Below are 60,152 nucleotides of genomic sequence, written 5' to 3' on the forward strand. Positions count from 1 at the left end.
GGAGCCGATCATCATTAAGTGGCCCAAAGGGAGATCGGACCGACAACAGTGGATAAAAGATTGAGAGTGTGATGAAGAAGAGTGGATGAAAAGTGAAAAAGAGTCTCCACACAAAGTGAACTTGGACCCAAATTCAACTGAATTGCTTTAATAATGCAAGACAATGTATTTAATACACGCTACATAATGGAAGTGTATTCAGGTAGGTGAATATCTGGTGTTTAAGTTTACTGATTTTAGGCTTGTATAATTATCAGCTGGTCATTATCTTCTCACCTCCTTGCTGAAGGAAAGTCGGGCGTAGTTTTGTAATCCAAGAAACATTTCTGGAGATTCATAAAACAGTGTTTGCAGCATTGTCCTGAACAACTGAAGCTGATGGGAACGGACCTGTTTTAAAACCTAAAGAAACACTGAATGGCTCCATACTGCTGTAAAATCCAAGTCTCTGGAAACCTCTCGAGCCCAAATTGATGAGTTCAAGCTGAAAACTTCACTGGAGCTGCTCAGCTGAATGCTTTGTCTCATGTCTCATGTCATTCAGGGTATATAAAACATCTTTTCCAATCAATCTGCGATCTCTTGTTGTTCAGCTGCTAACTGCTCCACTGTGTTCACCAGCTAGTCGCTAACTGCGTCTGTCTGCTGTTCAGTACTGTGCAGGTGTCGAGACTTTGGGATTTTAATGCTTTTTTGCTGCGTCTGAAAATTATTAAATGACTTTACACACCTGAAAGTCAGAGCCAAGGTTTACTTTTATGTCCTCGTGATTCAGTTTGTTTTGGTTTCTTATTAAAATCACTTGAGTGGAGTCCTGTAATCATTCCGTACAGTACTTGAACTGGGTCACATTGTACTTACAGATGATTTGTTTGTGGACGAGCATCAGCGTCTCATCAGTTCCTCTCTTTCTCGTCAAGACTTTTGAAAAGTCGTCCCAGTGAATGGCCTCTCCTCTGACTCAACGCTAACATGGCTCATTTTGTTTTGTTGCCTGCCAGAACTTCCTGTAATCTTAAGTCCAAATCATCAATGGGTGAAATCATGGATTCTACAGAAACAGGCTCAACAGACTTTTCCCCTTTCTTTTCTGTTTTTCTTTTTCCATTTGAGCAATCCGATTGATTTCTCTCACTGATTCTACGTGCTACGGGCCAAAAAGCTGACAACAAGGGCCGGACTGACCACGCCGGCCAGAACCAAGGACACTTATCAATGTTTCCAACAACAGCTGACACATTAGAACCTGTACTTTATCTCACCAGAGCAGTTTAACACAGTTTTATAGCACGTAAACTATTCACTTTCTGTATGGAAAGAGTGTAGGAGATAAAAAGACCCCGAGGAACTGAGGGAGTTAAATGATATAAAGGGAGCGATCAGGAGAAAAAAAGAGAGGCACAGTTTTTCAGATAAAAGGTTCAGAAAGTGGCGTGAATGTGACGGTGAGGGAGAAACAGATCAAGGTGTGATCGGACCACAAGGGAGAGGGAGGGATGGAGTGACAGTGAAGGATGGAGGGAGGGTGTGAGTCAAAAACACAGATCAGAGGAGGAGACAGAGAGAGGTGTTAATTATATTCAGGGCACTGATGTGAACGCACCACGGGCCTGATGTTCTCATGATGGAAACATGAACGTGAGCATCAAACAAACCCAAGAGGGTTAGCTGTGATAGAGACGCTTCTGAAGTTTGGGTTTTTACTAAGTTGGAGAACAAACAGGGTTCAAACTCATGTTGAGGTTCATCTTCGTAGGCAGCAGTGTGGACATGGTTTCCAACTGTCTCCAGAACTAACCCTAACTTCATGTGAGATACTAGCAAAGAGTGTCACGGAATGGAACTAAATAGTCAAAAGTGACTTGAAGCATGAGATGGGATGTATTTACTGTGTTAACGTCACTAAAAAAGCGTTGCTAGGTAACATAATCCTGCCGGCGCTAACCTTCACCGCACGATGTGACTGACCTGATTCCACGTTTCACTTCTCTCTCGTTCGTTCTGTCGTTCTCACAGACGAGTCGCTGTGTTGTTCACTGCTGAGTGATCAGAGCGGTGCAGAGGACCAAGAGCCAGCCAATCGTATGCTGAGTCTAGGACACTGTCGTCATGTTTCAGCCAATGAGAAACAGGAAAGCATAGCAACCGATTCCATCAAAATAAAAAACTAATTTCATTTTGTTCATAGCTCATCGTCCAATGGGAGCTCCGATTCAGAGATCAATCTTTAACGTTTGTGATTAAAAAGTGGATTTATCCTCAGTCCTGTTTATCAGCCTGACTGCAGCAGCATCATCCCGTGTCGAGTGTTTCTGTTCTGTAATGTCGACCTCTGACTGCTGCTGGAGGGGAAATGTGCTTAACTTCATGAACGTTACAGAGAGAAGACGGGAACAGGAAGAGAGAGAAACAGAGACAAAAATCAGCTTTCTTAAAGTGAGTCTGTGGCCAAATGAAACGCAACATTAACTTGATCAAACGTGTTTTCTCTGGGTTTGAACAACGTGGAACATTTGGGATCTAAGAACTCAACACAACTCAGGGTCCAGTACGTTTAAGACATTTTGACACAGAAGTCCTAAATATTATATCTCTAACAAGGTTCTGGTCAAAATGTTAGTATATTTCATAATATAGATAAAATATGAGTTATGATGTTTTACGATAAGTAATGTGTATTTTATGTGTCTGTGTGCTCGTGTGTGTCTGCGTGTGTGCGGTCCACTAATGAGATATTGACTCCAGTGTGACTGTGGTACATTGTTTATCCCACTTATTTATTTATGAGCATTTGATGTGCGAGTTCAGCTGAGTTCCAACACACACACACACACACACACACACACGCACAGATCAATATGCAACATTAACACAGAATTGTCTTTAATGTTATTTTGATTTGGAAAACACAGATACACTGTTTACTTCCATTTCCACAACCCTCACTCTCTTATGATTGATACCTCTCGGTGTAGCTGTCTTACCCAAGCACCCCCCATCCAAACACACACACACACACACACACACACACACACACACACACACACACACACACACACACACACACACTCTCGCTCTCCCGGCTGTGTCAGCAGCAGCAGCACTGCTCGGGTCTTTGTGTCTCCTTCATATCATCTTGTTAAAAATTAAAGTGATTCTACTTCCCTCCATCTTTCTCTCTCTCGCTCTCTAATGCTAATCTGTTCCCTGTTGGACCAGTATGCAGATGAGACGCAAATACAGTGGAGCCTGATGAATAGTGATGAGGCTACACACACACACACACACACACACACACACACACACACACACACACACACCTGAGCAGCCTTGAAATGCCCTGTGGTTTACCTGTCTGTCTGTCAATCAAAGCAGTGACCGAGGGAGAGTGTGTGTGTGTGTGTGTGTGTGTGTGTGTGTGTGTGTGTGTGTGTGTGTGTGTGTGTGTGTGTGTGTGTGTGTGTGTGTGTGTGTGTGTGTGTGTGTGTGTGTGTGTGTGTCCTTAAAATCACTCCTCAAACTGTGATATTAAAGTGAGATTAGACTCCAGTCTGTATTTTTTTAGCATATCTTTTTATTCCAACAAGTCAAACAGCGTGTTTCACGTAACAACGAACAAATGTTAATATTGTTTTTTCCTCGTCTGAAGACAAATTAAAACTGACATGAAACTGTTAAACTTTTCTCTGAGGTGTGACTGCAGGTGCCGCCGTCACAAACATGGCTGCTGTTAGCTGCCCGGCTACTGTCCAAAGCAAAACACATAACAAAGAACCTCAATTTGACCTGGAATGTTACGAGGAAACACTTCAACAAACAAACTGACTTTGACTCGACATCGACTGAGTGCTCATCCTTTCACCCTTCATCCTCTTTGCCTCCTCCATCAGTAGGATTCCTTCTCTTTTCCAGTTAATTTCCACAGTTATTCCAGTTCATCCACTGCCTTGTTGAGAGCAACCAAGGAAAACAAAGCCTCTTCCTGTTTGAGTTGTGTAATGACAGACTAGCTTCCTTCATGCGACCTTCATCTTCACGGGAAATATTGAGCCTGGTGGCAAACGAGGTTTTATAGGGAACCGAGTTTCCTACAGTTTTCTGACTTTGACTGCACGTTCAGCAAGACCGGCTCCAAAACAAAAATCATATGATAATGACAATAATAACACACAGAGATCAAATGACATGTCACTCTCTGCTCGATGCATCGAACATTAAAACTAGACATTTAAATATGTTAATAAGTCAGTTACTGTAGTGTGAAAATCTGTTAACTGTGGGGCTCAATGTGAGTTTTAAACTTTGCTTCTCTCTATGAATATCTTCAGCTGGGGAGGAGGGGGATTCCCCTCGTCCCACTGGTAGATGTATGGTTTCCTGCCAGAGTGACCCGGGGTTGAAGCGGGTCTATTACATACATCGACAGGCAGGAAACAGAAGTAAGAGAAACCCTGACAGGGTCAACATGCAGCAGAATTTGAATCCATGTTGTAACATTTAATATTCTGTGAAAATTAAAGCATTTTTCACCAACATGTACGGGTGTGTGACGGGTGTGTGATGTGGTGAACTGGTGCTGACCTCACACAGTGTACAGGCAGGATACACAGCACGACAGTAAACTAAACATAAACATGTTCGATGTATGAAATGAGAGCCAAGAAGCTGTTTTCAGCGCCGCAGCAGCGAGTGCTGGTGACAGCAGCGAGGACGGAGCGAGAGACCTCGTGTGCTCTGGGACGTTGGCTGTCGTGTCTGAAAGTGCTGGGAAATAAAATGACACGGACCTGCTGCTGCGTGGAAAGTCACACATATGCAGCGTGAAACTGGACTTGAGCCCTGTGAAGAAAAAAACAAAAAAACAACCCTCTCATTCATTTTAACAGAGCCGTTCTATTGTTACAGCCAGGGTTCGATAGCGGGAGGCTGTGGCAGAACAACGCAGGGTTCAGCCAAATAGATCCAGACTCAACTTCTCACAGTTGTGAAACGCTGTCTGTACTGCAAACCATCGTGCAGAATTAATAGTCTGGTGTGTAGAATCTCATGATGGTGCTAAATAAAAGTTCAGAGCGCTTGAATGTCTTATTTAGACCTGAATATGGAGGCGTCGCTCAGCCCTGCTTCAGACTTTGTCCCACAAAACTGTTGACTAAACACCTCGAACTGCTAACGTGACTGTTTCTGTTATGAATTTTTATCCATGGAGATTTATGTATAATTACGTTGTACTGCTGTTGCTGTGCAGGGTCTGAGTTGTCCCATTTCCATTTAATGTACATTTAATGGACAACAATATAACATAAATCTGACTCTGAACTTTTCTTGAGCCTGAGAGAAAAACTGTCCCCCTGACACAGACGCAGGCAAGTCAGAGGATCAGTGGGATGAATCATCACAGGATCATGAACGTCTCTACAAAATTTAATGGCAATCCGTCAAAGATGCAGCCCAACTGCCCAACAAGCCAGATTGCTTCGCTGGTTAACAAAAATGATTCCCTGTCTGATCATTTTGCTCGTGAGAGTGATTTTAAAATCATTACTTGAGTTGTTTCCTCCCCTAAAGTCAAACCATGACCCTTCAGCATTAACATGTTTTTGGGGAGCCACTGCTTTTGTTTTCCCACCACCTCTTAAAGTGGAGCAGTACTCATTATTATTCAAGTGATGTCAGATCACGACTCTCCTCCACTCCTGCATCAGTTACCGCAGGTGAGGAGAGAACGAAAGAGACTTGAATGTTCAGTTGTGTTAACTCATCTTTTGAGTGTAATGGCAAACTGCTGCTACTAATCAGGAGCACACATATAAATACTCACAAACAGCTGCAGAGGAGGCTGTTTCCTGTATACCGTTCTCACTGTGTCTGCATTACTCTTCCATCTGTGCAGGCATTTCCTGTCCGACCTTGAAACCAGGCCCTCGCCCACCACCACCACCAACATTACACACTTTCCCCATTTTCCCACATGCTCAAGTACAAGATATCCTCTTTGCATGACATTCACACACACACACTCGCAACACAGCACACTCATATATTCACTTATTACATCCAAAATTTTTTTAAAAAGCAGCTTGGCAGATGTAATCACCAGTGGAAGATAAACACGCAAGTGAGTCAAGCTGTAATTATCAGTTATGAAAACTAAACTCTTTTTGGTGGAGAAGCACGGCATTGTTTTCATGACTAGAAGCTAAAATGCAGCACAAACTCCGGCTTTACGAGCACCCTGAGTTACTCTAATCTGCCACTTTCACACCGGGGAGCCGTGATGTCATCAAACAGTAATCCAGCGCTCCAGCGGCGGCCAGCCCCCCCCGAAAAAAATAAAGTCCACATGTGTTTTTATTCAGCAGGAAAGTTATAGCAGTAAAGGTTAGGTCGCACATAGTTTACAATAATATTATTCATGTAAAGGAAAGTGGAAGCGATCCCTGTATGTGACTTCACTCTATTTACACAAGCGTGCCCTGAATACGTTGATATCGCAAGCCAGTAAAACTCACCACGCACACACAGAACACACCGCGAATTAATTGCGTGGACTGGATTTCATAAGGTGATGGAAAGGAACCAAGCCAAAGTCCGACAATTAGCAAAGATTTAAAATAACAAGCGAGGGCCTGAGGCGTCGTGTTAAAGCAGAGGAGACATAATGAGAGTCAGAGTTATGATTCCAGCTCACAGGAGAAACAGAGACACTGTTGTAGTGTTCGGATATCCAACGCCAACAGTCTACAGCTCTGTGGTCGCACTTAATACTGAGTTGATGAGGAAAATATTAATTAAAACACGGATCATTACATTTGCGTATTTTGTAATTTAACGCTGGTGTTCATGTTTAAGACCACTGAGAGAGAGAGAGAGAAACTATAAATGGACTGTTTTTGCTTTACAAAACGGTTCTGTCCAAGTGAAAGTGTGTGTGTGTGTGTGTGTGTGTGTGTGTGTGTGTGTGTGTGTGTGTGTGTGTGTGTGTGCAGATTGTGTGTTATTGTGGAGACACACAGTACGTCTATTCACACACTCACAGTAATGGAGACTCCAACCGACTGGCCTCCACAAGGTAAACCTCCACACTTCAGGGCTACGACTCGGCTTCACGGTCACAGTTAGCGTTCGTCTCCGGGGGATTCGTGCGATGCGACGCCCTCCTGTGTGACAAAAACAAGTCAGCGTGTGTGTCACAGCCATAGTTTCAGTGTGAAGAGAGAACGCATCATCAGACGGACGCACAGGATGCAGCGCCACACTTCCCATGGGAGAAAACAGAGCGCCGCACAGAGAGAGAGGGATGTGGTCGTGACTTCCAGCAACGTTCACACGGCTGTTTTCTTCTCGGCTCAAATAAATGATTAAAAAACTACAAACACACTGAAAAAACCCAGCTGTTGGTCTTTTTTACCATCTTCTGCCTTCATGCAACCTTTGCATTCATGTCCATTCAAGGAAACCAGTTACTAATGTAGACTAATAATTTTAAGTTGTTAAAGCAAAACTCTTGCCAAAATGCAACCTAAGGTCTTTTTTGTGAATGTATATAAGTCAAACATTCATTTAAAAGCATGATTATGATGAAAGAGGCACTTTTAAGATTTACCGTATTTTCATTTTCAGGTCAAACTCATCTTCGATTGGAGTGCTACAGGCACTTTTACAATAGCATCAAAATCTCTATTTTTAAAACACCAAGAAGTCTCGACACAACATGAAACTTTGCTGGTAGCATCACCAGGGTCTCTACACATGAACACCAGCATTGTTTGTGTTTACAGAGTTTACTAAAAAAGAAAGTTTTTGAACAACTTGTTACACGGCTAAATACACGGATAATTTGTTGTTTTGTCAAGAGTGAAAAACAATGTTGACCTTGACGTTGAAAAAGGAGCCTCATATAAGAAACAATACTAAAATCAAAAGCTGGAAAAGTCACGAGCGGAACAAGCTACTGCTAACATGAGTTCTTTTGAAGGGTTACCTGGCCTCACCCTGGTGTAACTCCCATGATCCAGTCCTACTTGTATCTTTTGTTTGGGTTTGTTTTGTATCCTAATAACATATTGCTCAAGGTTGAAGGTGAAATATACTATAATATATGTTGTTTATGGTTCACTTCTGCTGCCCTCAAGTGGCCAAAAAGAAATGAATCACAGCTTCAAGAATTCAGAAGAGGTTTGAGTCGCAGCTCGATCTATCTGGATGTAGGTGGAAGCTGTGATGTGTGTGTTTTAATACAACATTCAACTAAAACACTACCAGCTCTGTATAACTGAAGATGTCTAAACCAGTTATCTGCTCGACCAGAACAAGAGTGAGGATGATGCGACTACACTCTACTCCACTCTCTACACTTCCTGGTCTCGGCTGCAGGAGCTGAAGGGAGCGTACCTTCATCTGTTCTCCCCTTCACCTTCTTCGTCTTCATCAAACCGCCTCATGATTGCAGACTCGCTTCTGTAACCGTTAAAGCTACTGCCGGCCCCTCCAGCTGGTCCAACCTTGTTTCAAACATGTGAAACGATGTCTTTTTCATTAACCCACACACCAATATAAACACACCCATTTCCATAAAACATCAACCTTATGTCATTTTCCCAGTGGACCGGAGCATCTGCAGCAAATCAGCCTCGCGTCTCCCCCACCTCCCTCCTCTCTCCCTCCGTCTCCCACTCACTTTGTTTCCACCCTCTTCCTCTATTTATCCCTCTATGCATTTTTCTCTTATTAGGAGCAAGTGTAACCGCCAAAAACTCCCTTTTCTCTCTATCTCTGACCACAGGCACACATTCATTGGCTCTTGATGTCTGTTTCCTTACATGCACAGGTGCTTGTCTTCAGCCTGTCCTGCCTCATCAGTCAACACTACAGCTCCACGACTGCAAGAGGAAAAGAAAATAGAAAAACTGTAACGCGAGGAACCTTTCCCATGCTCTCTGAAGAGCTTAACTCTTGTAATTGCATCATAAGGTGAAATTACTGAGATCCACGTCGCCCACTGTTTACACATGTGTGCACAGTTGTGTGTTCTCCTTGACAGACGCGAGTGTGTTTGTCTTCTGTGTCCTTGAGACGTCTGTTTAACTACACAGGTGTTGATTTACTTTCAGTGTGTGTTATTAATAGTTAATTGAATCTGGGGATTAAGAAAAAAAACAAAACAACTGCTTTCGGGTGCGTCGTGTTATTTATGTGTGCGTGTGGGAAAAAGAGAGATGCAGTGGTGTTGGCTTGTTGGTCGTTCAGTATCAGAACCATCAGTTGTTCTCAGTTCATGACTTCTTGGGCACCCCACTGCTCATGTTCCTGGTTCACACACTGGAAGTTCCCCCTCTGAACCCACCCTTCTCAGTGCATGTTGTTAATGGACCAGACCTGTCCATGCAGCGTGGCGGACACATCTACTCACTGGAATTTCCCATGGCTGATCATCATCTACGGTCACGGACGCCTTCCACCCCCTCGTCCCAACAACGCAATGAAGAGGAGGGAAAACAAATCAAACAATTCACAGTTTCCCATTATGTTCTGTCTGTCAGCATATGGTTCCGATCAGCAGTGAGAGTGTGTGTGTGTGTGTGTGTGTGTGTGTGAGTGTGTGTGTGTGTGTGAGTGTGTGTGTGTGTGTGAGTGTGAGTGTTTGTATGTGTGACAGCATGTGAATGTTTTTATTTTCCATACATTTTCTCCTCAGATACAAAGCTCTTTGTCCACACTCTTTCTCCATCTCTCTGGCTCCTCCTTCCTCTCACGCCCTCGCCATCTTCCATCTCTCCCTCTCTCTCTCTCTCTCTCTCTCTCTCTCTCTCTCTCTCTCTCTGTCTCTCTCTCTGTCTCTCTCTCTCTCTCTCTCTCTCTCTCTCTCTCTCTCTGTCTCTCTCTCTCTCTGTCTCTCTCTCTCTCTCTCTCTCTCTCTCTCTCTCTCTCTCTATTTTAGTCCTGCTTTTCTTGGCCACAAGTCAGACCTCAGGCAGACCTAGAGGTCTTTTTCCCAAGCGATCTCCAGGGTGGACTCCAGGGAACAGAGCACACACACACACACACACACACACACACACACACACACACACACACACACACACACACACACACACACACACACACACACACGCCTTCACATGCTCTGTCCATTTCCTCCTCTGTCTCTGCTCCTTCCCCATATCTCTCTCTGTCTGCACCTCCTTGTTGACTCATGTAATATTGTTGCGTTACTTTCGTGGTTTATTGGAAAACTGAGAACACAATGTTCAAAATCAAGTATTTTGTTCTCGGCTCGGCTGAACTCTCTGTACCACGTACACCCATTTCGTACATTACATGCTTTTGCAGTGTTTTAAGGCTTTGTGTATCCAGGTTAGTCCCACAAGGATTAGGGATCTTGTTTACAAGGGAAACCTGGTCGAGACTGTGGCGGCTCATTTAGCAACAGACAGAACAACTGCACCTACAAACACATCCACAGAGTATTCTGATCAGATTGAATAACACTGAGAGATATTATCAATCGATGTGACAAGATGTGTTCTGTTCGCTCTAATGACAAAAGTCAATCTTCATTCAAAATGACAGTAGTGACTGAAATTGAGGAAACCTATTAACTCGAAATTACCAAGTTAATCAGACTAATAACTCTGAATTGTTAAAACTTTCAGCTCACACAATTTAAATGTAATAGTCGACTTTACCTGGTAACTTTGAGACTTTTTAAAAGTATTTTTTTTAAAGTAAACTTTCAAAGTTTACAGTGTAGTTACTATATAGTGTTTTTTTTAAGTACAACACAGAGTAGAAATACTGTAAAAGTGCATCAAAACTTTCAGCATTAGCATTAAAGTTTACTGCAAGTATCAAAAGTAGCTTAAATTCTAAGTTGCATTGTGGGTAATGTAGGCAGCAGGTTTTGAAAGGAAGAAGGTTTGTGTGGAATAAAACAGACCATTTCTCTTGTTCTGCTGTAGTGATTTTTGATCAGCCAAAGAAAAGAGACCAGTGGACTGCTTTTCAAAAACATAATGCCTACATTACCCATAATGCAACTTAACCATTGTGTGACATCTCTGGAGGTAATTTATCAGATTACTTTCAGCTTCCTCTGCAACAAAACGTTTTGTATCTTCATCACACAAGCAGTTCTGCTCCCGAAGACCTGTTTAACTGGTGGAGTTACCCTTTACCTACTTTATATACAATGTTTATTTATTTCTTTATCATATTTTGCATTAATATTCCCAATATGCAAAGTATCCAGTGGCTAAAGTCATGAAAAACTACAATATTTGCCTTTTGATCTGCAGGAGAGAGAAACAATGTAGCATAAGATATAAAATCATAAGTTCAGTAGAATAAATATTGAGCTTCTTTCTGCTGAGTATGTTTTAAGTTTTGTCCCTCATGTCTAATAAATGTAATATTGCATCTACAAGTCTGACAGTATTATAGTTACAGTCCAACCAACAGCTGTTAGGTTTGAAACTGAAAATGTTTAGCAATTCTCAAGTTCTTCAAACCTTTTAACAGATTGTTCTGGTCCAAGTGTGACATAACTGTGATAAATACCTGACTGAGGTCCAGTTCCACCAACAGAGAGGCAACAGCAGGATAACAGCGCTCTCTGGTGGTGAGGTGAGGCCGGGCCGACCAGCACCAGGCTCAGTTCTATGATCCAGTCTTCACAGGGAGCTGCTGGTGTTTCTCCTCAGCAGCTGACAAATGTTTTTTAAAAGAAATGTGATAAGTATGCTGCTGTCATGAATAATTCTACTGTGGGGTTATCTCAACATTTCACATGATTTATGTTGCAGGGATGAGAGAAGAGTTGATCAGCAGTAAAACATCCACAGTGATGAAGAGCTGTAACACAGTGAGAAGGGCCTGAGCATCTTCGGTGGATGAATGTGCTTCCGTTTTGTGTTGTGTTGGTGTTTTGTTCCGAAAACTGAGACTTGAATGGAATCAGCAGTCTTCACACAAGATTTGATTTAAGTCTGTATATCTTGAATCCTGACTGGAGGGGACACCATGGAGTCAGAAGTACAACAGACCTGTAGTGGCGTGAAAATTAAAGAAGTACTGCAAAACAGTACGTGACCATATTTTAGTTGTTACTTTCATTAAGAAACTCAGACGCTTTGATGCAGTACTGATCTTTAATCACTGGAGGGAGGCATTTCAATCTGTATGAAAAGTATCAGGTGAAGGTAAAAATCTAAAGATGAGAAAGTCAGTTAAGGTAAATGACTGAAGGCTTTGCTGTCAGGTTGTCATGGTAACAAGGGTAGAGTAATGGATGGATGAATGGATGGGTGGATTTTCCATCTCCACCCTTCTCCCTCTTTCCTGTCTCCTCCCTCTCCTCTTCCTCTCCTCTTGTTTTTCTTGTTTTTATCTTCATCCTCACATCTTTCCTCCTCCTTTTTTTTTTTTTTTTTTTTTTTTTTTTTTTTTGCATTTTCATCTTTTTCACCCTTGTGTTCCTTGGCTGGGACGCCCTTCCATTAGAGGAAACACTCTACCGTGCCATAAAAGCTGCCAAAATGCAATTTAATTAGTCAGCAATGGTTTGACAACATGAGGGCAGAGGATAAAAACAACAGCAGGATACATTTTTCTGTCAGATTTAAAGGGGCAGGTTGTAACGTGACGTGAAAAATGAGACATTCCTTGTTCCTCTCTGCCTACAAGTCTGTGGACAGTTTGTTAAAGTAGTTTAATGCTGCTGGACTGTGGATTTCTGGTTCGGCTATTTAGCGACAGTCCAAAGGTTGTGACTTTATCCTCTCAGTGCCGCTGAAATTCCACAGAGCCGCTTTAAAACTGTGATGGAGGTGTTTTGTTTTGTCTTGTGTGTGTGATATCAGTGGGTTCACTGTGAAATGATGATGAAATAAAGTATAAGGAAAAGTTCATGATCATTACAAAGTGTATGAAACTATCGAGAGACACGTCTGCTGAAGTGAACTACAGTGTGCATACTACTGTGAAACAAGACATACAGCCTGTTTCATCTTTAAAACTGCACTATGTAGGATTTCAAGAAAAAAATCGAACTCAGAATTTTAATATTCATAATATAGAGGTAATAATACAAACTCAGAAATATATATTTTTTTTAGATAACTGAATAAACAAGCTGCTCTCAGAGGAAAATAAAATCCCCAGAGCACTGTTTGAAGAGAGAGAGTGGCAGGGTCCGCCACATAAAAACAAAGTAAAAAACATTATTTTCTTCTTCTTCTTCTTCTTCTTTATTAAAAACACACAGTTTAATTACATACACATATACACATATAACAATAAAAATAACAAAGAGGAAGCACGGTTAGGGGCCCAAATAAATTAAATGAAATAAAATCAAAGATGTGCCTCAATAATTAGACAGTAAAACACAAAAAACAAAAAAACAAAAAAAGGACGAAATTAATACATTTAAGAAATATTCCTGGTATAATCTGGTCGAGAGTTTTGTTTTGGAGTTGGAATGAACATACTAAAGTTGGGCTTTTTATCAGAGCATTTAATTTTAAGGATATGGAGTTTATTAAAGATTTTAAACACTGAATAAAAAAAAGTGTGTGTCATAAAAACATGATCACCAGTCAATACGCGTCTGAATATGTTTTCTACACAGACACTGTTCAACATGACTGCAGCACATGTTCTGGTCCACACTGAACACCAGAACATGAGTATCAGTCCGCGAGCGCGGGCACATCTCGACGTTTCGGTGACGTAGGCAGAGGACGACGTTTCCGTAGCAACTGGAGCCGGACCGTTACCCGCAGCGGCCGCTGTACTGACGGAGCTCGTCGAGGAGTACGGGGGGGACAGCCGTCGGTAACCGGAGACCACCTGTGTTGCGGGGCGTAGAGACACGGGGGCGACGCAGTATCGACGCGGGGAGCCCGCAGTTCCGTGCGGAGATGCTGAATATGTGGAAAGTCAGAGAGCTGGTGGACAAAGCGTGAGTACCGGAGCGCAGGTGGAGCTGTTTGTACTAGCTTAACCGCTAAGTGGCTTCCAAGCTAGCCGGCTAGCTAGGCGGCTTTAGCCGGGCAGCATCAGCAGCTTTTATCGCTGACAGAGGAGAGGATATGGGCCGTGACGTCACGGCGATAGCCCCTCAGCTGGTAGCTCCGGCTAGCTTTGGCTAGCTGCCAGGCTTCAACCTTGTGGTATAAACAGGAATGTGTGTTATACGATGCCATCTCACATTGAGTTATTCACACGCTGGACCGCAGAGGCGAGAAAAAAATACGATATTACACACTGGAAATTCATTTGTTTCTGATCAAGAACGAATGCTATCCAGTTAGCTAATTCCGCTAGCACCGCTAACCCAGGTCGACTCGGGGTGCTGTTTGTGTGAATGCTGCTGCAGAATCACGCCCTGTCCCACCCTGGTGATGCCCGCCACCTCCACTGTGCTTTCACTTTACACTACATCCCAACTAGACAGCTGGACACCAACGATAGCAAGCCAAGCTGCTCGATAGTTGTATGTGGATGGTCAAGATAATGCAAATTAGCATCCGACCATGTCTCACAGTGTTGCACAGTGCTACACCGGTCCAACGAGGCCCAAGCCCCCATGGTCCCGGGCAGCAAGACAACAAAGCTTGTTAGCCAAACAGACCATACTGTAGTAGCTAATGCTGGTGCTGGTGCTGGTGCTGCAGCCTCCCACATTGTTTTGTCTGTCTGAACACTAGACAACGCATGCTTGTTTGTGCTGTGTGTCTTTGTGATATCTGTTGTTATGAGTGTGATGTGCAGTGGTTATTTTACTGTAACCCAGCGGGAGAACAACACCTCCCTGTCCTGTCTGCTCCAAGAGGCAGACCAAATCACATGAATTACTTTGATGAGTAAAACCCGAAACCACAACAATCTGCACAGCTGCAAAAAGACTCATTCCTGACTTCACCAAGCAGAATTGAAGGGACAAGTCATTTTATTTAATGACTTAAAAAAACAACTTTTGATGTGGATGAGGTCTAGGTTTGTGGCAGCTACAACAGGAAACTATCATCACATGTTTCGTACTGCAACGATAACGCAATTACATGAAGCGCATGAGGGATCATATTAGGTTCAGTTCAAAGGCATCTCAAACAGACATCAAGCCTCATACAAAGTTAAGGAACATGTGTGAACTTCCTATACATATAAGAATAATTATCTTGGCTGATAGTAAGTGACTGCTGCATCGTGCTCCTCTTAAATGTTGACTGTAAGCTCTCGCAGTTTTGTGTAAGAATGTCTTGATACCCCATTTTCATTACCAATACTACTCCGTTGAATCCGCATTGACATTATATATAATAATCTCTTTTCTGTGTCAGACTGTTAAAAAGTTGTTTGTGTAGTTGTATTTTTTATCTACTTTTTGATCGAGTCCTTTATATAGATTATAGAGTTACAGATCGATGCATACCCTGTTTCATAGAATCATCCGCAAAATGTGTTTAATTTAAAAGCACACAAGTTGCACTCTCTAAAAAGCCTCCATTGAATAATAGAAGAAGTTGTTAAGTTTGTTTGTTTGTTTGTTTTAAGGTTTTACAACTATAGGAAAGCTCATTTTGATTTTGGTTTATGAGTTTGACTGTTGTATTTCAGATAGATTTCAGTTGAGTATTTATGCTTGTTTACAGAAACAGCAATGATGCCAAACCCAGTTTAGTCACTTTAGATCATTTCATTTGGTACACCTTCAAAATCTAATGCAATCCAGAACAACAGCTGAGCTGTAATTGTGCCTTTTACAAAGATGTGTTCAGGTTTGATTAATATTTGATTGACTGTTGGGCCTTGGCGAAGGTATGCACTCTACTGAGTGCCTTTCTAGTATAACTACATGATTGTTACAGTATCCAGATTGTAGTTTGTTGTGCTGTTAAACTGGACTGATTTATACAGAGGTCTGCACAGCCCTTTGACAAACATGAGGGGAGAGTAATCAGTAATAAACGTATGGAACTGTTGACTTAACACCTCTCAGGAAGTTTTAACTAAAAGTGGCTATTGTAAGTTTCATGAAGGTAGACTTGTGGTGGATTTTGTGATTTCAAACATCACAATCAGGTGATTCCAGCTCGACAGCATCTCATTTTGTTAGTTTTGTGTTTTTCTTTTGTTAATATTTACTCTCTTTACCCTCTTTAAACTATCCAGTTTTTTTCTGTGTTTTTGGTTAATTAAATGCTGGAGGTTTCAGCTTCCTGTGGGTTGTTATTGTCCGCTTGCATCGGTAAGGTTAAATGCAGGCTTACAGTAAATACATACTGTGTGGGTGCTGTATTGGCTCAAAGTGTACCTCACTTACTGTATCCACACAACACTAAAACCTTGGAAAAACACTAAAGAAAAACACACAGTTATGAGGAGAGTACAGTTTTATAAGCTTGTGCCTTACAAAATGCATCGTTTGATTCCACCGATTGATGGAAACTTGCATATCTTTTTCTCTATACCTCTTTTTGATATAGATAGAAGTGATGGTATAGAAGAGGAGGTGTTTGTTTTTTTATTTTGCACATCACTTCTCTATTTTCCACATCTACTTTTTCAATGCATGGTGAAAACAAATTCAAAATAAGGACACTCACATAAAAAAGTCATATTTTATTTTGACTGTCTGCTCACAGTTGGAGACACTGCGTTCTCCAGTTGGCTCTGACTTTTAAAGGACCAATTATATGACAAATGCGATAAGGAACAAAGAGGAGGTTGATGGAATGAAGCTATGAAGGAGAGATGAGTGAAGAGACCAAAGTAAGAAGATAAGTAGAGAGAATATATCGAAGTAGCACAGACGGAGAGCTCAACAGAGCTTTAGATGGAGTAATAGACACCAGCTCCCGTCAGCTGTTGGTTGTGCCTGACTGGGCATGATGAATACACTCTATTATTGATCTACCTCAGCAGAGCTGGCAACGGCGGCCTCGCTTTTTCCTGCAGATTAAGAGTCACGCTATTATGGAGCTCTCACTGTCTGTGTCTGTCTTATCTGCTGACAATAACACAGTCAAAGGCGGCTCCTGTAATGTACAGATGCCTCTTACTCTCCGTTTGCTGCGAGGGTGGCAGAGCTCAGAGGAGAGCGAAACAGAGAGGAAGGGAGTGAGAGCTACTGCTGAGGAATAGAGTGATGACAGGAGTCAAAACTGGTGAGGAGCAGGAGACAGAACAGAAGAAAAACTAAAGAGAAGGAAGTAGGAATTTGGGAAAAAGTGGGTGAATGACAGGGTGAAGAGGCAGCCGGTAAGAGAGAGTCATGGCGGAGAGGAAGAGGTGTGATTCAGCTGCAGTGCTGTGGCTGTGGGTTTTTTTATTTTAGGCAGTGGTCTGCAGAGCGAGCCATGTCCATTCAGAGAGACAGCAAACACACACAGGAAACTAACACAGCAGCAGGTGAGCCCACAAAAAACAAAGAGGGCAGGAAGCCGGCAGACGTTGCTCATGGGGAGGGCTGGCTGTGTTTACCTCTGTTGCACACACACACACACACAGATGGATATACACACCCTGCTCAACTCACTGTGCTTGTGTGTGTGTGTGTGTGTGTGTGTGTGTGTGTGTGTGTGTGTGTGTGTGTGTGTGTGTGTGTGTGTGTGTGTGCATGTGAATGTCTGTCCTCTGAAGCGTAGTGGTCAGAACGGAGGCTTTTAGGAAGCTGTTATTCATTATTCAGTGAGCTGGAATTCTCCTTACTCGATTTCATTGTGTGTTGTGTGTGTGTGTGTGTGACACATGCATGATTATAGTTATTGTGGTAATCCTGTCCTCCGCAGTTATTCTGAGCTTGAGTGTGTTTGTAATGCCTCACTCATAAACACACAACGTGTAGAGAGAGAGAGTGTAGAGGTGAGATATGATGTGGATGCTGCTCTGCTAGCCAGAGAGATTGTTTGTCATTTAGTTGTCGCCCTCGTGTGTAGCTGTGTAAATATGTGAATGTGTGGGTTTCAAATCGTGTTTCAGTCTGCGTGACCTATTGAAATGTGATGAGAGAGTGTGAAGAGAATTATTTGCTGATTTCAACATTTGCAGCAAGAATGACTGACAAAAACTGGAATGATAAGAATGACATTCAGAGTGCAGACCTCCACCAACTGTCCCCTTATACACTATACACCAAAGAGTACTAACTCTTAGATACCAGCTACCTAGATTCACCTGATTTTTTTACATCAAGATCCATGCAGGGAAGGGAACAAAATGTTGAAACAAACACCCTCTAGCAATATTAAAGAAAGCGACTGGTTCTGTCCCTTTTCTGGACCAAAAGTTAATATGGTCTGTTTTGGGTCGAGGTCCATCCTCCATTCAAGTTCCCTGGAAGTCTGGGCAAACAAACAAACAGACACACGTGAAAACACAACCTCATAATAAGCGTTGTGTTTATAGAGAGTCAGCAGAAAGATAAGAAAGAAAAGACTCGTACAACAACGATTTTAATGCATGTAATTTATTTAGAGAATATTTGTTTCTATCGACAGCACCAATGTGGTGATGAACTACTCAGAGATCGAGTCCAAGGTGAGAGAGGCCACCAATGACGACCCCTGGGGACCCTCCGGACAGCTGATGGGAGAAATAGCCAAGTATGTGTAACACGAACACACACACACACACACACGAACACACACTCACACACACTAGACCTGATCATTCTTTTGGTTTACCTGTGTGGTTTCTCCAGCTTTATAATCTTTGTGACTGTGTTCATGTGTTCGTGTGTTTAGATCTACCTTCATGTATGAGCAGTTCCCAGAGGTGATGAACATGCTGTGGACCAGGATGCTGAAAGACAACAAGAAGAACTGGAGACGAGTCTACAAGGTATGGTTACACTCGGGTTAGCAGGTGTGCTGGTGTTGTGCTATGATCTCTGTTTGTGGCTGTATGAGTGAACATGAGAGGGATAGACTGATGTTCTCGGTTACTTTCTTTTATCTTTCCTGAATTCTGTATAGTGAAAAAATCAGAACATCACTATGTTTTTTTCCTAGCCACATAATCACATGAGACTGATATACAACGGTTATTAAGAGAGAAAAAGTGACTCAGGGCAGGGAAACTATTGGAAATCTGTCTAGACTCAATCATGTCTCTAACTCCACCTCTCTTAATCTCTGTTTCTTTTCACCCTCTGCAGGCTTTACTGCTGCTGGCCTATCTGATCAGGAACGGGTCTGAAAGAGTCGTCACCAGTGCCAGAGAACACATCTACGACCTGCGATCTCTAGAAAACTACCACTTCATTGGTGAGTGTCTAAATGAAAATCACTAAAAATCAAACAAACAGAAATATTACTGATTAACTGAGATAGAAAATGAGATAATTCCCTTGGCAGCATTGATACGCAATGCTTGTAACATTTAATGTTAATTAATGTTTATTATTATGTACAAGTATAAATTTTGTCCTGGTTATATTTCTTGAGAAAATATGCAAAACATACTTCAACATACCTGTTAATACTCTAAGAACCATGAATATCTCTGCAAATTTCATGAAAAACACGATGTGTGACCCGGGTCAGTTGCAAAGGATTAAAAGTCATCTTGTCACCAAAATTACTATCAAAATCTCTCAGCAGTCCAGCCCGAAGCCCTCCTGTTTTATTTTTCTGTGCGTGTGTGTGTCGTTCCAGATGAAAATGGTAAGGATCAGGGCATCAATGTACGTCAGAAGGTGAAGGAGATGGTGGAGTTCGTCCAGGATGACGACAGACTGAGAGAGGAGAGGAAGAAGGCGAAGAAGAACAAAGATAAATACATTGGAGTCTCCTCTGACAGTATGGGAGGAGGAGGAGGAGGGGGAGGAGGAGGAGGAGGAGGAGGAGGAGGAGGGAGCATTAAGAACTGTAAGTAATTCACTTTGTGTCCTTCAACAGCTCGAGTCAGATAGGGATTAAACGATGATATAACTTCACCCACAGGATTTGAAATGTATCATAGAAAGAATATTGTGTAAAGCAAGCGTGAATTGCCTGTTTGAACAAGGAATTCAAAATATTGGTTTATTGATTAGCTCTAAGTTGCTGCAGATTTAATCTTAATTTCTCTTTTTGTGTAATGTTTATTGTAGTTTATCAATTATAAATTTCTCTTTATCTCTCTTTGTCCTTTTTCTGTCCAGCCACTGAGTTGGATCGGAGTAAGTGGGATGAGGACTGGGATAAGAGCAGAGGAGCTTTCCCCTTCAGCGAGAAGCTCGGAGAGATCAGTGACAAAATCGGCAGCACAATTGACGACACGCTCAACAAGTTCAGAAAAAAGGAACGAGACGACTCACCCGACAGAATCAGGTAAATGTTGACTACATACGTATGATTGTGAATGCTTGTTTTCAAATAGAGAGTTGCTACATGCATCCTTGGTTGCGCATTTTGTGGCTGATATTGCGATAACTAGTTGGTTTCCTTGTTGTTGTTTTTTTACTTTGCATCATGTTGCATATCAATACTTCAGGTGTTAAATAATCTTTGAACCATTGTGTCTTGGATTATCCAGCATCATGTAACCAAAGACACACAGACGTACACAAATTTCAAAGCAGGATAATACAGTTAACAGCAAAATCTCCATGTCTTTCTCCTGGTTACCATAGTGACAATGAGGAGGACCGAGCATCAAGAAACGGTAGGCAGGAAACACTTGAGTTCAAAGATGAGGAAGAAACTGTCACAACGAAGAGCATCCAGATCACACAAGCAACAGAAACCACAACTACCACCACGCGGAAACGCAGCGGAGCAACAAACAGCAAGACTCTGGACCTGGGTGCTGCAGCTCACTACACCGGAGACAGGAGCCCGGAGGAGAAGGTACTCACTCAGACACTCTTCTCCAGATGTTACTTACATTTTCAGCAGTATGCATTAAATCAAGATCTCTCTCTCTCTGCTCCTCTCTTTAGTCGTCAGTCAGGCAATCTTCCAGTAGCGGCCTCGCTGACCTGTTAGTGATTGATCCTTCACTCAATCAGAGCACTGCAGCAGGTAACTTCAAACTTTTACACACATGGAGAAAATGAGGGCCGTGGTGGTTGTTCTAGATTTTGTATAAGTACATGTGTCTGTGTGCGTTCGTCCATCCAGGTGGAAGTTCAGACCTTATTGGTGGCTTTGCTGACTTCTCTTCGCCTGCGGCCTCTGCCAGCCTCCCGACCTCCACTGGTACACTTGTTATTGCTTTTCTTACCTTAGAGTGTTTTCACACCTGTAGTTCAGTTTATTTGGCCAAGGGGAAACATTGCTGTATTTTAGTTTTCCACACTAGCTTTTTATGAACCCAGAGGAGTGAACATGAAGTGATACAGACTGAAAGGGAAACTTATTGACTGGACAAATTGACAATATGTTCCAGATGATGACAGACAGATAGTAATAGATCAAAAAAGACCTGTCTTTGTACAGCAGTATGCTGGGGGGGTATCACTGTGGGGTAACTGCTTCTGACTGGATTGATTTGGTGTTGTCGGTGCGGTTGTTTTGCTTGCACCAGGGTTCGATTGACTGTACTGACTGGGACAAGACCAAACAGGTTATATGTGAAACCATCCTATGGTGCTGAAATATACTGTTAATAATTTCAGACCAGGTTGACCATGAAAACAAAGAGCTAAGTTTTACCTAATGTCACTAGTGTTTTTAGAAAATGTAGTACACAGTGAAGTAATAGAGTAGCTCCTGTCAAAATCAGAGATTAAAGTAACAATAATCAATAGTACCAAACATAATCACTGATCTCTTGTGTCAGCTGCTCCTTCATCCAATGGAAACGGAGAATTTGGAGACTGGAACGCCTTCTCGGCCAACCCATCAACTTCGTCTGGCTCGGGTCCCTCCCAGCCCGTCACCGACCTGTTTGGTGGCGTGCAGTCACCCACAGCCTCCAACCCCACCCCTGTCCCACCATCCGCCGAGCTCTTTGACCTGATGGGAGGAGTTAATCATCAAATAACCAATCCACATACAACACTGAGTGCCTCTCAGAGCTTGACTTTCTCTCTGGGAGGGGCGACGCCCACAATGCCTCTTTCTCGTTCTCAGCAGGTAGGACAGGTGCACATCACAGGAAAGACACATTTTTCATGAAAGAAAATGTACAACATTGTTAAATCCTCCAAATATAGTGCAAAAATGTTAAAGGTTATGAACCAAACATTCAGCATTGTTGCCAAATGAATCAAAATGTGGAAAATATGGATCCAATTTTATATAATATATAAATTAATGATATCAAGGGATACAATCCAGTCTGTCAGTTGTTGAATAAACCATGGTGCCATAGTCTGTATGTCAGAAATCGCTCTTTGTGTATTTATCAAGTATAAATTATTTGTAATCTATTTCAGAGCTTGGGAGGAATGCCAACTCAGCAGGCTGGGCAACAGCAGAAAGTTGGTGTTGGAGGTCAGGGGTCATTAGGTTCGACCTGGTCCGACCCCTCCGTCAACATCAGCCTGGACTTCCTGTCAGCAGGCCTCAACCCCACGAAGACACCGCCCACCCTCAACAACATCATCCAGCAACAAGGTATCATGTTCATCTGCTGTGTGCACATCAAAAGTGAATCATTAATGTGCTGCGTGTCTGCAGGTTGTGAAAGTAACCAAAAACCAATGAAAAAAGGCATTCATGGTATTAAAAAGGTCAAAGGTCATTTGTGTAATTTAAAAGTCTTTAATAATCTTTCTAGCTGGCAGTAACATCACTTCAAAAAAATTAATTTGTAAGTGATTTCAGCAAAAAACTGTTTGAAAAAACCCTGATAATGTTATTAAAACCTCTGACATTCATATGTGAACTTAAAATTAATTGGCTATTTTTTTGATTTGTTAACCTATCCTTTCATTTTTTGCTACACGTCCAGGTCATGTATAATGATAAAAAATTACATTAGGAATGTGGTATGAATGTCAATATATTCATGAATTTAAATAATTTAATAATATGGTAAATCGATGCCATATTATTCCAACTAGTTTTCACTGGCATGTGTTGTACTTTGGCTGGTATGACTGTGAAACCAATCTTAAATTGCATTCTCCATGGTATTTTAAAAAAAGTCTTTAAAAGGCTTAATTTAACTTAATGAATCTTTTTACTCCAGCTCTTTGGAGAGACAGGTCTCTGTGAAGAAAATATTTTGAGATTTTAGGGATTATTTAAATCGGTCTGGTCATATAATAAAGCTTTATAACCCAAGTGTTTTTAACTGTCTCTGCTCACATTTGTATTTTCAGGAGTGCCTCCCGTCAACCTGCTGGCCCAGAACTTTGGAGGACTGAACCTCAGCTCCCCGCCCCACGTGACACCCATTAGACCACCAGCCAATCCCATGATGGCAGGCAATGCCATGACGATGGGCATGCCAGCCTCCCTGGCAGCAAATATGCCCCCTTCAATGACCACGGGTACCATGGGGATGGGGGGAATTCCTGCAAACCAAGGCATGATGGGAATGAACATGAGCATGAATATGGGCATGGCCACTCCAGTGATGATGGGTGGTATGGCTGGCATGGGAGTGCCAGGAGTAGGGATGGGCCTCACACACCCCATCAGCCCAGCCATGGTTCCACCCAAACAAGATGCCTTTGCTAATTTTGGCAGTTTTGGGAAATGAAGGAGTGAAAATATCTGTGTGTGTGTGTGTGTGTGTGTGTGTGTGTGTGTGTGTGTGTGTGTGTGTGTGTGTGTGTGTGTGTGAAAGGGAGAGAGAGACAGAGAATGAGAGTGTGAGTATGCATGTCTGACATTATGAGAGTTTGAACCACTGAAGGACTGCTGTACTTGAAGACAACCTTGCATGTTTCTCTTTCTGCTTCTGCACTCCTGGGCGAGTGGGCATCAGTGGTCGTTCACCATGACCGTGGAGGCGGGGCAGATCGCCCACTGGTGCCCCTCACCTCGAGGTAATTTGGTGTGTGAAATGATGTCACACAGAGGACACCCTAAGAGCAGTGAAGGTGTCAACCCACAGCCTCCAGTCATTACTTTCCTGTGGGGAAAGGATCCTCATCTTACCCTGTTTTTATATGTGAGCTACAGTATAACCCCATCAGTACAAAAAACACTGCAAAACATTTTTCTCTGTGACTCAAATCAGAGTGGCATTTCTGCCTTAATTCCGCATTGTAGCCTGAAACATGTTTTATAAAATTTTAACCAAATTCAACCACAAAATTTAAGCCATCACATTATTGCCATGGGGTATCTCAATTTCTTCCCTCGCTCCTTGTGCAAATAGTGTAACAGTTACAGTATCTGGAGTATCTGGAGTCTATGCTGGAGTCCTCCAGCAGAGGGCAGGATGGGTGTATCTGTGGAGATAACACTGAATGGTCGTACTTATCCTTGAGCCATATTAGAGTGTAGAACTGCATATTACATCCCTCTTCTTCTGTTTTTATCAGGCTTGTAGCAGTTCACATGAACTCAGTGTGCATTAGGACAGATTGAGTGAAACCTTGAACTGCTCAGAACAAATGTACCTAAAATACTGTCGGCTCTTTATATCACAATTAATTTTTTACTGTTTAAATGCATCTTGTCCTCTACTTTCCATTCTTCCACTCTTTCAGATTAATGCTAAATAAAGGGGTCAGTCAGTATTTCATTGAGAGCATTATATAGTGATATTTTCTCTTTATTTCTGACCCACGTAGATTTATTCTGCTTCTGCATAAAAACACTGTTTATGGATGAAAGGTTCACAATACTGTCTTTATAAAGAGTATTTTCCAACTGGCTGTGAGAAAAGAAGGTAAACAATTGTTGCGATCCACAAGACTGAACATCACATTCCTCTAAATATCTTCAATGTTCACGCTGAATTTTTGGGACAACCCAACAATGTCAAGTATTATTTTGCCAGCAAACATTTTCACCACGCAGCTCACCTGGAGGTCTCTTGGTGGTTGAGGGTTGCATATCTGTAGGTTTACTAGAAAATAACTACATGGATTAATTTAATCTGAGGATTTTATTTTCATTAGTTGAGTTTAAATAATGATTTTCATGTCTAGCTGAGACCAATCTAAAGGGTTTTTGGGGTGAAGTGTGAGATGTGTGAGAAAAGAGTGAATGAGTGTGTGTGACTTTGTGTATGGGTATAGTTCTCTGTTTGATGTGCAGACACAGCTAAGCAAAGCCTCTTGTCATTTTCTGGGGCACTGCACTCCAAATGACCAAATCTTTATTTTGTTACTCTCAGAAGGATGATTCCATAGCTATTAGTTTAATATTTTTATTAGTTTACTTCTAAGGTTATGTTCAAATGGGAGAGCTACTAATAACATAATTTAGTTGACGGGAATCATGTTTGTGTCTTTTTCAGTACAGCTCGTTTCATTTGATTGTACTCTATATTTTCTGTACTTCATTCAACATTAAATTAAATTATAACATTAAGTGTTCATTTTCTCCCTTTTTTTTCAAAGTGTAGGGTAGTTTGTCTTCATGGTCTTCTGGATGTTTGCATTACATTTGATCCTTTTTTTCTGGAATTTCGAGGTTTTGGCAACATTAGGCACAGTTACAGTCTGTGATTAAAAACACTTGATGAATCAATTATTGAGTGATTCCAGTATCTTTTAGACTCAAAGTTTAATTACAACAACGTTTAAACCAAATAAATAAAGAAATGAAATATTTTGCTACAAGGGCTTCATGCCTGGTTGTGCATAGATGGTGTATAATTTTCATTAGACAGTGTTGGGGATGAAGTTTTTGGTAGGATATTTGACAGACGTTCACTCTGGGAGACACTCAGCGGCATCTCTTACTCAGTTTTGACTCTGTTTTTGAGTCAATGGGTCAAATGATGTGGAAGTTACTGAAAAAGTTTACATTAAAATCCAATGATCCATTTTCCCAACAAATATTTTTCTTTTCCTCTTTGCTAACACAATTCAGCACTGAATTGGAATCACTGGCAGGAGTGGGCGATACTGCAAATTTTGGTATCGACCTGAAAACAATCAAGATACCAATACCGATACATTTTACTTGAAAATTCCTGATAATTGAATGATTTTGTACTTTTGCCTTTAATTAGCTGATCATGATTATGATAATATGGCATTAAAACACAGGACAAAGATTTTAGCCTAATAAATGTCCCTGGGAGATTTATTTGGCTAAAATCAACTCCAACACTGGGTCAAACTGAGTAAGATGTCTGTCCAATATACAACCTAAAACTAACTTCCAGACTGAAACAAACTTACAACCTTTTTCTGGAGGGACGTTAGCTTAGTTTAGCCTACAAAAATACAACATAATTACGACAGGTGGCCAATTCTTACTTATTGCACCATTAAAGTTTTTTTTTATTTATACCTTGTAGTAGATTAGTAAGACAGAAAAGGTCATAAAATAATGTTATTTTATGTCTTGAAAACACATTTTTGCAACATGCTAAAAAGCTAACAGCTAAAGAGCTAGCTGGAACTTCTGAGCCTGTGCGGAGTGATGACGTCCATAAACGCTGTTGTCCGGGTAACCAACATTTTAAATCCATCGGTTAGGAGGAAGTTGAAAACAGACCGAGGAACGACAGTAGAACAGCGGACGTGACAATGAACAGACACCGTCAAAATTCAGAACGAGAACCGAGTTCGACTTCCAGAATCTAGGACCCAGCGACACCCGCCTCTCAGTTCTTTGAAGCCGGAGAGGCGAAACTGATTAAGCCGTTGGACGGGACCGGATATTGTTGCCTCCGTCGGATCTATTACCGGCAGAAAGCTGCCACTCTGTAGGGGTCAGTCAGCGGCGGAGAGGCGCGGTTCTGACGGGGCGGTCGGGTACGAAACTTCACCGCACCTCCCCCCCCGTTAGTGAAACGGAGCGGGCTCCATCTGGTGACCAAAGTGTCCCGTTACAGGTAACCGAGAGGCCGGATACGCCCCCAGATGATTGCCGCTAGAGAACCGCTGAACCCAGGTCCAGCCTCACCTGGACCGGACGGTGATGGTCCAGTCAGCACTTTTACCATCCAGCCCACGGAGGAAGGTACAGAATCTGTTATAAGACTTCTGTTTGATCGCTGAGGTGTGAGAATAGAAGCATCAAAATACAAAATGAGTGCTGAAATGTTTGAAACAGCAAAATATTCTGGAGAAATGTTTAGAGTTTAAGTCAGTCTGTGTTTCTTGTTTCAGGTAAAATGTTTTAAATTGATAAATTCTGAATTCTGAAGGAGGTCGAAGTTATTGGAGGGTCAAACAGAGATGTGTATAATTTTTATTTCAATATGTCAACATTAAAATATATTATTTCAGAATAATGACTTGACGGTACACTACTCAAAATTAGATATTGGGATATTTTAGTGTTTCACTTGATTCTTTATTCTGAGACATATCAGAATCAGTATTTTTGGTCCCTGCCAAAAAATAAGTCACATTTAATTTGACTTTTATTGCATATCCATGCACGTGCATGTAAGCACCCATATCCCAACATGCCTAACTTGTTTTGTGTCATACATTTGACATTTTGGTTTTCCTGAATCTGTAATAGCAATCTAGCAATCTGTGTTTGTTCTCTGAGCTATCAGTAATGCACTAACACATACTTTACATCTTGTTTTGAGTGTTCTTGACTTTTTTTTTGCAACTACAAATGAACTAATGAGTCACTAAATTTTTCCTTCAGACCTGAGGCGGATGCAGTCATCCCGAGTCAAGGACGGATACATCAAACGGCCACTGAATGCCTTCATGGTGTGGTCTAACATCCACAGATATATCGTGCACAAAACGTTCCCCAACATGATAGACACCAGCTTCACGCTGGGCAGTGAGTAGTCAAAGCTGAGTGAGGAACAGAAGAGACCCTACTTTGAAGTGGCTCAAAAACTCAAAGAACTACACAGGCAGGAATTCCCTGGTATGATCAACGTGTTTGTATGGTAGATAAACAATAGGATACATTTTCAGTTTGGGTCTGTTTTCATGAACTCTATGCTTTATGTCATGCCAGATTATACGCTTTGCCCAAAGAGGAAGAGAAGTACAGCATGTTTGTCTCCAAGTCAGGCAGAGCTACAGGCAACAGGACAGGCAGCACGACAGACAACAGGACAGGCAGCAGGACAGGCAGCAGGGCATTCAGCACAACAGGCAGCACGAAAGTCAGCACGGCAGGCAGCAGGACAGACAACAGGACAGTCAGCAGGGCATGCAGCAGGACAGGCAGCAGGACAGACAACAGGACAGTCAGCAGGGCAGGCAGCACAACAGGCAGCAGGACAGGACCCAGGTGTCCCCTCCTTTGTTTCACAGGCCATGCCTCCAGCTCAGTCTGTATTGCAGGGCCCCAGCATGTATGCATGCCCCACCATGATGCCCTGTACGGTGCACTACCATCCCGTCCCATCATCTTACCAGTATCAAACAATGGGGCTTTACTCCAGGGTCCAGAGTCACAGTTCAAGGTCAGTGAAAAATTCAAAGAATTCCCAGTTCAGTGACATTTGCTTTGATGCATTCAAATGGGAATTGTCTAATTTACTTGCTCTGTGCATATGTAAGGTTTTGCTATGGATACCCAAATGCCAGCAGCTCCATGGAGGAAGCAAAGAATTACCGCAACACTCACCCACAGGGTGACATGGGCGACGTGGCTGCTGTGGCTGCGCTCACCAGGGAGCTTCATCCAGCTGACATCAAACATGAAGTCCTTACCGGCTCTACGACAACATCAGAGAGCATTAAACAGCCTGACGTTCTCCCCAGTGAGCAGATTTCATCCAACTATGACGTGGCATGTAACTATGAAGATGAAACTGATGTTGTTGGACTTTGACTCTAGAAGACGTTCAGCGCATGCAAGGCAACACTGGCATTTGATTAAATGGTTAAATAAAGAAAATATTCTAGAACTACAGAAAAGACTAAAATTTCTTTGCCAATAACTGAGTCACTGTAACTGTCGTGCAGTAGTTTTTCCAGTGTGGTAGATTATTAGCTTTTAGAGGACTTTAGTTCTTTTAGCACCACTGCACAATATACTCACAGCATGGAATGAACACACTACAGTAAATTAATATGAAGAAAAATGTTTCTGAGCCCAACTTACTATCAACACTACCCTGCACACTAACTGAACAAAGACAGAATGAAAAATTGGACCCAGACGCACCAATGAATGGTCGGCAAAACCTCTGTTAGAAAACCACCACCCAATCAGAGGTCAGACAGCGCGGGCTGCGCAGTGATTGACATCAGAGTTAAGCGAATAGGAAAAGAGGAAACCCCTTAGGGGCGTTTCCAGGAAGAGAGTGCTTACATTTTCCTGTAATGGCGGACCAGGCAGAGAGCGAGACTATCGGGTTCAGCGAAAACAGGTCAGATAACAGCAGATGAGGTGTAGAAACAAGGTGCACCTTTGAGCACGAGTCGGCATTTTGTATTGAGTTTGTCGGCGTTGTTTTTCGGTGGAGAGGTTGTGATAAACGGCGGGTTTAGTAGCCACGCTAGCTAACTAGCTTCTAGCTAACTAGCCTGTGTTGCCAAGCGGCTCGGCTGTGATCTCCGCTCGTGGCACGCGGTAAACACAGGTGGTCAGATCAAACACAGGCAGGTGATCTCCTCCTTCACAGGGCTGTCTTCTCCACCTGGACACATGTGTGTGTTCAGACACAGCTCTTGTCCTAAGTTTTCCGTGCATTAATGTTATTGCTATAATTGCTAGCTAGCTCAGCTATGCTACATTCATTAGTAGTCAGGGGAACCCAACTCCGTTCATTCTGTGATATTTCTTCTGGCCATGTTTAAAATACACGAGGTGCAGAGACTGAATGTTTGAAATGATTAGTTATTAGATTATGTACCTTACACGGCCAATAGATTCCACCTTGAACATTTCGATTGTGGAATATTAAACACCTCAGAGCTGCATGATGTGCTGCTACACCCAGAGGCTCCGTTACAAACACATCACCACGTCAATGTTATTCCATCTTCAAGGACGTATTTCTGCAGCGATGTGGCAGACAACAGTACAGGAAACATCCAACTTCAGCACAGTCTGTCTGGATCATTGAACACAGTTCCACATAATGTTATTTCTGTTATATTGTGCCTTTTATAACCTCGTGGAGCGTGAATGACGTGTAAACTATGCTGCTTAAGAATTTCAGGTGAAAGAGACTTTGCTATCATCATGCAGATACTGGTGCTATTCAAGAAAACTACTTCTTGTTAATGTGAAACGTCCTTTTCTGTCCTGTTCAATACTGTGATAGCACATTGGCATGTTTTTATTAATGAAGGTGTTCATATCACACAGACTTTGTTCATGTGACCTTGTGATCTGCCATCACACGCTGGTTGTAACATGATGTTGTTTATTTGTTAACCAGAATGGCGCAGCAGGCAGTGCGGTTCCGCGGCCCTGCGCCTGCCCCTGCACCCGCACCTGTGCCCGCCCAGACCCCGGTGTTACGGGGCCCACCTCCGCTCCTTCGGCCACCGCCACCTCCTTTTGGGATGATGAGGGGACCCCCGCCACGACCCCCATTTGCACGACCGCCGTTTGACCCCAACATGCCGCCCATCCCACCACCAGGAGGCATGCCACCACCCATGGGACCTCCGCATCTACAGGTGACTGTTTCCAAATCTCGTATAAAGTTCTTCTTTATGTCACTGCAGGGCTGAACTATTTTAACTTTGCCTGCGGTGACATGCTACACAGCAATTACAGAGAGACGTACAAAGACTAAAATAAGTCTGTTGCTGTATGAGCCATCTGTTCAAAAGAAGCAATTCACCAACCACATTTCAACATGACTACTCCTCAAGATGGCTAATACTGACTTAACATAATGCATGCTCTGTGTTAGCTTCTTAGACTGTGGAGACTGACTCCAGAGAGTGCAGCAGTTCTTAATTGTCATATTTCTGTTTTAATCTTCACTGAGTAGGAGTGGGCAAAATTATTATTACCTACATGTTTTTTGGGAGAATAAACCTGCTTCATGTATGTTTTATTAGTAAACTTATTGCTTTGACTTGCCTGAACAAAAAGAGAGAGAAATAAAAAGCAAAGCATGCAAATGATGTGGAAAACTTTTACTTGTCAATCTTAATTTGATTAAAAAAAAAAAAAAATAAACTCAATGATCCTCCGTCGTCCTTCAGCTTTGAACAGTGATAAACACCTGAGAGGAGGAACGATGCAGGTACTCTCCGTCACTGTCAGATGTGTCTCTCAGTCATCATTACCAAAGAAGTCTGGAATCTCTTCAAGGCTCATCTTATCTGTAATACTCAACAGGCTAGAACTTCCCAAAATTAAACATACCAAGTGTGAAGGAAACTCTTCACTCAACAGCATGTCAAGCACTCGGGCACAAAATTATTTTTATTTAGTTTATTTTTGAAACCTGCTGGCAGAGCATGCAAAGAAATTGATCTTAAAGAAAACTTTTGTCTTCTGGCTTGAATAACAGCAGCTTTAATCTTTTTAGATCAAGGCAGAAATCACAATCAAGGAAGAAGATGACTAACACTGTTTTATAATCACTTTGGCTACCTCCTCCATCTTAATTGATTCTGAGATGCAGTGTGGGTCTCTTTCAAAAGATAAAATATTGATGCCCAAACTTGCCTATTAGAATTCAGAGGGTCCTGTGAGCACTGGCTGCTGGCTAAATAGTTGACTGCTTATCTGACTGGCCACTTTCAAAGGAGGGAGGACTGTTAATGGATCATTTATATTCCAAGCGTTACTCTGTAGAGTCTGAAAATTGATTGCTGAGTCTTCTTATGTCCATCTTTTGCTGCAGAGACCTCCGTTCCTTCCCCCTCCCATGGGTAACCTGCCACCCCCGCCAGGAATGCTGTTTCCTCCCGGGATGCCCCCCATTCCTGCATCTGGAACCCCTGCACTCAACCCTACAGAGGAGATCTGGGTAGAGAACAAGACGGCAGAGGGAAAGGTAAGCTAGAAGTCGTAGTTAAGCACGTAGCAGGGCTGCGATACTGTTCTGTAAAAAACGTGCAACCAACTCCATCGTCACGATAATTGAAGGTTTTCGTACGATTACAGGGGTTGATGATAATTTCACTTTGTTGTCGCGCTTTAAATTCTTTGTACTGTTTGTCCCTGAGTAATAAGTGCTGTGTCTGTTATCCTTAGGCATATTACTACAACGCCAGGACCAGAGAGTCCTCGTGGAGTAAACCGGATGGCGTGAAGATCATCCAGCAGTCTGAACTCAACCCTCTACTTGTAGGCGGAGGTGCGGGGTCGGGGGGAAGCGCAGGGGTGACTGCGAGCAGCTCGAGCAGTGTAAACACTACAGCCAGCACGGCAGCGGGAGCTTCCCCGACTCAGGCCCCGTCCACAGCCCCCTCACGCACCCTCAGCTCCAGTCCAGACTCCACCACCACCTCCTCGCCCTCTGTGTCCATTGCAGGTGACAGCAACGTTTTATATCAAACAAAAACATACACAAACACACACAAACTACCTTAAATCTAAAAGTGCTGTTTTTTTTTCTCTTTGTCCCTGTGAAGCCACTGTTGTAGCCGACATAAACCCTGTCACAGTGACCTCAGCAGTTGCAGTGTCTCCAGTCACTGTAGTAACTGTTTCAACGGTGCCATCACCTGTTTCGGCGGTGCAGACCGTGCCTCTGCTGCCCGCGGGCCTGCCTCACAGCGTGGCCCAGCCCACCGCAGCCATACCTGCCTTCCCCCCTGTCATGGTGCCACCCTTCAGGGTGCCCCTGCCAGGCATGCACATCCCCCTCCCAGGTAAGAACCTCACACTCAGAGCAAGATACCAGCAGGCCACAAGATGTAGCTGCCAGCACTACGCTACAAAATAGTCGCTGATTGTTCAAAAATATATATATATTTTTTTTTTTAATTTAGCAGATTTTGTACTCGCACCCTAGAAATGGCTATTAGAGGGTTTCCACTGCAGTTCAGTCGTGATTAATCTGTTATCACTAATTGCAGTTTTTCAGACCCCAAATTGCTTCTGTTGCACTCCTTATGTACCATCATAAATGACAAAGAAAACCAACAAATCTTTACATTTAAGAAGCTGGAACCAGCAAATGTTTATATTTTGGCTTGAAAATTCTTAATCAAATTGGTTTACAATTAATTGTTGATTGAGACTCCCAGATATTGAATTACTCTGATGCTAAAAGGTTCTTATCTATTTAAGTGTTTTTTGAAAATTCATATTTTAGTTTATAGGGTCCAGCTAGAGCTGCTGTTTACATTGTGGCACTCACCTACAGGTTAGACATGTAAATGTCACAAGTAGTAACTTGACACTAAATATCTCCTGTGTGTGGAAAGTTATTAAGTTCAGTGAGCACAGATCTGCCAGGCCACACTACGAGTCATGAGTGCAGTGTCTTTAGATTTAAATGTAAACGCTACTGTTAGTCGTCTGTGTTTGCTTTCAGGGTTTTTCTGTGTTGCTTTTCTTCTCTCCTCTGTCATCTTATTTAACTCCTCTTTCTTTCTCTACGTCCCTTTTGACTTAAATTGATTGAAAAAAGCATTCAGGTTGTTCAGTTTCTCAGTTTGTTTTGTTTTTGTGGATGCCAGGTCTGGATTAGGGCTGACGGTTATTAATCTGACAAATATCTGACTGAGAGCTTCCTGATTGATGTTGAGATTTGTGGTTTTTCAACATTATGCTTTCACTCTTTCTTATTATTTACATTAATTGTTAATCTAGTAATGGCCCCTCAATAGATCCTAATCTGTAAACCCAAAGTACACTGTGCTCATTCTTAACATCTATAAAAACACATTACAGGCACATAAACACAATCACTGTGAATTTGGGCGTGTGTTGGTCTGACACACACTCACACACACACACACTTAAACACCATGGTAGTTGATGTCTAGTGTCCTCCTGTGTTCAACCAGATGCTTGCTTGTCCGTTGTTCTTGCAGGTGTAGCAATGATGCAGATAGTAGGTGCACCCTGTGTAAAGGCAGGCCCCAGCGCCAACGGTAAACACCCAGCCGCTCGTCTCTCAGACCCACAGTAGATGGCATGGTAGTGAATGATGTCCACATGAGTCATATGTGATATATGGGAACCCTCAAACAGTGGCATTGTGGTGAATGCTGTGAACATGATCCATCCGGTGTACAGTAGTGAAATTATTTCCATTCCAACAGACAGAAGCAGAACATACAGCTTGATTGTTATTAACTCATTTTGGGTTATACTTACAGATTTAACATGTTCAGTTTATTGTAACAACATTTCATCACCAGCACATTTTTAAGATGTTTTGAAGGACAATTTGTCCAAGTCAAGGTGTTTTAAAACAGACAAGATAAAACGATTCCCTCGTGCAAACCTTAGCGTTCAGTTTTCACGTGTGTGTTGTCCTCAGGAACAGTCAGGTAAGGTCATTGTTTTGCTTTGGTTTAATGAGACGACTCTTGATAAATGAGCATCTTAATTGTCAGGTGGCTGTGTTGTTGGTGTTAGTCAGTTATTTCGGTGGTCAGTGAGTGTAAACACGTTGAGATGGTCACATTTCTTTAACGACACTTCCTCTTCCGCTAGCTGCTGTTGCCCTGTAGTGATTGAGTCGGATAGCATGTAGGGCTACATGTTGTGGTCATGTGGTTGTCTTCTTTTGTGGCATGGTTGTGTGTGTCTGTGTGCGTGTGTGTGGTCACTGCTTTGTTTGTGTATGTGGCCTGTGTTTGTTGTCAGTCAGACAAGTTTCTTGAAGACCGACTTGATGATAATCTTTTTTTTATTCACTCACTCATCTAACAATCCACTCTGATAGGTGACTAGGCAGGTACTTTCAGGGACAGTGGTTTTCTTCTGCCTGTGGAGCTCTCTGGTTTTGCTAACACCTGTTTTTCATTACAAGTACCCGGGGAATCATATTTCACAAATTCAATATATAACCTAATGCCTTTTCTAATGTGTAGGCAACTACATCTACAGCAACATGGAGAGATGACTCAGCCAATCATGGTCTGTCCTTTCTCCTCTCTGACTAATGACAGGCATGCTTCCTGGAATGGGCCCGCCTTTAGTTTCCATGATGCACCCACAGCTGGCGCTCTCAGCAGCTCCAGCCTCCATGGCCGGATCGTTGCAGCTCCCTGAGTGGTCAGAGTACAAAACAGCTGATGGGAAAACATACTACTACAACAATCGAACACTGGAGTCCACCTGGGAGAAACCACAGGCCCTGGTGGAGAAAGGTGAGCTGATCCACCAGACCCAGGTTTCCAGTCGGACTAATCACAACAGCTTCACCCAGTTTGATTTTCTTCTAATCAGCAACACTCATTTGTAAGGAAAGATGCAATGTCAAAAACACTTAGCTGTACTTGTGTCATTTGCAGGTAAACATCACATCACGATAAACACACTCACAATAAGTTGATGTTGGTGAATTTTCATAAACCAGATAATTGTGAAGATTATCATTAATATTCTCACATGAATGACTTGATAAAGCCATCTAGCTCACAGGCGTACAGTCTTATAGGTTTACTGAATTGCCTAAACCTGCCACCATGTCTGAAGACGTGGCTTGTGTACTTTATCCCCCACAAAAGCCTGGATGTGTATGTAAAGGTTACGAATTCCAAATTTAAAAAAACAGGTAAACTGCTGCGTGTGTGACCAGCATTTATTTATCCTTCATAAGTGCACGAGTACCTTATGATTGATGATTCAGTTTATTAGCGATGAGATGATTTAGAGATGCAATTACTTTAGTTTTTAATTTGATTCAGTTCTCATATTGTCTCACACCTACTGACAGGTTTGACTGACAATGAAGCTATTACTGAAAATATTACACCTTCCTTTTATTGAGCTACTTTTGACCACTTTCAGTTACTTCACTGTGTGTGTGTGTGTGTGTGTGTGTGTGCACGCTCACCTTTTACTCCTCCGTCCTCAGAAAAAGAAGCGGAGAAGATCAAGGAGCGTCTGGCCCAGGAGGAGGCCGAGGCCATGGAGATGGAGGATGAGGAGAACAAAGCAGAAAACGCTAATAATGACAAGGATGTATGTGAAGAGTCCAGTTACCAGGCTGAACCACAAAAAAACTTTCTCTGTCGCAAAATTTGAAATTTGAAGATGTGTTGCTATGACCATATTTAGGTATAATATTGTGTTAGAAATGTTATAACCCTTTTACAACAGGCTAATATTTCTAAGGCTCTCTGGCTAATATGGCTAGCATGTGTAGTATATAATGGAAGACACACAATTTTAGCAATTAAACCATTGAGAAATAAAAGAATAAAGATGCTTAGATGTAGTTTGACAGTATGACTGTAATAATAATGGAGAGAACTCTTTGTTTTGTTTATGAAGGAGCCTAAAGAAGAAGAAATGACTGAGGAGGAAAAAGCAGCTCAGAAAGCGAGGCCTATAGCCACCAACCCGATCCCCGGCACGCCATGGTACGCACATCACATCACATCACATCACATCACATCACAGCTAACACCTTCTCCTTTTCACTTACCTGCATTAATGTACTCTCTTCTGTTTTCTCCATCACTGTACATGTCTGTGTTCATCTATCACTTTGTGCCAGGTGTGTGGTTTGGACGGGTGATGATCGCGTGTTCTTCTACAACCCAACAACGAGGCTGTCCATGTGGGACCGGCCCGAGGAGCTGGTGGGTCGAGCTGATGTTGACAAACACATCCAGGAGCCGCCACACAAGAGAGGCATGGAGGACAGCAAGAAGACAGGTGCAGACAAACACGTGTGCTCACCCTGTGATTATGATTTTGACTGTTTGATTATCATGAATGATGAAATTTAAGCTTTTTGCTTTGTTGGTAGCATTTTATTAGAGGCAATTATGTGTTCAAAGTCAGAGAACAAGTGGCCTTGCAATCATTCCTGTACACAGTACACTGCAGTGTGTGTAGTATTTATTTTGTGTTTTGTGATCAGCTATCAATAAGGAGGAGCCAGAATTAGCTATTGCTACTGAAGAGAATCAGGATGAGGAGCCAACCAAAGCCAAAAAGAGAAAGTAAGTCATGAGTGTTTCTCTTTACTTAATACAACAGTACTGCAGGAGTCTCCTTCTCCCCTTGAAATTGTATTGTCAATCTTGCTGAACATGCTTTTTAGTGGTTTCTTCTTTGTGGTTCCACCCTCACAGGAAGGAAGATGTGAAGGAGCCAGACTCGGAGAAGGAAGCAGCAATGGAGGCAGAACTCAGAGCTGCCAGAGAACGAGCTATAGTGCCGCTAGAGGCCCGGATGACCCAGTTCAGGGAAATGCTGCTAGAGCGAGGGGTAACAGAGACTTTCTACTGATGTTACAACATATTTTTAACACAAAGCTTCTCCATCTTATATTTGTGGAGATCCCATCACAGGCTGTCTGTCTAATGCCAGTGTTATCTGTCCCATGTGTAGGTGTCTGCATTCTCCACTTGGGACAAAGAGCTTCACAAGATTGTGTTTGACCCACGTTACCTTCTGCTCAACCCGAAAGAGAGGAAACAGGTTCAGATCCTCTCTATTCCCTCACTGTTACTCATCATCACTTTCATGCTGTACATGTGCCCTTTTTTTATCCATTTTTATGCTTACTTCCTCTTCAGGTTTTTGATCAGTATGTGAAGACGCGAGCGGAGGAAGAGAGAAAGGAGAAGAAGAACAAGCTGATGCAGGCCAAAGACGAGTTCAGGAGAATGATGGAGGATGCAAAGCTCGGGCCCAGGTAAAGGGACAGGCCAAGTATATGTTATTATTTAATACAATAAGGATTTTGTTGTTGTTCTTGTTGTGCTGAAGATGTAATTGCCTGAGTCGCTTCAAACTGCAGTGTTCTTGTTTTGTTTTCTTTACAGAACAACGTTTAGTGAGTTTGCAGTGAAGCACGGCCGAGACCCGCGATTCAAGACCATAGAGAAGATGAAGGACAGGGAGGCTATCTTCATAGAATTCATCACCGCTATGAGGAAAAGGGAGAAAGAGGACTCCAAGTCCAGAGGAGAGAAGGTATCACTCACACTCAAGTATCAATAGAGTATCACTACAAGTATGTGGTGTTTCTGCGGTCCTGCTGGGATTTCTGATACATCTGGACGTGTGTGTTTTGCTCCCAGGTGAAACAAGACTTCTTTGATCTCCTGAGTGAGCAGCACATAGAGGGAGGCCAGCGGTGGAGCAAAGTGAAGGAGAGGTTAGAGACTGACCAACGATACAAGGCTGTGGAGAGCTCCGCACTCAGAGAGGAACTTTTCAAACAGTACATGGAGAAACAAGCCAAGGTATGGATGATGGGCTCAGTGTGTATGTGCCAGAGACATCTGAACATGTGGCTATAAATTAGATTACAAGTAAGAGATTGAATCAGCCAATAATTGGACACCTGCCCCATCAATCTTTATTCTCTTCATGATCTTAAACTTTCACTGTGTGTCATCTTTCTCAGAACGTGGACATTGACAAGGAGCGGGAATTGGAGCGGCAGGCTCGCATCGAGGCCAGTCTGCGGGAGAGGGAGCGGGAGGTTCAGAAGGCCCGATCAGAACAGACCAAAGAGATCGACCGAGAAAGGGAGCAGCACAAGAGGGAGGAGGCCATTCAGCATTTCAAAGCTCTCATGTCTGATATGGTGAGATGCATTGCAGCTTTTTTACTGAATTCTTATTCTTATATCACAAGATTGTATAAGAAAATTAGTTATTAGCCATTGATTCTGGCTGTAGTTGTCTCTTTACTCTGCAGTTAAATATTACAGCTCTGACTGTGACTGCAGGGATGATAATAATAAGAGTAAATAAAGCCATTATACATTTGACTATATGACAGAAACCTTAATTAAGCATAAGCATTAAATGATACTTACATTTCTTCTGAAATTAAAGTGTTGGCTGTTTATTCCTCAGGTGCGGTCTTCAGATGCCACGTGGTCAGACACACGTCGTAACCTGAGGAAGGACCATCGCTGGGAGTCTGCGTCGCTGCTGGAGAGAGAGGAGAAGGAGAAGCTGTTTAACGAACACGTAGAAGCACTGGCCAAGAAGAAGAAAGAACATTTCAGGCAGCTACTGGACGAGACCAGCATGGTAATAATGTAGTAGTGCTTATTTCTTATATGTGCGGACAGGAGCACAAGTTTTTAATGTTGTGTCAGTTCACGTGTTTTATTAATTAGTTTTTGATTGACTCGATTCATTTTAAAAGATTATTGACAGAATTTTTTGTTCATGTCGTAGATCACACTGACAACCACGTGGAAGGAGGTGAAGAAGGTTATCAAGGAGGACCCTCGCTGTATTAAGTTCTCTTCTAGTGACAGAGTGAGACTTTTAATATCTCTCTTGTGTTGTTGGTTTCTATAATTATAAGATGAAACAATTGAGAAAAACTCCCGACTAAAAGTGCGTTTGTTCTCTGACCTGAGCAATGGTAGTCAGAGAAACAGCAGACCTCAATCTTTCTGTGTGACAGTTCAATCAGTTCTGTCACTGCTCTCATTCAAAACCTCAAACCTTTTTAATACATTATTGTTTCTCAAGCCCAAAGATTTGTATCTGTCTTAAAAGTATTGTGTGAGTTTAACGGGGCTTAGTTAGTTTTCATGTGAAATCCATTATATCAGAGTTGTGGTGTGTGATGTGTTGATCTGTTTGTAGAAGAGACAGCGGGAGTTTGAAGACTACATCAAAGACAAGTACATCACAGCCAAAGCTGACTTCAGAACCCTGCTGAAGGAGACAAAGTTCATCACATACAGGTCTGCACACTCACAAAAACACACAAAACCATCCCTGTTTTCTTGTACCTACAGAGATTTTACCCTGTTATATGATGTAAATATCTACGTATAACTCCACTTGTCACAGTCCATAATTTTCCCACTCAGATGTCTGAGGAAATCTTTGCTTATTTTCTTTCTTTTCTTGTCTTAATAACTTTTGTACATGATTGGAAAATTCTTAGATATTTGTAGATGTGCTGCAAACTGTCTTGTTTTGTAGACTATGTACATATTTAGTTAATAAAGTGTCATAACTGACAAAGAAAAACAACTAAATGTTACATTTTAAGGCTTGAAAAATGACTGATGAAAATTATAATTAGTTTATATTCAAAATAGACGGCATCTAGTTTTCTTTATATCCACTTACAGAGTAAATGACTAATGGTTGAATCTCTCCATTCGACAAACATCAAAAGAGACGATGCACAGAGTATACTTTCCTACCATCCATATTCTGGGCTTCTTCTGATTTTCCCATATCGTCCTCTTCCCCAGGTCGCGAAAACTCATCCAGGAGTCAGAGCAGCATCTCAAAGATGTGGAGAAGATCCTTCAGAACGACAAGCGGTACCTGGTTCTGGAGTGTGTCCCCGAGGAGCGCAGGAAGCTCATCATGTTCTACATCGAAGATCTAGACCGCCGTGGCCCACCACCTCCTCCCACGGCTTCTGAGCCCACCCGACGCTCTACCAAGTGACCAATCACATCATCTTCTCGGCCGGTGCCCTACTCCTCCTCGCCCTCCCTATGGCCAGAGCATGACCTCCCCCAACACCCCTGAACCCCACCCTCCAGGCCCACAGATGGCCTCGCAGTGTTATTACTGGGGGCGCTGTTGCTTAGAGATGTACCATAGAGATGAACGGTTAAGGTCTCTGTGTTATGTCGCCTCTTAGCCCTGAAATAGCCCTGCGTTAAGGCAACAGCAGGGAACAGAGGTTACCTGATATAAAGGTGAACCTTGACCCCTCACCTCTGACTGACCACATTAGAGGAAGAGGGATAGTGATAAGGCTGCTGCCCCGAGCAGCCACAGAGGTGTAAGATAGCTGATGTAAATGAAGTTGAGTGTGGGTGTGTGTGTGTGTGAGCGCGTGTGTGCATAAGTGAGTGTGTGTGTGTGTGAGTGTGTATGCATGTGTCTGAGGCGTCCTTTAGCCTTACTGCTCCACTGTGCCAGTCATTGTTTCAGCGGCTCAGTGTGAATGTTAGTTTCTGCTCGGTGATTTAACTCCGATGTCGCAGCAGTTTCTCTGTTGAATGAAATAAAAGCAACTTCCACTGTTTTTCAATATGTTGTCCTGTGGATTTCTTCTTATTAAAATAACATCACACACATGCTATGTAAAGATTACTGGAGGAAACACTGATCCAGTTCAACTATTTATATGAAGATTATCGATATTAAGTGGTTCTCTTTAGGTGACATGAGGAAAACACAATTGTTGATGTTTTAAAAATGACCCAGTCTGTCATTCTGGATTAAGGTAAAGTTGCTGGGTTAAAATATTATCGCGGTAAAAGTAAAAGTCATACATTGGAATAGGACTGTATGAATCAGAAGTACAAGTAAAAGTGAATTATACATGTTTTTAGATATATTTGATTTATTGTGCCTCTGATTGGCTCAACCTGATGTACGCTAACAAATCATCATTCCTCATGCAAGCAGTACTAGCCAATCAGAGGCAGGGGGGGCGGGTCAAACGTTCACATTAATGATTGGTCGAAATCTGTAGGTCTCTGACGTCATGGGATGTTGCCGGACGTGGAGCTTCCATTGGTGAATCGATCCGCATCATCACGATCGAACCGTCTCTTGTGCAGCATCCCGAACCGAACCCGCTCAGAACGCGACCCAGAGTGAACATGTGATTGACCTCGTCGTGACCTCAGAGTCCGCGTGAAGGAGAGACAAAGAGAGGACGTTACGTCAGCTTCAACTGTCAACTGCCGCTGCACGCGCTCGACACCTGTCCTCCCCGGTTAGCGCTGCTCTGTCGCCGCTATGGGCGGCTCTCTCCTCCCGGTGCTCGTCGTCGTGCTGTCCGCCCGGTCGGCTGTCGGCGAACCGGCGGGATCCGCTCATGTCGACGGAGCCCCGCCTTCTAAAATAGGCAAGAAAAGAGTTAAAACATCAGAGCTGCCGTTAAGTTTAGCTAACGTTAGCCTGCATGGAGAGGATGAAGCTAACGACAGTGTGAATGAGAGATGATGATGGTGTTCGTCAAGCTAGCTAATTCTGTAGCATCGTGTTTTAATGAAAATACATTTAATTAGCAAATTCTTATGAAGTTAGTGACGTTAGATATATGTATATCTGTGGGAAGCTATGTTTGTTAGCTCTATTAGCTACATTTTGTAAGATAGCCAAGTTGGATGTGATGTGCTATTTATTTTTCTCATTTTTATTAGATTTTTACAAATGATGTCATGCCATATTGATCCAAAGAGGGCATCTTATATCGTTATGAAGATAAGACAATGGGGGTTTTTGAGTATGGCTGTGTTTTACCATGCTGTGCGTGTTGTAATGATGGTCTGTCTTTAAACACAAGAGATAACATATCTGATATCCACAACGCAGTTTCCTGTACTGCTCCGTTATACTGATGTGTTATCTTCTATACCAAAGTTTATATTATCCAAAAGAGGCCCCGGTATCACATGAAACATTTATACTTTCACCAACCCAGGACATAAAACTCAAGATAAGAGACATGGACTTTCATATTAAGGCCTGGTCTGGAATAAAAAAGAAGGAGAAGAAGTTAAATATTCACAGTCTATTGGAGAGGCAACTCCAATGATTCTGTATTGAAGGGTGCTGTGAATCTTCACCCTTCAATGGAAATGTCCAGTGGTGAAAATACTCCAAAAGTCAGCAGCTCTGCCTATGCAACACTTTTTCATCTGCATTCCTGTTTCCAGTTGGATGTCTGATGAGTGACCTCTGAAAGCTGCAAAAATAACAACAAATCCTATTAGTTTTTAATCCACGTACATGTTAACCATTTGTAGTGAGGCCATGTCTTTAAACACCCACACATTAATATAAACAGTTCTGTATGTTTTATGATCATTTCACTTCTGAACCACACTCTGAATTTCACCTTTTGGTGTTTGGTCCTCTGTGCTTCAGCGGTGGTCGGGGCGGGGATAGGAGGCAGCGCCACGGCCCATTTCTTACGGCAGCACTTTGGGCCCGAGGTCCAGGTGGACGTGTTTGAGAAGGGGGAGGTTGGAGGTCGTCTCGCCACCGTCACCGTCAATCACAATGACTACGAGTCCGGAGGTTCCATCATTCACTCGCTCAATCTCCACATGCAGGAGTTTGTCAAAGTGCTGGGTTGGTTTAAACACACACGCATAACTACATATGATTATTGTGCATTTTAGATAGGCTTTAAAGCTTAGACAGTTTCAGAGACTATTTTTATTTAAAAATGTGCTGATCTTTAGTCTTTGATTTCTAGAGAAAATGAACTGGATAAGTGTTACATCATTACTGTTAGAGACATTTCTCCAAAACATCCTCAATATGAATACCTCCCAGTGTGTATTTGTGTGAAAGTTTTTCTTGCGTGTGTCCTCCCCTCAAGGTCTGAAGTATCGTCGCAGCGTGGCGGGTAAGACGGCTGTGTTTAACGGCGAGGAGGTGATTCTGGAGGAGACCGACTGGTATTTGCTGGACCTGTTCCGGCTGTGGTGGCGCTATGGCATCAGCTTCATACGCCTGCAGATGTGGGTGGAGGAAATCATGGAGAAATTCATGAGGTAAGCCAGAAATCTGAATGCCCAGTTTGTTGTTTAGTCCCATGTCAGCTGCCTGGCATGCTAGATTATTGACAGGATGTTGCTATGATGCAGCCGAGCACTGATTCATGCTCCTGAGTCAGCCTTTGTGGTAGATGTCTGTCTGTGTTAGCGCTTGGAGGGGCCCCACGTCTACCTGTGCCTCTGGTCTGCTTCATACTTTCTCCCACATGTTTTTGCCGTCAGTAGTGTTACTTTATAGTATTTCAATGCACCGTGTCAGATTATAGCTTCAAGCTAATCAGGTCATGGTTTGGGTTTTTGTTTCAGTCATTTCCTGTTTTATTTAGTAGGTTCTCTCTTCATTTGTCATGTTCTTCTTTACCTTACCTTTCTTGTCTTTTACCTGCTCACCTGTGTGTTTATTTGTTCATTACGTCCTTGTGTTTTTCCTTCACTCATAGTTGGTTCGTCTGTTTCCCGGTACTGGACTGGACTGTGTCGTTTGTTCTCTGTTCCTGTGTGGTTGCCAGCCTTTTGTTTTGTGGTTCTCAGCTGTATTTTAATAAAGCTTGCCTTTTTTTTTTAACTACTGCAGCTGCAACTTTCATGTGGGTCCTTTTTGCCGCAAACATAACAGAGAAACAACACAATAACAAACCGTAAAGAGTAAAAACAACATACAAAGTCATACAAAAAAGAACATAGAGTACACACTGTACAAAACACGTCATAAATCTGTGCTTGATAATTATAAGCAAGTCATGAAGATCATAAGATGGATGAAGAAGATCAATATTGTTGAAGAAAACAAGGAGCTGGAGCTATTTGTTATTTGGGAACGCCTGCAACCATAATCTCTGCACAACCTCGACTCATCATTAGGTCAGTAAAAATACAGACATCCGACATTTTGAAGTGCTGCTATAATGAAACATCAGCTGTCTTCATCTTCAGCAACAAAATGATACAAAAATACGATTATATCTGACCAACATATCTTGTCACAAATCTATCACTGCAATCGTGTTTTTGTTTTTGCTTGAAACATGAACCAGGCTTAGATTTGCACTTTACACCTCCGCAGTAGCCGTCACTGAACCTCTATTTCCTCCCGCAGGAAGTGATTTATCTCTGTTTCACTTTGTCCTTCTTGTTTTCTCTCTAAGTCAACAGTGAGCCTGCACATCCCTCCCGCAGTCTGTCTGTTTTGTTTTGCACAAACAATCGCTAAAAAGTTTGTGACAATAAAAATTTCCGATGGGATGAGTGAAGGAGATTTATAGCGAACATGAGTGTATAAATCTGTCTGCATTCTGCAACAGTAATTGATAATGAACCATTTTTGTGTGTTTTTATGTGTGTATGATACAGGATCTACAAGTACCAGGCTCACGGCTACGCCTTCAGCTCGGTGGAGGAGCTGCTGGACTCTCTGGGAGGGAGTGGCTTCATCAACATGACCCGCAGGCCGCTATCTGATTCTCTGTTGGAGCTGGGCGTGTCGCAGCGCTTCATCGATGAGGTCATCGCGCCTGTCATGAGGGTCAACTATGGACAGAACGTCAGCATCCCCGCCTTTGTAGGTCAGATGAGTGAGCAGAAGAGGAGGCAGCGAAGGTGCAATGATGAGGAAAGAGACATTAGAAATTAGGGCCATTTGAGAGGCGAGCAGCCACGTCTGTGCCAATGTAGGTCGTAAGAGAGGAAGGAAAAGAAAAGAGATGCAGGAAGGGAGGAATGGGGAGTCGAGAATAGAAGGGAGGAAAGCAAGGTGAGAGGAGGGGGTGGCCTGTGGGAGCGAGAGAACAGAAAAGTGCGTGGGCAGCTGATAATTGGTTTATAGCACTTGGCTCTGATGTGAGAATGTGTGTGTGTGTTCATATGTGTGTCTTGCAGGCGCTGTGTCTTTAGCTGGTGCCCAGAACAACCTGTGGGCGGTGGAAGGCGGCAACAAGCTGGTGTGTTCTGGCCTGCTGAAGATGGCCAACGCTAACCTGCTGCAAGCACAAGTCAGCTCCGTCTCCCCGGTCTACTCAGGTATCTGACAACGATGTCCGCCGAGTGGGATCATGTCTGAAGTCGCAGTATTTAACAGACAGGGACGTTTTGGATGCACGTCAGTGAAAAGTGGCACTGCTGACAGTCAGCACACATATGGAAGTAAAGAAAAGCCAAAATTTGACTTTAATAGCAACTCCATTAGATTCAACTTTATATGCACTCCACTTTTTATCTAACCATCTACAGTTTCTGAATATTTTTCGTCACAGTTCCCCTTTTCTTCCATGAGATTTCCAGTAGATTATTAAAAAAGCATTCTAAAACCTGAACCGATCTTATATCATAGTACGAGAGTATAAAAGTATGAATTCTTGCCTCTAAACTATCATGTGTGAATTACAGTTGGCTGAAAAACCATGTTTCATATGTACTTGATGGATCTGTCTCACCTTGCATGCTCGTACCATCATTTACAATCTGTAGAACAGATTCTCTTCTCTTTTTGTCCTGACATAAATATGCAGTCGCTCATTCCAGTGCATCAACACTTGCCTGTTAGCAGGAACATCTTGAGACATGAGAAATGTGCTGGATGTTCCCAGATGATATCTGCCAGTATATACCAGTGGACTGATATAGATTAATTTGGTGTCTGAATCATGTTGTGAAGTGTTGATTTTGTGTATTTTCCCGACAGCTGAGGCTCCCCAGTACCAGCTGAGCTACACCACAGAAGCCGGGACTGGATCAGAGATATATGACATTGTCGTGCTGGCAACACCTCTCCAGGAAAGTGTCAAGTCCGGAGTGCAGTTCCAAGGTTTCACCCCTCCCTTTGACCAGCTCACAGGGACCTATCACAGCACTGTAGCAACCATCGTCCATGGTTACCTCAACACCTCTTTCTTTGGATTCCCGGACCCCCGCCTGTTCCCCTTTGCCAGCGTCTTGACAACCGAGACACCCGATGTGTTCTTCAACAGCGTAGCGAGCGTTTGTCCCGTCAACATCTCGGCTGGCTTCCGGCGGAAGCAGCCACAAGAGGCCGGAGTCTATAAAGTGTTCTCATCACAACCTCTGGAAAAGGCTCAACTTAAAACGCTCTTCAGGTCAGTCACTTCCTGTCTGTCTGTTATTGTCATTAGTGCATAATTTTTCTATTTTCTTAAATAAGTCAGTAAATGCAGTGGATTCTTGACCCCACTCTTGCTAATAATACTTTCTTTAGGCGAGAAAATGTTTGATAAAAAGTTGCAGATGTACTGGACGCGTAAAGAGAGGACAAAACTCACTAAATGGAGGAAAATGATGGATACTACTGCAACAGGCTCCGGGGACTTTTCCTTTCTTTATCCATTTTTCTTCTCATGCACTGATTCGCTCAGCTGAACATCCAATGAGAGTGATTTCTCTCTTATTTCAGTGTGTAGCTTTCTAACATTGGCTCATTAGCTCAGAACACGATGACTGATGAGAATGATTTTAGTTTTTGAGGCATTCAGTCGGAAACAAAATTATTGGTCCAAGAGAATTTTGGTGATGAAAAGTAAAGATCACCAAAATTGTTTCCGAAAAGAGTAAAACAACTGTCCCCGTTTACGCTTCCTCTCAATCTCAGGTCATACTACTCAGTGCAGGTGACGCAGTGGCAGGCCTACCCCTCTTACGGCAGCACCCTCGGACTGCCACCTGTGGAGCTCCACCCCAATCTTTACTACCTCAACGGCATCGAGTTGGCCGGCAGCGCCATGGAGATGAGCTCAGTGGCTGCCAAGAACATTGCCCTGCTGGCTTACCACCGCTGGAACAGGCAGACGGACATGGTGGACCAGAGAGACCTGATGCACAGGATCAAGACTGAACTATGACGTGGCCACAACACGCTTCAGCAAAGTTACTCCCAAATGTCTGGATGTAGGGAAGCAGAGAGAGGGCTTCTGGGTAATTGTAGCTGTTATGTGCACACATCTAAAGTCTTCGAGTAAATCTCCAGCTGGAATTAGGGTACTAAACTTCATGACTTGTGAGAAGTCTCCAGTATATTTGAAAACACATCCGAAACAATATAATTCAATGATAAATAATGAAACATACCAACTCTAAAACGCCGCTGTCCACATGGCAGTTTGATTTCTCTGACTGCTTCGTTTTCTGTGCCAGCGACTTTACAGATATATTGAACATTTTCAGTATTGGTCGAGGATTGATTGCTAATGCTAATTAGTGGATTCCTCTAAAACAGTTCAGCTGCAGGCAGCCAAGAAAACAAGCAGAGTAACAGAGAGAACACCAGCGAGTATTAATCTCAATAAAATGGAAATTCACTGGGGGTTTTTGTTTAGGTGCTGTTGAATGAACATCAGTTATTATGAGTGCCAGTCTGAGATCCCCTGTACGCGTCTGTGTAAATAAACGATCCTGTGAAGAAGCCAAGGAACACTTGAGAACCAGGAATAAGAGCATGACGAGGCAGCTGAGAGATAGGATACAGACCAGTGCAGTAACTCTGCCGTTAGGCACAAACACCAGCACTCAGTCATATGATAAAAAAACAAATGCAGCACTGCTACCATCCATACATTTTAAAGACTGTTAATGGACTCGCTGTTGGCGTGAACTGTACCGAGGAGATCTCATTTGTAAATTAAAATCATTATTCAGTGACTCATGCTAGTGGCCACTGGTGCTATGCTCTGTTGCCCCTTTCATCAGACTGTTTCATTATCTCTCCCCTTCCTGCTGCTTTTGTTGCATAATCCAGCGGAAAGAATTTTTTTCGGGGAATGGAGCCAACAAGCTTTCACACTGGACCAAATAAAAGCAGAGGACAGATCCATGGAGCTGCTGCTGCTGCTGGTGGTGATGATGACACTCGTGTAGATTCTGCATTTTTAATTAGCACTGTAATCTTAAAAAAAAAAAAAACACACACACTCACATGGAGAATTGTATTCGGACAGAAATGGCAAGTGCTAAAAGAGATGTGATGCTTGCGGTGATGAAACCCCTGACTGTTGATTATCCTCATTAGACTTTGAGAATGTCTTGTTTTATTCAGCACTTACTTAAAACACTGGATTTATGCATTCAAAAAAACTTTATTTAACTGTTGTCGAATGAAAACCTTGTGACTCCAAAGGGCTTCAGTTGATGGATAATGTGATTGTGTCATGTGAGAAAAAGGCTACAACCCTTTAATCTGATGAAATTGTCTCAGTGGAGGTGAAATGAAGGCTGTTAATCTTCGGTTCTTTTTTTAAATTCAAAGTTTTTAGCTGCAGCTTCTGTGTAGAGCAGTCGATCTGTTCTATCAGCTGGACATTTGATATTCTGTAAAACAAAAACACATTGTGAATTGACAAAGTGATTCAATGTCCTTTTACTCGCTTTTTTGTACTTTCAGTTGTGTTTTCTGGCTGGATTTGACTCTGTTGACATTATTTCGCCTATAGCATCTTGTGGGCTTGAGTCATCAGTGTGGGCATAAAGGTTACACATGATAAAAACAGCGCCATGCGGTTTTGGGAAAGCCTAGTAAGTGCACTCTGAGAATCTTTTTCCACGTTCATGTTCGACTTCTGAAATCAAAATTCTGAAAGTAGCTTCGAGTTAAAATGCCGTGTGACTGGCAACATGTAACCACTGTCGCTCTACAGGCATCACACAGCGCGTCGACATATATCATCTGCCTGATAAACACAATAATGCAGCTGTTTAAAATGCATGATGTCCAATATCCTGACTGTTACTACAATAAAAGCTTTGGATGGTTTGCCGTGAATTTTTATTTTTGAAAAGGCGGAAAGAGTCGGTCAGTCGGCCTCTGATTTACCCCGGGTATTCAGCCTTTATTTCCTGTTTATCAATAATTTCACAGAAGAAAATGTTCTTCCTCTGAGCACCGGAGAAAATGTATTTTCTTGCCTGAGTTCATTCTGCTAGTGTTCATTCATTTGAGGTTCAATTTTCTTTGACAGTAGTGGGATGAAAAAGGAAGGTTATGAAGCAATATGTCACAAACAGGACGCTAATGTTGGCGGTTGACTTCCCAAAAACCTCTGCCACAGTGCTTCAGGTGGATGATTTAAAAATTATATGCAGACGTATGAATCAATTTCATGCAGTCAAACTGACAACAAGCTGTAGCTCTGTCACTGTGATTGTTCCAGTTATGAAATCCACGATTATTCTCAAGTCTTTTCATGTTCACTGGATTCCCACTTCATCAGATTTAATGATTTAAAATAATGATGTGAAGTATTTCCTGGGGACTTTCCCTGGAAAGCCTTTTTTTTAATAATCAGGATTGTAAAACTTTCAGGGCAATGACTTCAATCAGGAGTCCTGCAACACAGCACTTCCTCTCCGGTCTGTTTACTATGATGCATAATGGGCTCTGTGTCTTCTCCTTCTTGGAGCACAATCACAGTGCTGATAATAGAAGAAAGAGGACTCAAACATGTGACTCAGTTTGATGCCACATGGGTCATGTATGCTACTACAGTTACCCGAGGCAAACTGTAAAAAAAATGACGGGGAACTCTGGGGAGATTTTGAGCCTTTTTCACAAATCAGGCGTAATTAATTATCTGGATAACCCAATGAACTGAAACAAGATCATAGAACATCAGAGCCAAGACAGTAAAAGAGAATTTTTACTTAGTTTCCTCGTCACAAGGTGATAAAATAGTTCAAGTCTTCTGTGGCTAAAATGTGTCATGATGATATCTGATTAAAAAAAATAATAATCTAAATTCAAAAACGCTGACTAGGTTTCAGATCTCTCAACGTTCATCTCACGGTCTTTATTCAGTGAATGGACGAGGCTCAGGATCAAGTTGTCTGATCATATCTGACACTGAAGAAAATCTCACATGACCAAAGCCAGGTTACTGAATGAAGACCATGTGAAGTGGTTGAAAGCTTATCTTGGTGCATAAACTGTTCCCATAGGTGAAAAGAAGGATATATTTAGAGGTTTGTGATGCAAACTGTGTTCACTGAGTTCATAAGATGTGGGTGTTTACAGGACAGAGAGCGTCTGATGAGAGATGCTAATGTTTGTAGAAATGTAGTGTTGTAGAAGCATGACTCAGCTCAGAGAGTAAACATCAAGATATCACTGGTCTTAATCTCTGAGGTCCCTGTTTATTCATAGAAGAGCAGAACTAAATCACCAGAGTTTTACAGAACTGGTAGTATTTGCACCATCACTTCAAATGTTGAGGACATCACATAACTTAGAATCAAATTTAAACAATATGTGGAGAAAACCAGACGGGTCGGACCACAAAATTTGATTTTGGTCTGATACCGAGTAATACAAGGCCCGTGATCGCTATCGATATCTGTTCTTTTTCATTCTCCAAAGCAGGTTATATATCATGGATTAGAAAGAGATATGTCTTTAAATATGAGGTGAATGCATTATTAAGAAGCTGCTTCTGATGATTAAACCCAAGATGGTTTTAAATGGTGAATGTATGAGAACCGAAGAGGTGATGAAGCAAAGAACACCAAAGGAAACTGATAAATCTAGATGCAAATTAAGGTATGAGGTCATTTATTCATCATTATACAAGACATGGTTGCATAACAACATGGAAATTCATGAACTCCTTAAAGCTACATATATTACGGAACATGTACAGTATGCACGTCTTTATATCCAGCTATACATAAACACATGTTACAATAGTGGAGTTCATGTGAGGTAAAAGTCATGTTTGGGCTTCTGTCACAGGACTGATGAAACATTTTTGCAGCACTTCTGGTTTATACTTTGTTAAACTGACTTAATTACAAGTCAAACGAAGAAGAAAAGCATTGTGTGTCTGTAACACAAATCACATCATCATCAGTTCTCTGCATGAAAGTCGCTTTGATAAATCGATTTTTAGTGATAAAACCATTAAATAAAAACAAGACAAAACAACAAGATGCTCTGGGGATGCAAATTCATCAGAAGTCTCATTTCACCAGAAGCACACAAAATCCCCACAACTCACACACACACACACACACACACACACACACACACACACACACACACACACACACACTCCATATTTCAGTCCATTCTCTTCTATCTGATCCTCTTCCTTCCTCTTCAGCCTGGCAGAGCTTCTCTGCAGGCTGTTTGATGTGTGTGTGTGATCTGTGTCCTCAAACACTGCGAGAGAAAGAGACAGACAGACAGACAGACAGACAGACAGACAGACGGACAGACAGACAGACAGACAAACAGACAGACAAACAGACAGACAGACAGACAGACAAACAGACAGACAAACAGACAGACAGACAGACAGACAAACAGACAGACAGACAGACAGACAAACAGACAGACAGACAGACAGACAAACAGACAGACAAACAGACGGACAGACAGACAGACAGACACACAGACAGACAGACAGACGGACAGACAGGCAGACAGACGGACGGACAGACAGACAGACAGACGGACAGACAGACAGACAGACAGACAGGCAGACAGACACACAGACAGGCTCTGTCAGCTGCAGGATGGAGGTCATAGGTCACTGTGAAAGTTGCATCTTATGATGTTATTTTGTTCTCAGCGGAGGCTGTTCTGGCCTGAAACAAGGCAGCATTCAGCCTCAGGACTCTGTTAACCGTCCAACTATTTCTCTTGAGTAATACAGAAACTGAAAGAGTGAAGACGTCTCTCTCTTTCTTGTTGACTTCCTTTTCTCTCGAAGCCTGAACTCAGACCACAACTATATTTCTGCAATAATTCATGGATTTGTATGTTATTTTGTTTGCTGTGTGTCTCGTCCTGTGTTGTCGCTCTTGATAATCATCAGAACTGGAGTCTCAGTTTCTCTTTCCAGTGAAGGGGGGGTGGGAGCTGCCTGGAACAGCTGCTTTGACGCCACTCTGGAGAATTTGGACTGAGCTCAATGGAGACTTTTACTATGTAGGTCAATTTGTGGGAATCAGGCCGTTGATTGCTCTTAACTTATCTTTTCACAGTTTTCCACTGCTGGAGCCATGTGGTCATGTGCAGCCAATGAATGAGGCCGTTGATGTTGTCGTATGTTTACTGCTATATATTTACGAACGTCCTCACAAAGTTGCTAAACAAGTGGGGATATGTTCTCGGTAATCTATTTGGCCAAATGAATTCTAGGCCTCTCAGGTAAGCTTAGACAGGTTTATTGAGAGTATCTAGGATTAAAATCACATCAGGTGAAGCAAGTTTTGGTTTCTATAAACATTCCTGAGGTCCACTTAAACTGTCAGCTCTAAATCTGGGCTTTAGAGGTCCAGTTAAGATGGATGGAGAGTCTTATTCATAACTTGTCAAATACTGGAGCTTTGTGTAGACAGTCGGGCCGGCCACCAACCCAACGAATAAAAAAACGAGTTAGAAGTAAGTCTGAATAAATCAAGTACCTTAATTGGACCTTTAAACATCACTGTTTCCTGTCGCTTTCTGATAAATTACATACACGACTTATTTTCAACCTTCAACTATTTATTTGTTTGCCTTTGTTTTTATTGTCTTTTAAATTAAATTTTTAAAAAATCCTATTGTATTATTCGTTGTGTCTGAAAGGTGTCAAATAAATACATTTGTCTCTTCGGTTCCTGGTCAGATTTGATTACTTAGTTAGATTTTATGGGTTAGCGAAACACTTTTAGTTCAAGTTAGATTAAAAGATCAAGATAAAGATGTGAAGATGTTGCGTTTAAAAATAGAATTTTAAAAAAACGTATTTGTATGGAATATATATTATTATGCATTATACCATTATACCACATACATGTTATTTTAATTTACAGAAGACATAACAAAATTAAACTTAAAATGAAAATTACAAACTTTTGGGGGAATATTAATAAATGAACAAGTAAATAACAGCAGCTCATAAAATTGTATTCCTGGCACAGTGGAAATTATTTATTTCTTTAGCATTTATACCACATAAATGCCACATAAATGTTAATTTAATTTACAGAAGAAATTTTAAAAAAACCTTGTAAAAATGACAAACTTTATGTTCTCTGTGTTCTAAAGTAGATGCCTGTAATATCTCTGATAATGTGATTATAAAGCAGGCTGTAACACGCAGAGGTGTTTATTAAGGAAAATTACTTTATTTCACTAAATGTTTTCATCAGTCTCGAGCTCTCCTCCTATTGGCCCAGCGGCGCACCACGTGGTCGGGCAGTCACGCGCTTTCCAGGAACCCGTCAGGAAGAAGAAAAACAAAACAAACCCGAGAGAGCTGTAACAGCGTGCGGACTCCATTGAAAAGGGGGCCTTATTATCTCCAACAGAGGAACACACACGAGGTCCGACACGAAGCAAGACGTATGCGTGGGCGTCCTACAAGTGAGTAGGAGCGTTATTGATCCGTTTTGGGGGAAGTTTGCTGGGCAGCGGATCGCTTGTTCGGCCGCGGCGGAGGATTAGCTTTGAAGCTAACGGCAGGTCGGTTGTTGTTGTGTATCGAGCTTCAGCTGGGATGAGGAAGGGGGCGGACGGAGGCCATACTGACTGTGAGCTGCGGGGTGGAAAGGAAGCAAGACTCGCTAGTTCCGTGTTATAAACCCCACAGTTCTGGAGCCAGGGACTCGACCCAACACGTCCGTGTGTTCTGTGCGTGTGTGTGTGTGTGTGTGTGGAGCAGTTTGTGGAGCTCGTGCAGGAAGTAGTTCACGAGCTGAAATGTAGCTAGGTAATGTCACTCAGCGCGGCTACACCTGTCCAAAAATACCGTCCCGCTGAGTTTCATGACTGAGTTCCCGGGACAGTTAATCAGTCGGTCTCTCTGTGAGGGTGGTTACACGTCTCAGTCGGGCTCAGGGTGGTTAAAAAACTGCACTTATGTAAGAAGATTGACGGGCACTTTACTTTTAAACTACCCGAGTCATGCCGCACTTCTTTACCGTGTACCTGCACGTTATTTAACCGTGTCGATAAAGCAGGAGAAGTATTAATGGTGACATCGACGTGTGTTGGTGGTGAGAAGCGGACTGTGTGCCAGTGAAATGCCCGACAGTGACTTTTTGCAGGCAGCCCGAGCTGTCAGCAGGTACACGCCCCCCAACACACAACACACAACACACGGTGCTGCTGCTGCTGCTGCTGGATAAAAAAGCTCGACATAGCCAGAATTTTCCACGCGATGTGAGTTAAACAACACACCCGAGCCATGCGTGTGTTTCCACCGAGGAGGTATCTTCAGTATCGATTTGTTTTGGATGATAGATTAGTTTTAATTTGCACCCCTAAACAACCAGCAGTGTAGTTTATCAGCGGATAAACGTTTGATTTTGCTGTCTGTTCTTGTGTGTAAATGCTAGCAGACGTCACGCGTTGACGTGCGATACGTCGTTGTGTTGAGATGTTGTGTTCGGCCGCAGATTGTGTCCGAAACATCTTTTTAAATAAAGCTATCTAGGCCACGGGCATGTAGGCCTCCAACTTGTTTATCTTCTGCCTCAGCCTAGATTGAAACGGGCTGTTTATTATGAAGCAGCTCGCGGGACTGACAGTCACGGCGGCCAATCGAAGACGCGCGGAGGCGGGACGTCACCTCCGCTCGGCCAATAGGGAAGTGGGATTACGTGGGTGTTGGCACAGAGTGTTAGATTGAGGTTTTATTTTGCTTTGCTGAGGAGCTGTGATGAGTGCAGAGACTGTGGACATACTGGTGACATTTATGGCTTTATTGGTGCTCATAATAGGTCAGTTGTGATTTGTACCTGCATGTAAGATGGTGCTGATGATGGTGTTGAGATGTAGGCCTAATGTTTTTTTTAATCAAAAACAAATGAATCCATCACAAAGAGATGGAGAGCTCTAACAGATGTGATGTTTTTTTAGAAGACAAAGGTTTAATTCTCTTGTGTTTTCAGTTTCTTGTAGTATTTCATGCTTTTTGTGTGTAGTCTTTGTGTGTTTTCCACTTGATTTGTGGTTGTTTATATAATTTATAATATATAACCTTTATATATGGGAGACTGTTAAGATCATTGTGATTCCATCAGCAGTTGCAGTGTCTTCTTATGAGATCTGTTCGTCTATTACTCTCTCACTGAAGGAAACATGTGTTCTGTACATGCATGTGCTGGTTCAACATATGTCAAGTCATCAGATGCATCAAGTTCAGTCTCTCTTATTATCATAATTCATTTGGGGCGATGTGTGTCTGCAGCAGAGCTTCCCACACGTTTTCTGTACACTGTGTTGACAGTCTAACATGTCGAATAATGTTTAAAATAACATGATCAGGAACACAGGCTGAAGTTCTTTTCCGAAATGGTTCTAATTCTCATGAACGATTTAATTTAAACTGCTCTAATTATTTCAGACGAGGCTCTCGTAATGCACTGACGTGAGCTCAAGATGCACTTCACGTGTTTTAGATTTGCTGTTGTTTTGCTTCCAGAGTAAATCTTGCTAACCTGAGTCGTGACGGCTTTGTCACCATCAAAGCGCTCTTGTTTCTTTAGCCGACATTTTGAACTGTGATGGCAGGGAAAGCACAGGTGGAGCTGCATTAAGAACAATAGTGATGAATCCGCTCCAGAAATTGTTGCAGTGCAGCCCGGTGATTAACAGTGGTATTAGTTACGCCTGTAACTGAACAAGGGATATTCAACTTTAGTTTCACTTCATGTTTTTTCCTCTGCTGCGGTTCTGTGTCCCCACCAGTTCTGGACCCTCTGGCTTACAGTAAACTTCCTGTAGGCGTGTAGTTGTGTTACAGAGTTGCTGTGGACAAGAGAAAGATATTTAGCTACAAAAGAACATACTGTACCTTTCCATTGTGACAAATACTTTTTGGTTGCTCCTCAGTAGTAGATAGCATGTGGATGCTCGTGGGTCTGAGCTGTAGAATGGAGGTAATCGATGAGCCGGAACACTTGCAAGTCAGACGAGAACGTTACAAACCCGGCAAATTTGTTGAACATGTATTGTTTAAATGTACAGGTGAAGGAAACGTAAACGGCCACACGGCAGCAATGAATTTGCGATCTTCAGAACTGTTTATAGTGCAGCACCGCGGCACAAGAGCTGCTTCGTGAACTGAAGAAAGAATTTGTACTTGAAGTGCGTCTTGTTGACTGACCGGGCCGGTTGCTTTAACCATGACCTCTAATAATCCACCCACTCTCTGATATCTGTTGTCATCTCTTTAATTAATCTTATCTATCAAGTGGGGCTGAGTGATACGACTGAAATCATGGTATGAATATGAACATTTCATCTGATATTGTTTATATGACCGCTCGGTACAGAAAGCCACATATAAAATGATCAAGTTGACGTTCAGTCCAATGAGCCGTTTCTTCTGTCGAGTTTGACAGAAAGTTAAACATGAGTAACACATTTTGTAGGTACGATTGATAATTTTATATTTCTCTGTAAAGTCAAGAAATACGATGATAACGTGTTCACGTATCACAATACAAGTCGATACGGGTTCAGTCTGTACTATTGCCCCGCTGTCACTGGAGTCAGAACCAACACGATCCGGTATCGATATCGAGAGACAAAATTTTGTAGCACAAATAAATAAATGAATAGATAACGGTTCTGTAAATATATCCAGTAGTCCACATATAGTTTGGTCTCTCAGAATTCTTTGCGTTAGATGCTGGACCATAAACCTGCTGTAAAGTAACATGAAACACTGGTGATATATAATTTGTATAATTTGGCTTTTTTCCCTCTTTTTCTAACATGCTTCTTGTGTTTTTTTAACAGATTGCACACAAATTTTAAAGATACTTATTGTACCAAGTCAGGAACAGTTTGGCGTCAGATATCGGCTCTATTTAATTTCATTATCAGCCGATAACCAAAAATAAAAATGTACTAATATTGGGTAGATAAATTATTTGGGCTTATTTTCATCAGGCATCCGTCACTGCATTGTATTTGCAGATAACCAAATTTCTTGCATCTCTGTGCACTGTCACCTACCTGCCTAGACTACCCAATGAATATTATCCATATAACCGAATCATTAATCGTCCAAATGGAAACACACAGTTGGCTGTTAGTGAGCAGCACCACACTGACCCACACTGTACCCGTGTTTACGACTTTGTGGATTAATGACCTTTGATGGTGTTTGAGCAGATACTCTCACGTGTCCTTTTCAGAAAACTGTCTGGCATCTCCTGCTTGTTATCTGTGTAGGAATCAGCCGCTGACTGGTATCAGTAGGTAGCTCATTCCAAATAAGACACTGCTGATTGGCCTACTTGGATCCCATCCAATGTTGTGAGGCGGATAATGTGAGCTGTTTGCATGATAGTGAAGCTCTGAGTCGAGTGCAGCACAGTCACAGCTCAGCTCTGCAGATCTCCCCGATCTGACTGTGCATGAAGATTCAGCGATAACAGAGTGAGGTTTCCAAGCATGTGTCTTCATGATGATATATGTTGTGTGGTAGAGCCCAAGCTAATCTTTTAAAACGCTCCCTGGCATACGACCCAAAACTCCCAAATCAGTAATAATATGAAACTTCATGTTTTATGTTTGTCAGCTGTAATTAGCAGAGTTTGACTTGATAAATGATAAAATATATGATGATCAAGCTTGCATTCATTTTTCTTTCTACCACTTGACAAATTGATTAATCCACTAATGTAAGCATGGATAAACACTCTGTCAGATAATACTGCGACCACATTTTTAATGATCAGAAAAGACGGAGCTGTTGTTGTGCGAGTTCATGTTGAGCTCATCGCAGACGGACGCGTATGTGCGAACAGGACATCGACACAGGAAACCATACGTTCGTAGACAGAGTGCGTCGGGACCCCACATGTCAAAGTTAGTTATCAAGCAGCAAAAGCGCATTTTGCAAATTGTGCAAGAAGATATTAAATATATCCAACCTGTGAGCTGCAGCAGGCGAGAGTGATGCAGCCACAGTGAATCATAACAGCATAATCAAAAGTCAATCACATTACTGAGAGTGAGGGCAGTGTTTTGTTACCTGGGCTGGATGAGCCAAAGCCGGCCCTTGTTTCAGACTCAACTAAAATTGTCTTTCTCTCAGTGCATTTCTGTCTTGTAATCATGATGCTGCAAAAATCCTGTCCTGTTGAGCAACCTCTGTCTTCCCCAGTTTATCTAACTGTCTTCAGCAAGCATCACTCAAAGGTTTTTTTTTTCCTTTTGACAAAGCCTTAGAAAAGAAAAATGAAAACCTTTTAGGTCATAAAGTACGCCTGGAGAAAATCTGAAGTTTTGAACCCTGTACAACCTTAAAGCGAGGGAAATCCCAAAGTATACGAGCTGAAGGAGAAGATCTAATGCTTCGTCTCCGACCAAAGCCTGGGAGAGAAATTCAGCTCGAGTGTTTCAGGGCCTGTCAGGCTTGGTCATAAATATCCGGCTGTACATCACAGCCCATGTCAGCTACTGAGTTGGATCATATTAAATTGTGTGACTCAAATATTCGCTGCAGCTTTGCTTGTAGAGGTGAGACTCATTTTCCGCGTGTTTGTGAGATCGCTGGTTGTGAACACAGGCTCTCTGTTTCCTTCTGTGATAGCAGAGAGTCTGGATTAATGTTGGTGTTACTGTTGTGCTCAGGCCATATGCTTCCTCATTCTGCTTCTGCTGCAAGTGAAACCAGACGCAGCTGCCCTGGAAGGAAGTGCACTTTGAGATATGATAATGATCACAATTTGTATTTCAGAGGCCGAGCTTCTAAATATACTGATGATCATTAAGATAGTGTGCGTCTGCATGCATATTTTTGTGCATTGACCTGTGTGCTTGCATGTGCATTTTGTAGAGGTGTTATTTTCTGTGTATGTGTGTGTGTGTGTGTGTGTGTGCCGCGGTGTGTTCTGCCACTTCCTGTGTCTATGCAAAATGTGTATACAAAGGGGACGGATCACAGGGGTGAGAAGTTCAGTCGGCAGAGGAAGTGATGTCGTCAAACGGCCTCCGAGGAGTGGGATTGGTGCATGATTGTGTGTCAGCTGTTCTCTGCAGGGGTCATGTCTCCATGCAGACTCTCATGTATTTGCTATGCAAAAACAGCGAAAGGACCAAAGCTCAGTCCGTGTGTTTCGGTCAGTCGGTGATGCGACAGACAGTCAGAGAATGAAAGGAGGGTGGAGGTGAGGTCTGAAATGATGCTGAGGTTCCTGATGTACTCAAATCAGCTGCTGTCTGAACGGAGGTGTGGAGGTAGCTTGGTTTGGAAAAGTCGGTGCTTTCCAAACATACGATGTGGGCTGAATTTGGAGAGCACACATTACTTTTCAAAGCTTATTCACACACAACAACTTTTGGCAGCTCCAATGTAGACCGAGGGCTGCTGTATGCTTTGAGTAATGAGTAACGGACTCTCTGCTTAGGTACGTCGATTAGACTAAAGGAAATGAAAAGCATCGTGCAAGGCGCTTAAAGTCCGGCACATAGTTACACATTCGTTAATTAGCCTCTGCCGCATCAACACCGCTAACCTTTTAATTTCACGTTATCGCTAAAAGGATCACTTTATCAATCAGTCGACTGCCAAAGAGGTGTTTTCACTCATGTTCGTCTGTTTGTTGGTTTGTCAGCAGGATTATGT

General features: G+C 42.4%; 3 protein-coding genes across 9 annotated transcripts; all 3 read left to right on the forward strand.

Annotated features, from left to right (window-relative positions):
* Nucleotides 1-13,734: 13,734 nt before the first annotated feature.
* On the forward strand, nucleotides 13,735-25,430 carry LOC119031977 (clathrin interactor 1-like). 5 transcript variants are annotated; one of them, XM_037120842.1, is made up of 13 exons: nucleotides 13,735-13,963; nucleotides 18,504-18,608; nucleotides 18,750-18,846; nucleotides 19,163-19,271; nucleotides 19,662-19,874; nucleotides 20,150-20,318; nucleotides 20,621-20,837; nucleotides 20,930-21,011; nucleotides 21,111-21,188; nucleotides 21,772-22,067; nucleotides 22,370-22,550; nucleotides 23,261-23,658; nucleotides 23,689-25,430. In XM_037120842.1, exons 1-12 carry the CDS (start codon nucleotides 13,923-13,925, stop codon nucleotides 23,641-23,643), a joined length of 1,971 nt encoding a protein of 656 aa, XP_036976737.1. In that variant the 5' UTR covers nucleotides 13,735-13,922; the 3' UTR covers nucleotides 23,644-23,658; nucleotides 23,689-25,430. The 5 variants fall into 5 exon arrangements, with proteins under 5 accessions (XP_036976737.1, XP_036976736.1, XP_036976738.1 ...); XM_037120841.1 differs by having other exon boundaries at nucleotides 23,695-25,430; XM_037120843.1 differs by having other exon boundaries at nucleotides 23,701-25,430.
* Nucleotides 25,431-29,250: 3,820 nt separating this feature from the next.
* tcerg1b (transcription elongation regulator 1b (CA150)) lies at nucleotides 29,251-41,096 on the forward strand. 3 transcript variants are annotated; one of them, XM_037120836.1, is made up of 21 exons: nucleotides 29,251-29,373; nucleotides 30,391-30,634; nucleotides 31,819-31,971; nucleotides 32,172-32,451; nucleotides 32,552-32,791; nucleotides 33,962-34,021; nucleotides 35,048-35,248; nucleotides 35,959-36,065; nucleotides 36,378-36,466; nucleotides 36,604-36,764; nucleotides 36,973-37,054; nucleotides 37,187-37,322; nucleotides 37,446-37,535; nucleotides 37,634-37,752; nucleotides 37,883-38,033; nucleotides 38,141-38,305; nucleotides 38,470-38,652; nucleotides 38,927-39,106; nucleotides 39,257-39,340; nucleotides 39,677-39,777; nucleotides 40,300-41,096. In XM_037120836.1, exons 1-21 carry the CDS (start codon nucleotides 29,327-29,329, stop codon nucleotides 40,499-40,501), a joined length of 3,075 nt encoding a protein of 1,024 aa, XP_036976731.1. In that variant the 5' UTR covers nucleotides 29,251-29,326; the 3' UTR covers nucleotides 40,502-41,096. The 3 variants fall into 3 exon arrangements, with proteins under 3 accessions (XP_036976731.1, XP_036976734.1, XP_036976732.1); XM_037120837.1 differs by lacking the exon at nucleotides 29,251-29,373 and adding an exon at nucleotides 29,459-29,605; XM_037120839.1 differs by lacking the exon at nucleotides 33,962-34,021.
* Nucleotides 41,097-41,543: 447 nt separating this feature from the next.
* Nucleotides 41,544-49,336, forward strand: LOC119031978 (prenylcysteine oxidase-like). The gene is made up of 7 exons (XM_037120845.1): nucleotides 41,544-41,921; nucleotides 42,947-43,153; nucleotides 43,407-43,581; nucleotides 44,935-45,146; nucleotides 45,460-45,600; nucleotides 46,262-46,673; nucleotides 47,183-49,336. The coding sequence occupies exons 1-7, from the start codon at nucleotides 41,813-41,815 to the stop codon at nucleotides 47,430-47,432; spliced, it is 1,506 nt and encodes a 501-aa protein (XP_036976740.1). The 5' UTR covers nucleotides 41,544-41,812; the 3' UTR covers nucleotides 47,433-49,336.
* The last annotated feature ends 10,816 nt before the right edge of the window (nucleotides 49,337-60,152 follow it).

This window comes from Acanthopagrus latus, chromosome 13 (genome assembly GCF_904848185.1).
Source record: "Acanthopagrus latus isolate v.2019 chromosome 13, fAcaLat1.1, whole genome shotgun sequence".
Lineage (NCBI taxonomy): Eukaryota > Metazoa > Chordata > Actinopteri > Spariformes > Sparidae > Acanthopagrus > Acanthopagrus latus.

What these genes read in the sequence shown, in the direction of transcription:
- LOC119031978 (XM_037120845.1), top strand. Translation starts at nt 41,813, where the DNA reads ATGGGCGGCTCTCTCCTCCCGGTGCTCGTCGTCGTGCTGTCCGCCCGG. An exon ending in GGAGTTTGTCAAAGTGCTGG is followed by an intron (nt 43,154 to 43,406) that starts GTTGGTTTAAAC and finishes CCTCCCCTCAAG; the next exon opens with GTCTGAAGTATCGTCGCAGC. An exon ending in CAACTTAAAACGCTCTTCAG is followed by an intron (nt 46,674 to 47,182) that starts GTCAGTCACTTC and finishes TCTCAATCTCAG; the next exon opens with GTCATACTACTCAGTGCAGG.
- tcerg1b (XM_037120836.1), top strand. Translation starts at nt 29,327, where the DNA reads ATGGCGGACCAGGCAGAGAGCGAGACTATCGGGTTCAGCGAAAACAG. An exon ending in AAATGCTGCTAGAGCGAGGG is followed by an intron (nt 37,323 to 37,445) that starts GTAACAGAGACT and finishes TCCCATGTGTAG; the next exon opens with GTGTCTGCATTCTCCACTTG. An exon ending in AGTTCTCTTCTAGTGACAGA is followed by an intron (nt 39,341 to 39,676) that starts GTGAGACTTTTA and finishes ATCTGTTTGTAG; the next exon opens with AAGAGACAGCGGGAGTTTGA.
- LOC119031977 (XM_037120840.1), top strand. Translation starts at nt 13,923, where the DNA reads ATGCTGAATATGTGGAAAGTCAGAGAGCTGGTGGACAAAGC. An exon ending in AGAAAACTACCACTTCATTG is followed by an intron (nt 19,272 to 19,661) that starts GTGAGTGTCTAA and finishes GTGTCGTTCCAG; the next exon opens with ATGAAAATGGTAAGGATCAG. An exon ending in CAGCCTCCCGACCTCCACTG is followed by an intron (nt 21,189 to 21,771) that starts GTACACTTGTTA and finishes CTCTTGTGTCAG; the next exon opens with CTGCTCCTTCATCCAATGGA.